Genomic DNA, 71,884 nt, shown 5'->3' on the forward strand with positions numbered 1-71,884 from the left:
CTGGTTGATACATCCATCAACAACTAGACTGTCACCTTCCTGAGGGCAGGGTCTACATCTGTTTACTGCTGGACCCTCCGGCCCATCACCCGGCAGAAGCTCATCAATAATTGTTAACTGAAGGAATGAACTTCTGCCCACAAGACTAATGATATCATGAAATAATAGTAATAATAATCATGAAAATAACACATTATTTAATGTGTACTATAGCCTGAGCACTTTGTGTGATTTTGATCAGGGTCAGGCTTTTATGTCAGGGCATTTGGAATAAGATGAAAATGATAATCTATGAGGCATGTTGCTTTAAAAGGAACTGTTTCTCTGGGAATTTATCCTACAGAATTCCTCTAAAAGGGCTAAAAAATGTATGTGCAGAAATGTCGATTGTAGTACTGCTTGTATTAGCAAAAAAAGGAAACAATCCAAGTATCTATCATTAGGGAATCTGTTAAATAAATTACAGATCAGCCATACTATGTACACAGCCTTTAAAAGAATGAGGTAGATCTAAATGTATTGACATGGAAAACCGTCCAAGACATATTGTTAAGAGAAACAATCCCAACTCTATTATAAACACGCACACATGTTTATGCATATATGAATACACAGAAAAAATATGAATGTACAGAGAAAAATTGGGAGGAACAATATAATACAAATTGTTATTAGTGGTTCTTTCTTTGGGTATGATTATGGGGGACTTTTACTTTATTAAGCATTCATCTCTGTAATTAAAAATTTTTTTTATAGGAAGCATGTCTTAGTTTTTAACAGCGTTATTATTATTATTATTTTTGGCCACACCACGTGGCCTGTGGGATCTTAGTTCCCTGACTAGGGATCGAACCCGGGCCCCGGCAGTGAAAGCACTGACTCCTAAACGCTGGACCGCCAGGGAATTCCCTTAACAGTCTTATTAAAGTATAATTTATATACTATAAAATGCACATATAATTTTTAAGGCTGGGGCTGAGGGTTAGAACACAACTAGAAGGAAAAGCTGCTGACATTGAGGCTAACCTAATCTTTTGTCCTTTTGCCTGCCCTTCTGTTCCCTTCCCCACAATGGGTCTTCCCACCCTCCTCAGGCCCTCAATATCTCTGAGTGGCCTGGGAAACTCCTTTTCTTTATCTGGGCCTATGAAAGGAGAGGCTACACTCGATGACTTCCGAAGTTCTTTCACACATTAATTGCGGTGAATTTGTAGTCCTTCTGCTCTCTCCTACTGAAATTCATGTTTAGGGAGGAGTTGATAAATCTCATTCTCATTACATGAAAATGGCTGGAAAGGCCCAGCTTTTCACTCTTGTGATGTTTGCATTTTAACAAAAGAAGAACTATCATTTTGGCTTTAAGCCAAGAAAGAAACCTTCAATTGTGCAGTTTATGTGTACACAAGTTGAGGATAGGGTAGGGGATATGTTGAGGGTAGCAGGGCAGGGAGCCACTGTGGGGGGGAAAAGTCAGGATTCTGGCCATAGCACCTGACAGAATTAAGACAACTGTGCACCATCAGCAAAGGAATCCTCTCGATTTCACAATGTGACCTTGATTGCCCCATTTAACCTGGTGCTTTGAAGTCTCAGTGTGTAGAAACATTATCACGGTCAGAGAGCATATATTAAACATTTATACACAAGCAGATAATCTATGTCACTCCAAAAGAAGTTGCCATAATGAAAAGAGCTTACACGGTTAAACCAACACCTGTAAGGTAGGTAGATCGTAACCACATTCTCATTCGGGAAGCAGACTGCATAGAGGTTGAGGGTGTGAGGCTCAGGACAAATACTCTCTGGGTTCAAATCCTGCCTCTATCACATACTAGCTGGGTGACCTTGGTCAAGTGGCTTCTCTGTTATTCACCTCAGTTTCCCCGTATGTAAAATGGGTATAATAATTTCCGCCTCCTAGGATTGTTGTGAAATTAAACTCGTTAATAGCTATAAAGGGCTTACAACAACAGTGCCTAGCACATAGTAAGTGCTCAATAAATGTTAGCTCTGAGCATCATTACCTCCTAATCACTTTGTTCATTGTGTAGGGAAGTTCGCTGCTTCACTTCCAACAGCGCTTGTTTCACTTATTAATAAATTCTTTGGTATTTTCCAACTGTCAAACGGGGAAACTAAGTCTCGAGGTGTCAGGGAAAGCTGTGAACTGAAAGGAGTAGTCAGGGCAGCGCCAGAGGTTAAAGTACTGGCCTGGAGTCCGCTGCTGTTTCTCAGCACCGCCTTGAGCTGATCCCCGCCCTCTGGGGGCCTCAGTTGCCCCATCTTTAGTAAGATAAAATAAGGAGTTGCACCATGTTTCTAAACTTTTCTCTCGCTCGCTCGCTCGCTCGCTCTTTGTCAGTTCCTTAAGTCGTTTTCCTTTTGCTTTTCTGGCTGAAATCCAGTAACACCTGACAGCGGTGGAGAGGGGTATCCTAATAGCTGATTGGCCGAGGGAAGGATCCAGAAGGAGGCCGCGGCCTTCCAGTGCACCCAGGCCCAGGCTTGATTCAGCAGCAGTTTTCCAGCTCCTACCGGCACCAGAGGAGAGAACTCCTGACCCGCGGACCCACCCGCGAAGCAAGCCTTGACGTCTCCCGGAATTTACAGCTCCTCTCCCTCCCCGCTGGGCTTCCCCAGGCAGCACGCACCCAGGCTCTTCTTTTGGAGGCTGCCGCCTAGGGCAAACTGCAGGGGTCTGCACAACTCCCCGGGGCTTCCCGCAGAAGCTGATTGACAAGCACGGGGGCGGGGGTGGGGGGTGGGGGGTGGAAGGTTCCTGCAGCCCTTAATGACCGGCGCCCTGCCCCCTCGGCCTCCGCCCCTGTAAAGAGGGCTGTAAAATTCCGGAAGAGAGATTAGAGGCAGGGGATGGGTGGGGCGGTGAATCAGTACATTCCTTCCTCCCCCTGCCTCCCCCTCCCCGGTTATCACTTTGGGGGGGTTGAGTCCTCTCTTGGCCTTCTCCTGACCGGTCCACTGCCAGGGTCCAGACAAGCTAAGCAGTGCTGGGCGGGAACCTCCCAGGGTCAGCTGAACTTTCTGGAGCCCAGATCGCTCATTTTGCAGCTCATGACCCCGTTTGGTTTCGGGTTGGGGAATTTTGGTCGTTGCTGCCAACTGGGTCCTTTGCATATAGAGTAGTTCACAGGCCTGCCTGTGCATTTGTCAGTAGCTCCCATTTATTGGGCAAGCCCTGGCTCTGTCTTTTCTTCCTAAAACTTTGCAGCGTAGGCATACCTTATCTCGCGTTAGCTAGGAAATCGGAAAGCTCAGAGAGGTTAGGTAACTTGCCCAAGGTCAAAAAGTGGCAGAGCCAGGAATAATCCCAGCTCTATCAGTTCCATAGATTTCCCATCACACCCTGCAGCTTCCTTTACTTTAGGACTTTGAAAGGCAACACTTATTAGGGGGTAGGGAAGTAACATGTATGGACTACCTCCTACCGTGCTGCGTAGTTTAAATATATTGTCTTTTATGATTTATTTTTTTCACAACAACCCCCTGAGATAGATGTGATCATCACCGCCATATTACACACTAGGCAACTTTAATAAATTTATTTATTTATTTGGCTGCGTTGGGTCTTTGTTGCTGCGCGCAGGCTTTTCTCTAGTTGTGGCAAGTGTCGTTAAGGTACAGGGCTTCTTATTTGCAGTGGCTTCTCTTGTTGTGGAGCATGGGCTGTAGGCACGTGGGCTTCAGTAGTTGTGGCATGTGGTCTCAGTAGTTGTGGCTCGTGGGCTCTAGAGCGCAGGCTCAGTAGTTGTGGTGCACGGGCTTAGTGGCTCCGCGGCATGTGGGATCTTCCCGGCCCAGGGCTCGAACCCGTGTCCCCTGCATTGGCAGGCAGACTCTTAACCACTGTGCCACCAGGGAAGTCCCACCAGGCAACTTTAGAAGTTGGGAATTTGAGGGGCAGAGCTGGGGTTCCTGTAGAGTCATAGTACAAAACCACAGTTAATGTCCGTGTAGTGCTTGACAGTTTACAAAACACGTTCAAGATCTTCATTTCAGGAACTTCCCTGGTGGCGCAGTGGTTAAGAATCCGCCTGCCAATGCAGGCGACACAGGTTCGAGCCCTGGTCCAGGAAGATCCCACATGCCACGGAGAAACTAAGCCGGTGCACCACAACTACTGAGCCTGTGCTCTAGAGCCTGCAAGCCACAACTACTGAGCCTGAGTGCTGTAACTACTGAAGCCCGTGTGCCTAGAGCCCATGCTCCACAAGAGAAGCCACTACAATGAGAATCCACAGCAAGAGAAGCCACCGCAATGAGAAGCCCGCGCACTGCAACGAAAAGTAGCCCGCGCTCTCTGCAACTAGAGAAAGCCCACGCACAGCAACAAAGACCCAACGCAGCCAAAAATAAATAAGATTTAATAAATAAATAAATAAATAAATCCTTTTTTTTTAAATTTAAAAATCTTCATTTCAGAGCTACCCCATTTCACAGATGAGGATAGAGGTTCAGTCCTGAAGTTAAGCCGTCTGTCCAAGGTCACAAAGCTAACAGTGATAACAAGAGCCTGCAGTTTTGAAATAAACTCTGTAGAGCCAGTAGTAGCAAAGCTCATTCCATTTACTCATTCCACAGTGCCAAGTACTGTTCTAATAATTGTAATAATAGCTAACATTTATTGAACACTTACTATGTGTCCTGTATGGTGCTACCTGAGTTATGTACACTAACTCTTGTAATGCTCAAAACTATGTCATGAGGTAAGTACTGTTTCCTTTTCCATCTTACGGATAGAAAAATTAAGACTAGATGAAATAACTTCCCGAAGTTACACAACAATATAATGGCAATGCAAGGATGCCTGATGAAACAGTCTAGGGTCCCAGGGTAGCAACAAGGCACCTTGGTTGTGTCCCCACTTCTGTCTAAAACCATTTCCCTGAGGGTCTCGGTTTCTTTGCCACACCACCGTTACTTCTTTCTCTAACCCCTGTGTGTGGCAGGCCCACACAGCTCCCGCTCTCAAGGAGCTAATGCTCCATAAAACCAGTCAAGAAGGCCGCCAGCTTTGCCTCACAGGGGCGCTGGAAGGATTAATAAGCTAATGGCACTTGGAATGCTTCAGCAAAGGCGCTGGATAAACTCAGGGCACTTACGTGTAAAACTCACTGCCAAGGGTGGTTCACGCTGTAATAAGGTGCCGGCAGCCCAGTTCCTGATCTGTTTGAGGTGTGCAGTTTTCCTTGGGAAACCATTTGGATGAGGTCATTCACGTCAGGGGTTAGAGCATTTCCCTGCTGTCCTGGGAGTGCGGGGAGTTAGTGGTGCCATGGTCTCAGGGCTTTTGCTCCCAGAGGGGGGCGTTTCCAATATCTCAGAAGGGATTCCAGCTTACTATGATGTACACCAGTTATTGATTGGAGTCAGAGACTAACCTCATGCTTATGTGGGCTTCAGAGGCAGACACCTGGGCTGAATCCTGCTTCTGTCACTTCGTCTCTCTGAGCCTCCAGTCCCTTTTATTTTAATGTTTTTGGCCGCACCATGCAGCTTGCAGGATCTTAGTTCCTGACCAGGGATTGAACCCAGGCCCTTGGCAGTGAAGACACAGAGTCCTAACCACTGGACTGCCAGGAAGTTCCCTCCAACCCTCTTAAAATGAGGATGGTAACAACTTCCTCACAGGGTTATTTTGAAGCATAAATTTGATAATATATTTAAAAACATCTGCCCAGGGCTTAGAATAGATGCTTAATAAATGGTACCTGTTATGATAGCTATTTTTGTTATCCTTATGTTGTGTGTGTGTGTGTGTGTGTGTGTGTGTGTGTGTTTTCAGCCATGCCGCAGGGCATGTGGGATCTTAGTTCCCCAGCCAGGGATCGAACCCGTGGCCCCTGCAGTGAAAGCACGGACTCCTAACCACTGGACTGCCAGTGAAGTCCCATGTTGTTATTATACTATTTACTGACATTTTAGGGCTGGGCTAAATCCATTTCTCAACAATCTACTACACTGCCCCAAGTAAGACAGTCTAAATAGGGGAGAACGTGAAATAGGCATTTATAATACACGTGATACATGCTATGATAGGGGATTGCATAAGGTGTTTTGAAACTTTAGCAGACGAATCAATAACCAGGAGACTCAACCAAAGTTTTGCAGAGCAGGTAGTTCTCTGTCTCAAGCCTGTGCTTCGAGGAAGTGGAAAACGCTGCCTGCTGGAGGCAGGTAGAACGTAAGAGCAGCAGCTGAGCCTGTGCTCCTCACCCAAAGGGCCTTGATTCTGATCTGCAGCCCCTCTTGCTTCAAGGCCTCTCAGCTCCTACACAGCTCTGCCACCCAGCCTTGCCCTGGAATAACTACCTCCTCCCGGGCCACCTGCTAGAGGTGAACATCCTGGGTTCTGTGCTGTGGCGTGATGTGGCTGAGTCATAAGACCTTTCTTTTCACCGCTAAGCTCTAATGGAGGCCTTCTGGTCAGGAGCAAAGCTCCAGGTCTACCTTGTGGGGAAGGCTTAATGATGACTACTGACCATTGCTTCTCCCCACAGGGCCAAGCGAACATGTGTGTGGTGGTGCTGGGGGGCAGGTGAAAGGCAGCCCAAGGGGCAGGAGTCCCTTCTAGATAGGTGAGGCTTCCCAGAGTGGCGAGGGAGGACAGAGCCCCTGCCCCCCTCCTCCAACTCTCATGGGTAAGCCTCCCTCCTTCCTCTCAAGCCAGCCCCTAGTGTCTTTCCTGCTGCCATCTGGCAGTGGCCCAGACCAATCTCCCAACTCACCTGTGACCACATTTTCCAAACCAAAACTCAGAACGCATGGTCTGACAAAGAAAGAATTTCTGGCCACCTTCTAAATACAAGAGAGAACACTGAGATCTCTTGGATAATCCCTGTCGTTAAATTCAGGGTCTCCTTTTTATCAGGAATTTTTCATACGTAATGAAAACAGCCCCACGAGGTAGCGGATAACTATTTCCATTTAATAGTTAAAAATACGCAGAGAGAGGAAATAACTTGCCCAAGATACTACATCCCGGAAGTTTGAATTTTGATCTGCTGCTCGCTGTTCCTAGGTCTGGATGTGTGTGTGTGTGGCGCGCGGTCGGGGAGTAAGGGTAGGGGGACACAGAAATATCCTTCGCTATTGCAGACGCACACGCCATTTATCTGGGGCCTCGGGAAAGGGCAGCCAAGAACTGAGCTGCCCGGGTTCTCACTTCTGGGCTGGAAATCCCCGAGCAAAGGGCTCGGTCGCCGCCTTGTCCCATCAGGATCTGGCCTCAGGCCTCACGGCCCGGCCGCGGGAAAAGACCCTTCGACCTTGAGGGTCACCCCGCGGCCTCGGGCTCTGGCCCAGTCCAGGTGCGGATGGGCGGGCCGCGGAGTGGGTGAAGGACACCCAGGCCAGGTTCTGCCCCCCCCCCTCCCCGGTCACATGGACGCGCCTTCCGCAGCCAGGAGTGCTGAGCGGAACGAACCACGAGGAGGAGCGGGGGAGGCGCCGAGGGCAGTGGGTCAGCGCCCCGCGGGGCAGGTGGGCGGGCCCCACCGCCCCGAGCCGGCCCGCCAGCCAGTCAGCGGGCGCGGGGGGCGGGCCGGAGGGCGCGCGCGCCGCGCCCCGCAGCGCCCCCTGAGGGGCGGCGGCGGGAGCTGGTTCCGGCTGCGCGCGCAGCGGTGGTGGCGGCGGCGCGATCGGCCGGGCTGTAACCGTCGTCCGTCCGGTAGCGGCTGGAGCGGCAGCGGCGGCCGGGCACGGCGCGAGGCGACGCCACAGGGCAGCGGCGGCAGCGGGGACAGCGGCGGCAGCCGGAGACGCAGCGGCGGCCGCAGCAGCAGCAGCAGCAGCAAGACGGACTCGTGGACACGCGCCGCCGCCGCCGGGCCGGGCCGGGTGTCGCGCGCCGAGGCTGGGGGGGAGCCGTCGCCGCCACCGCTACCGCCGCCGCCGCCGCCGCCGAGGTGACTGAGGAGAGAGGCGCCTCCTCGCTCCCGCCGCCGCCGGACTTCAATGCCCAGTCCCCAGCTCGCCAGCGTGAGTGCGCTGCTCCCGGGCGGCCCCCGCTCTGGCTCCCGGGGCCTCGGGGCAGGGGAGGGCGGGAGGCGCCGCAGCCATTAGTGCAGGCCCGAGACACGTCCCCGGAAGGAGGGCCGGGCCGGGGCCGGGGGCGGGGGGAGCGCCGCCGGGAAGCGTGGAGAGCGAGGGTGGGTGAGCAGGGTGGGGGGATCGCGCGTGTGGGAGGGGGAGGGACTAGTGTTGTGTGCAAGAATGTTGAGTGGGGGGGGCGATGTGCGTGCGTGAGGGCGAGAGTGTGAGTTGGGGACAGGGCTAGTGTGCATGTGGGGGGAGAGAGAGCGTGGGGGGAGAAAGTGTGGATGGGGGGAGTTGGGGGCAGTCTGTGTGTGTGTGTGTGTGTGTGTGTGTAGAGGAGAGTGAGGGGGAGTGAGAGTGGGGGGCGTTAGGGGGGACAGTGTCAGGGGGGTGGGAGGAGAGCGAGTGTGGCCGAGTGTAGGGGAGAGTTGAGGGGGAGCGTGTGGGAACGAGTGAATGTGGGGAGTAGGAGTGTACATGGGAGAGTGGGGTAAATGGGGAGAGTAAGTGGGGGAGGGAGAGTTTCTCGTGCCCGAGGTAGAGTGGTGGGGGGGAGAACCTGAGTGCAGAGTGAGAGAGGTTGGGGAGAAGGTGAACGGCAGATGAGGGAGTGTGGAGGTGTGTGTGCCTGCGACTGTTCAGTCTGTGAGCCGGCTTCCTGGAGGCTCTCCCTGATTGTTCTCTACGGCCATAGTGAACCCGGGTGTCCTGGGTTAGGGAGTTCTTTCCTGGAGCATCTTGTCCCTGGGTCCTTGGGTTCAAGTATGAGGAGAGGGTACAGAAGTCTGTTCCAGTGGCACTACCATCTTCTGGCTCTGCGACCCCCCCCCATATTTCATGACATGGACATGAATTTCCAAATTTTTCAAGCATATGATTGGTATCCCACCCTAGTCTGGGGTTCTGAGAGCTAACTAAAACAAATTTGTGTATTGCACAGACTCTTGTAAAGTATTGCTAGTTTTTCAGGTGAGAGGTATTCTATTGTTAGGTAAATTTAAGAAATGTTTTTTAGGCTTTAGCTCTTTCCTACCCTTCTGGAGAGAAGATTTTAAGAAGTAGTAATAATGATAATAATAATGGTGTAATATGTTGATGATAAAGAAGAACCATAGGCTAGCTTATTATTTTCTGGAATTTTTCAAGAAATGTATAAAGTATCTAGCAGTTCTAGCATCATTGTAGGCATTCAGCAAATGCTTGTCTTTATGGAGTCACCAAACTGTAGCCATTGCTGGATTAAATATGGTGGTTACTGGCTCCCTTCCTCTGTATTACAGAGTAGTTTCAGACAGGAAGTGAGTGAAATTATGCCTTATTCAAGGTGCAAAAGGAAATTAAGGCTTCAGAATGACACATTTTTTTTTAATACATTTATTTATTTTTGGCTGCATTCTTTGTTGCTGCACGCGGGCTTTTCTCTAGTTGCGGGGTGTGGGCTACTCTTTGTTGCAGTGCGCGGGCTTCTCATTGCAGTGGTTTCTCTTGTTGTGGAGCATGGGCTCTAGGTGCGTGGGCTTCAGTAGTTGCAGCACGCGGGCTCAGTAGTTGTGGCTCGTGGGCTCTAGAGCGCAGGCTCAGTAGTTGTGGCGCATGGGCTTAGTTGCTCTGAGGCGTGTGGAATCTTCCTAGACCAGGGCTCGAACTTATGGTCCCTGCATTGGGAGGCGGATTCTTAACCACTGCGCCACCAGGGAAGCCCAAAGTAGAGGTTCTTGATGAAGAGTACCTTGATACGGATTTTATACTGTAATGGTGGGAAGTCTCTTAGAAGTTGGGAGTCTTTTCAATACAAGCAAAGAGTAGCGTGGTCCTTTTGGTACTAGACGCGATAGAATTACAAGCAAAAACATTGGTGTGTAATTAGAAGTCAGAAATTATATTTTTCTTACAGTGTCCTTTTCTGCATCACTAGCATGCTCTCTGCTTTCAGAAACAGTAAATAGTATTGATACTGTTTGGTGGGGGACCGGATTAATTAGTATTAAGTTCCTCCTGTGTACCAGGTGTTTTTATACTCTCATTCAGTTCTCACAGCTACTATTAAAAGGTGGTAGGTGTCCTCATTTGCATTCATTTGGCACACGTTGAGTGGTTTCTATTTGCCAGACGTTAGGGATACAGTGATGAGCCCTCATTGACTTACAGTGATGAGATGAGAAGATATAGAGACTCAAAGAGGTGAAGTAACTTGTCCCAGCTGGATTAAAAACCCAGGTCAGTCTGACTCCAAAGTCTTTGATTTTTCCACTATACCGTCAACTACCCTCGCTAGGTTGTCTCTCTTTGAGGTTTCTCATCCACACAGTGACCTAGCAGCTTGTACAGATGAGAGATGTTGAAGGTAATTCAGAAGACTGAATGGCTGGAGGCAAGGAGATCATTTAGGAGATGCTGACTTGAGGCTCTTTGGGGCCTAAGTTAGGCTAGGCTTTTATGTGGGTGGAGATTCTGCCTTGGAACTCTCTCGGGGCCTTAGGGTGCTTTGAGACAAGAGTCTTATGAGGCACCTGGGATATGTCTGGGAGAGGAAAGTCTGATTAAAGAAACCCAGCAGCCTTTTAAATGTTTTTTTTTATTTTGGGGGAAAGAAGAAGAGTGTATTAATAGGGATAAGAGTCAACCAGAAGTTGTCACTTCTTTGTGAAAGTCCTTCTCTTCAGCTTTGTGGGATTTTTACCTCAGGAGATTTTGAAGATCAAGTGAGAAAATATATATGAAAGCACTTTGTTAATTATAAATTGAACTACAGACTCAAAGTATTATTATCACTAAGACTTCTGCTAATGCAACAGCTTCTTATATTTAGTAGCTGGAAAAGGCTACTAGCATTTTAGACCACCTATATAAATGAAAAATTTTTTAGAACTGCTGAACCTGGTATATTCTGACTCAGAACAGCAAAAGTCAGACCACTCCCTCCATGAGTCAGGCAAGTGATATTTAATTTGAACGAACCAAATTTATAGGCAGAAACCATTTACAACATCATTGAACTTTGGTGGCACTAGGGAAGAGTAAATGTTTGAATGTTTTTGTACGTAGTTTCTTAAAAAGTCTGAAAGCCCCATATTTATGTTTTACTTGAAAAGACATTTGTGTGAACAAGGAAAAACATTTATTTTTCTTAAGATGCAACTTTTTATTCACTTTGTCTTTTAAAGATGGCATTTCTATATGAGGTAGTTACAGAACACTTTATGGTTTTGAGACCCGAAGTTGAAATTGAATGGAGATTTATTTTATAGGGTTTGACTTTACTGTTCCTTTTTTGTTGGAATGTCGGATTGGTAATCAGTGAAGCCTCTAGAAAAAGCATTTACAAATAAGATGCAGATGAGCAGTACATAAATTTTTAGCTGTTGCTCTTGGAAGAGTGAAACAAGTTAGAGGGAAGCCTAAGTTAGGTTGATTTCTTTAAGTGATATCTCATTAGCTATACTACTTGTAGAAGTTGGTGATCTTTACAAATTTTGAGCAACTGGAAATCAGGACCCATAGTTTTAACATAGAAGACTTAGTTATGTTTATTGAATTAGGGTAGTAGTTAGAGATTTTGAGGTCTTGGAGTACTTATGAAGTCCAACATTATGCTTTAGGATTCAACATTACCATCTTAAGAATCTTCTGTGTGCTAAATCACGAATCATATCATTTTAAATTCATAATAACCCTGGGAGTGAGTAAGTGGCATTCTTCCAATTTTACAGATAAGAAAATTGGTTTAGAGATCAGTTGCTGAATCCTAGTTAAAGAGTATCAGTAAATAGATGGCAGTGGATTAAAAAAATTTTTTCCCTTTGGGGCTTAAAGTACTTAAGTCTCTAGCCATTTTTTTTTTTCCTCCCCAGTTAACTGTAGTCATTTTACAGGGGATTATGTAGGAATTAGTAGATGTTAAAGAAATCGCCTTTTTTTTGCTTGAAATTTAATTTTTAGTTAGTTTTTTTTTTTTTTTAAAGGATACCTCAGTTACTTTTTTTGCTCTTTGGGGGATGTTGCTGCTTTGAGATTTTTTTCAAGATACTAGTTGGGTTATATAGAAACTGATGATTATTCTCGAAGTTTGTAAAGCAAGAGTCCTTGATGTTACAGTTTCAATAATTTTGTATCTTGCGTTTGTTAAATGAACAGTGGATGCCACCGATTAAAATTACTTGGGAAATGGTGATTTGAATCTGCTAATCTGGAGTATTAGAAGAGTCTTCTATCCATTTTCAACTTCAGAACTAGTATATATATACAGAGGTGTCTGATAGCTTTCTCTGGTTATTCTTCATTGTACTGACTGAACCACATTCTCTAGCTCCTTTGACTTCCTGGCCACTCTGTTGAGACTTGAAACCTTACAGGATTGCTTGGCGTAGAGCTCAAGTGGATATTGTATCTGAATCTTTTGCTCCATGGAGTTGTAGGGGTCTAGGCTAAACCAGAACCTGTCACTACTCTGACACCTCCATGAGAGAAGCTGCACAGTACTGCAGGCTCTGTCCACTTTCCACAGTTACCCTGTGGAGTTACTAGGACCCAGATGAGAAAATAACCTTTCTCCTGCACATGTTGAGGTGGTTTTCCCCGATCAATCAGTATAGACTTACAGGGCATAAACTCTGCCAGAAAAATGGCTACAAGGGGTTGACAGATTATACCGACAGTTTTTATGTGATTTGAATACAAATGTTTTTTGTTTGCCTACACTGATTTCTTACCTGCGGATTGTAACACAGCATCCACTCCATTTTAAGTGATCTAGAAACTAAATTTCATCATTTAAATATAAATTTACATTTTACAACATTCTTTTTTAAACTGTAGAGAATTTTTAGATTAAGCTTTTCTGTGACCCTTTCTTTGCTAGTTGAGCCTGTTTTGAAAAAATATTTTGACCGTTAGAACCCTCTTTCCTTTTAGAGAATTTAATTCCTTTCATGTATTTTTGGGTTGAAATTTCATTCTTCTCAGAAAATGTTAATTCTTTTGGCATAAAATGCGCACATGATATATTTGCTTTAGCAGATCAGATAAATTACTTTATATTTTTATTTCCGCAGTGGTCAAAAATGTTGGCTCTTAACTAATGTATTGTTTGACAAGAATTCAAATTCACAATCAAGTCTGCCTTTTTCTAGTCTTTTCCTTTTGAGATTCACTAGGTTGTACCACCACAGTCTTTGTAGATTGGATTTATATACATATGTTGATATTTACTGTTTTTAATAGCAAAACAAATTGGTGTGTTTCCTTCTTTCCATTATTGGTGAAAAGCCTGTCATGAGGGAACAGAGTGACTGGTTAGTACAGAAGGATATGAGTCATCAGCAGGATTTGTCAGCAAATTGAGAAGGATATGATGGAGAAACAATAGATTGCAGTGACATTCTTCATTCTGCATGTGTGGTTACAAACAAGTTTCCTTTTGGTGATTGGTTTAAATTATTCAAATAATTTAGATCTTTCTGGATGAAGAGCACATCAAATTTAAGTCATAGCCTAAACTCTGAATTGTTTTTCAGGTGAGATGAGATATTCATTTGGAGGTCATCACCAAGCAGAATTTAGTTAAACTTGTATCTATTTACTAGGAAAAAGAATTCAGCAATCAGGTAGGTTTTAGTAAGCTGAGAGGCTATTTTTGTGAAGCTTGCTGGTAATTATGGAGCAGCTCAGTAGATCAGAAGATGCTCACCAATATGGCAATACTTGTTTTCTCTCAGTGAGCAGTTACTACTACTCTACTTTTAAAATTCCTAAGAGCTTTTATTGCATTTGAATTGGTCTAAAATTCTCAGCATGGTCAAGGCCTCCTCAGAGCTATCTAACCGAAGACTTAGCTCCTTTCTCGAGTCATGCTACCATGGCCTGTCTCTATTTCTATCAGTCTTGTCATAAAAATTTTACCTTTCCTCAGAAGTCTTAATTAATCCTACTCCATTCTACTCATGCTTATTTTGTGTCTTCAAAGTATGTAGCATTAATAATGAAATTTTAATGCTCATCATCAAATATTTTTCACCCATATTGATTCTTTTAGTTCTTGATCCTGGATGGTGATTATATGGTATGCAAAGAGAGCTCCACAAATGCTTGTTTTAAGATTAGATGGGCTGAGTTTTAGTATCATTCAGAGCTGGTATATTGTCCTGCATCTCAGTAAGCATTTTGAGGAAGAGGACATGAAAGATTAAAGTTTGTATTCTTTTTTCCCCCACTTATTTATTTATTTATTGCTGTGTTGGGTCTTCGTTTCTGTGCGAGGGCTTTCTCTGGTTGCGGCAAGCGGGGGCCAGTCTTCATCGCGGTGCGCGGGCCTCTCACTATGGCGGTGTCTCTTGTTGCGGAGCACAGGCTCCAGACGTGCAGGCTCAGTAGTTGTGGCTCACGGACCTAGTTGCTCCGCGGCATGTGAGATCTTTCCAGACCAGGGCTCGAACCTGTGTCCCCTGCGTTGGCAGGCAGATTCTCAACCACTGCGCCACCAGGGAAGCCCCTAAATTTTGCATTCTTTAAGTGAGAAGAGAAGGAAAGTGAATCCATGTTGAACTAAGCTGGTGACCAAAGAATAATCACCCCTTGACATGGAATTATAGAGGTATTTCACCATTTTTACTTCACATTCATATGTAATGTGAAACAACTACTTTCACTGTATGGTTTCTAAAGACTTTTGAATGTTGTATTTTATGAGAATAAACATCAAGTCATTACTGGGCAATTCAGTTAGTGGGTAGACAGCATATTTTAAAAGGCCACCAGCAGCTCCAAATTGAATTATTTGGGTTCTTGTCTGTTTATCTTGTACTAATACTCAGTGCACAGAGAGATGGCTGTGAAGTATAATGTGATTTTTAAGAAACAAGTTTAGGAGAGGAAGTGAAGTGTAACTTACTTAGGGGAAACTTGGACCAAAATGCCCTAACAGCAGAAAAATTTCTGGGGCTCAAACAAAAGAATTTATGCTGACAAGGTGTAATTTGGAATGTTTTTATTCCATATCCTGTACATAGAGAGCTTCCTTCCCCTCTTTTGGTGGTGGATACTTGAACAGAACCTTTAAATATGCTCAATATGTTAGACAAAATGGGGAAATGAAAGAGTTAAGCTGACCCATAAACTGCTAAGTTCTGAAACATACATTTTAAATAATGCTAACAATAGCCTGGAAGTTTTTGCTTTGCATGCTGCTCCTGTGCTGTAGGTTATTTTGAAAGGTGATTCAAATAACCTTTTCCCAAGTATCTATTTTGCAACCTCAGGGAACTTGCAGCTGTTACAGTCATTCTAACTGTCCTGATATAGCTCAGAAAACATTTCAAAGTGGTTTTGACAGGGTGAATTCGGGTGTCCTTTTGGATTTTTACTACTGAGTTTGCTTTATTACAATTGAAATTCAGAATCTCAAATACATTTCCTTATTAATGAAATAATTCAGTGGTTCTTGAGTTAGTGTATGTATAGTGATGTTGGAAACTAAAGTAAAATGATTGAGACTTAAATTGTTCTCCAGGAAAATTATTTATCCTTTTGAGATTAAAGAAAGAAGGATGGAGGGAAAGAAGAAAACAAATATTAGGATTTAATTTTATGGGAATGCAGCTGAATTTGAGATAGTTCTCTATAGTATGAAGGAGGTTACCACAGTTTTTTAGGAAAAGAAGGTGCTTAAACTTTATAATAAAGAGGCTTGGGAGTCTAGAAATGTACATAAACTGAAGTCTTTAAACAAAAAGCACGTGGAGAGGGTAGTCCTGATGATACCTTTCTTTGGAAATGGAAATATGAATGAATAGAATCAATTTAATAGAGCTATTTAACTTAATTTTTAAAAGATTCACTGAAAACAATAATATAATGTTCCATACTAGAATGGTGTTAGGATTTTTTTTTTTTTTTTGGTATTAGGATTTTTAATGTTTTTACTGGTATTGAAATAATTTTTTAGAAAAAGTGAAAATTGGCCATAGTGCTGTTATCTTCATTTAAATTTTATTTCTGAAAGGAAAAATAACATTTGGACAAAGAGTTTCAGCTGGAGAGTTGCTAATCTTTAGAGGAACAATGGAGTACAAAATTGAAAAGTAAATATTTTGAAGTATGGCGTGAAAATATTTAATGCAATTTTTGTCTTACAGTTATTTGTAGAGGTAGGAATTACCAGAAAATGACAACTACTTCTAATTGCCAGGGTACATACAAATTTGAAAACCACTCCCTTTTCATTTGAGTGGGAACAGAGCCCACGGGACTTCAGAAAATAACTGTCACTGTTCTCAGAAGCAGGTGTGATCTGTTGGTTAATTGCTTTCCTTTCCTTTCTGAGTGGCAGGCCATGTATGTCCTGCTGGTTCTGAAGTGTTCAGATATTTTCCCACTATCAAGGTCATGCTTTCTTTTTATAGAACTGATTATTGATTTGTGTACTGGAACTTGATTCTCAAGTTCCCTCCTTAAATGAGGAAGTAGAAAAGTGGGAATAACCAAGGGAGTAACTCTGAAACTTTTTTTAGCAGTAGGAAGTGTGTTGCTATTTTTAGCTTGTTTACAGATATTTTGGATCATAATTTCTGTAGAATTTAATGATACCTCTTTCCTTATCAGTTCCCCGGGACTGTAGTCAGTAGGGGACGAGAACTAACATTAATTTGAATGGTCTAAGTTCAAGGAGCCAGGTGTATTCACTTTTAGTTTGATAAATGCAACAATAGAGAGGATGAACAAAGATAAGTAGTACAGAGAGTAGAGCTCTTATTTCGACAGGGCTCTGATGAGTTGGGAGTAGGTATGAAAGTAAAAATTTCCAATTTGAGATCAGTTAACCAGGAGATGAGGTTTTTTTTTTTTAATTGAAATTTAGTTGGTGCAATATGTTAGTTTCAGGTGTACAACATAGTGATTAGGCATTTAAGTACATTGTGAAATGATCATGTCTATAAGTCTAGTAACCATCTGTCACCATAAAAACTTATTACAATATTATCAACTATATACCTTATGCTGTATATTACATCCCTATGACTTATTTTATAATGGGAAGTTTGTACCTTTCAATCCCCTTCACCTGCTTCGCCCAGTCCCCCACCCAGAAGATGAATGGCTTTTTGTTTTTTTAAAAATAAATTTATTTATTTATTTATTTATGGCTGCCTTGGGTCTTCGTTGCTGCCTGTCGATATTCTCTAGTTGTGGTGAGCGGAGGCTACTCTTCTTTGTGGTGCGGGGGCTTCTCATTGCGGTGGCTTCTTGTTGTGGAGCAGGGGCTCTAGGCGCGCGGGCTTCAGCAGTTGTGGCACATTGGCTCAGTAGTTGTGGCTCACGGGCTCTAGAGCGCAGGCTCAGCAGTTGTGGTGCACGGGCTTAGTTGCTCCGCGGCATGTGGGATCTTCCCGGCTTGAACCCGTGTCCCCTGCATTGGCAGGCGGACTCTTTTTTTTTTTTCTTTTTTTAAAAAATAAATTTATTTATTTATTTATTTTTGGCTGTGTTGGGTCTTCGTTTCTGTGCGAGGGCTTTCTCTAGTTGTGGCAAGCGGGGACCAGTCTTCATCGCGGTGCGTGGGCCTCTGACTATCGCGGCCTCTGTTGTTGAGGAGCACAGGCTCCAGACGCGCAGGCTCAGTAGTTGTGGCTCACGGGCCTAGTTGCTCCGTGGCATGTGGGATCTTCCCAGACCAAGGCTCAAACCCATGTCCCCAGCATTAGCAGGCAGATTCTCAACCACTGCGCCACCAGGGAAGCCCCAGCAGGCGGACTCTTAACGACTGTGGCACCAGAGAAGCCCCAAAAGATGAGTGTTTAATTAGCAATGTTGAGTTTTCTTTAGTTTACAAGTCTTAATCTCAAATGGTCAAAATGCAGTAGATACAGTAGTACTTTAAAGAGGAATTTCCTTGCTTTTTTTTCTTGATGGTTGTGAAGATTTTATGGTCTGTTGTCTGAATAGTCTGTGAATATTCGGTCAGCCTTCTGTGAGTTATTAACAGTTACTCAGGGCCTTGACTTTTTTTTCCCCACAGACCCCATATCCAGTCTGTGGACAAATCTTTTTGGGTTCCACCTCAAGGTACATCTTGAAACTGATTCATGTCCTCTCTACTGCTACTGCTTTGGCCCAAGCTACCATTATCTGTCTCCTAGATTATAGCATCAAGTTCCTACCGGATCTCCCTGCTTCCACCCTTACTACTCATAATCTGTCTCCATATAGCATCTAGAGTGATCCTTTTAAACATTGGTTGTCACTCTTGCTTGAAACCTCTTATTTTTCTCTGAGTAAAAGCCAAATACTTCTGTTGGCCTGTAAGCCTCTCTTTTTATTTCTCTGACCCTATTCATTCCCTTGCCTTATCTGCTCCAGTAGCACTGGCCCCCTTGCTGTTCCTAGAACACTCCAAGCATGGCCCCACCTCATAACCTTTGCAAGAGCTAATCCCTCTGCCTAGAATGCTTCCTCAAATATCTGTTTGGCTCAAAACCCCAGGACTAGGATAAAAGGTCACTTTTTTCATTGAGGCGTTTCCTGCTAGCCTTATTTAAAAGTGGAATCCCCTCTCCCTTCTGACACTGCAGATTCCCCTGCTTTGCATTTTTCTCCATAGCAGTTGCATGTTTTATTTGTCTTTTTCTTCCTGCTAAAATATAAGGTCCATCCTGACAGGAATTTTTGTTTGTTTACTGCTCTTGCTGCCCATATAAGAATATATGGTATATATTATGTATCCAATAAATATTTGCATTTATACATTCTTAACTGGCCAAATTGCAGTGTCTAGTCCTTCTTGAGAATGAATTCTTTACTGTTGACAGATTATTCATACTTAAGGGAAATGCAGGTGTCTTCAATGAGGTGAAATTAATTTGTCTTAGGAAAAAATTGTTGCAAGGTGTTAGTCTTGTATACCATATTATGCTTTCATGTTGTCTGCTTGTAGAAACCACGCTGACTCAAATTTGCATGACTTCCTGTAGAATTTCTGGCAAGAAAAGTAAACAGTAAATGTATACTTACTTGTTCCTCAGACCTTTGCTTTTAGATTTTATTTTCTAAGATCTAGAGTTCTTTTGTACATTTACTTATAATGTACTGTTTTTAATTTGGTGAATACTGGCATAACCTATCAAATTAGAGGGTTTTTGCATCATCACTTTAATTTGTAAATAAAAGTGATTTCAGTGGAAAGCTTGTTGTGAGTGGCTTGACAGGATTTTTAAAAGGATGCCCAGTAAGTGTGGGTTACATTAAATGGGGCTGATTTTGTAAAGTTCGTTCATGCCCTTGAATTCTCTATATTTATATTTGAACTTAGAATTACAGTTGCCAAAGCAGGATCTGAATTTCACTCCATAATTTAGTATCTTTAACAAAGAAGAAAGCTGTCTTTCTGGAAATGTGTAGGTACAGGCTTGCCAGGGACAGAAGGACTAGCCCTTTTGAGGCTCTTTGTAATCCAGTGGTTATAGCACTGTTAAGGATGTAATTAAATTGTAAATCATTGTAGGTTCTTTATCACCCTAGAATTAAAAATTAAGGGGACTTCTCTGGCTGTCCAGTGGTTAAGACTCTGCATTTCCAATGCCGGGGGTGTGGGTTCGATCCCTGGTCGGGGAACTAAGATCCTGCATGCCACATGGTGCAGCCAAAAAAAAAAAAAAAAAAAAAGATTAAAAAAAATTAAAGAAATTAAGGTAATAAGTGTACATGGGAAAAAAACAGTAACTGTTTAGAAGGTATATATTGTAAATCATGCTCCTGGCCTGAGTGAAAACATACTAAGTACTCACAAATATTTCTATATATACTGTTTATATTATCATGTACCTTGCTTTTTTCACTTATTAGTATCTCTTAGCCATCTTCCCATATCAGTTTATATAGGTGTTTTATTCTTTTTAACCTCTCCATGGTTTTCCGTTTTAACATTGTGCCATGATTAAGTGATGGGTATTGTATTATTCCATGCATTTTGGCTTTTGGTTCTCATCTAGGTAGATGTTAGCAGTTGAGCATTGACAGTGGATATTTAAACTTGTAACATACCCCTCTTCAGAGTTTTAAGTAGTCTCTGTTGTGTTATTGACTTAGTCTTACTGGCAGTGCACTGTCTTAGCTTGGTAGACCTCTGCTTGCTTGTTCTTCTTCCAGCCCCCTTTCTTTATTCTTCTTTATCTTTTCCTCTTCCCTCTTTAATTTAAAAGGATTTCTCTGTCACAGACCATCGTTTTCTAATTCTTCAGTGAAGTCATATTCTTTTGTTAAAAATGGAAATGTTGCCTAGGAAATGGAAATTCCCAAATTCAGCATTTTAAAAGTTAGATTCTATAAAAGATAAAGGGTGGAGAGAATATTTGGATGCGTATTTGAATTTGATCACTGTTATGTGTCAAGTAAACCAGCCTCTTCCATCATCTGGTAAATTAAAGTAAAAATCAATTTTTACTTGAGTAGATAGAGCAGAATCAATGCCAGAGAGAAAACTTCAGAAAAAAGTTTTCCAGTAAGGTATACAGGTGTTGAGTTTATGCTAAAATGTATGGCTCTGTAACTGTTGAGTACTTTCCAGCTGTGGTAGGTTGTTTATGATTTTTTTATACAGACTGTTTGCTTTGCATTCTTATGGGTGTCGCAGAAACTAACATTAGTTTATCTGAATTGACAGGTGCAAGAACATTTAACTGTTAATGTGTAGTTGAACTCCTGGGGGAGGGGGAAGGAACAGAAGCTTGCTTTTATCATGCATCTGTTAACACTGATAGAACATAGTGTTTCATTTGGCAGAAATTCCTTTGCTGGAGATCTCAGTATGGTATTAAGAATTGAAAATCTGGGAATTCCCTGGTGGTCCAGTGGTTAGGACTCTGTGCTTTCACTGCTGGGGTCTGTGTTCGATCCGTGGTCAGGGAACTAAGATACTGTAAGCTGTGCAGCCAAAAAAAAAAAAGGAATTGAAAATTTAATAATAAGTTATCCTTATCCCTGGGAGTGGTCCTTCCAAACTGAGCTTGGAGGAATAAGATGGGATAAAGGTTGTTCTGTTTTCTGAGAAGACAAACACTGATGACTGGGTAGAAAACTTAATGCTAGAGCTGTAACCTTTTAAGCCTGGCTGTCACTACAATGCTGGTCTTTCAGTGCCTTTCTCAGCTGACACACGTATTAGCTGCCATAACAGCATTAAACCGAAGGGATTCAAACAGGTTAGAATTTCCTTGTGTTTTGCTCTGCATTGCACGCAAACCATTGTTCTTTGAGTAGTTATTTTAATAGTCTTTTCTCCCCTTATTATAAGGTCACAGAGTTGCAAATGAACATCCAACCAAATATTTGAAGAAAAGTTACACTGTCATGAATAAGATTATGACTTGAAAAATATGTGGATACCTCCATTAGTCAAAATTGGAGGGAAAATAAGACCTGGGTTCTTGTCCTTGATCTGCTGCTAATTAGCAGTGTGGTCTTAAGTCTTTGTAATCTCTCTGGATCCCAAACAGCAACTTTTTTTTTTAAAGGTCAGTGTATTTGATCTCTTAAGTTTCTGCCAGCTTTAAAATTCCTTGACTGTACAAGGAGTACTTTGTGAAATGTGTGATCTAAAGTGGCTGCGTTTTAGGGTTACAGTTAGAATTATGAGTTAGATTATGAGTTAGGAAGGGTGATGGTGTGTATTATGTTTTTGTTAGTTTGAATGTAGAAGTTTTGTGTGTTTACTGTAGTGGATAACTCATTATGCTGAGGTATTGAAGTTCTTACAATGCCATTTTGAATTTCTTGTGTCTCTCATATTTTAGGAATGTTTTAGTTTTGAGCTTGTGTCTATGGTAATATAATCAGAAGTATATAATTTACAAAATAAAATGCCATTAAGAATATCATAAAAAGAAGACTTGAAGATAGAAGATTAGGCTTGAAAGTTTGAGGCTTAGGTTTGTTCTTACCTCTTGCAGTTTCTTCCTGCAGGTGCCTCTGTAGTCATTATCTTTCATTTGTCTGGTTACAGTCATCTTTTTTAGAGTTCTAAATAAGCATTTATTGGTGGCTTAGGGAAGAGGCAAGTAGAAGAACTTAGACCTCGTCCCTATTTCCAGAGGAACTTATGATTATGTTGACACTCTGACTGAGCCAGCTATACAGATTACTGTGTTTCAAAAATTCTGCCACTTCTCTTCTTGCCTTGTTCTGGTAGGAATAATATTTGGGCAGGAGACTGCTGTGTGAATCATTAACCTTTGGATGCTTTTGTATTCTTGAGGTAGTGATGTGAGAAATAATAAAAAGATAAATTGGACTAGAAATGAGAGAATGGGATTTATATATTAGCTGAGTCAGCTGGAATTGTGGTACCTTGGGAAAAAATACAGGACTTTTCAGAAGAGTCTGAATTTGGGCCTAGCTAATTAATTCACCTTAGACAAGTCACTTTTCTGATCCTCTTTCCTCATTCATCATAGGTAGTTAAAAACTACTTAGAGTTGTGAGGAAAAGAAGATAACTGGTATCATATGAACTTTATGAACTGATATCATAAATGGGGCCAATGCATATATTTTGGATTGAAAGAATTAAATCCTCAAAGTGGAATTTTGGTAAATAGCCTTCATTTACAGATATAATTTTAACCAAAGATAGTTAACATCAAAGCAGACAAATAAGGAGATCATTTGATGTGAACTTTATAAAAGAGTCCATGGAGTGAAGTTTTAAGTATCTTTTAATCATTTAAAAATGATTTAAAATGATTTTAAAAATTCATTTTAAAAATGACGAGTTAGAAATAATCTTATTAGTATAGAACTTTATTGAGCCTCGTTTTGAAAAAAGGAAGACATATTTAACTTTTTTTTTTTGGCTGCACCATGCGGCATGTGGGATCTTAATTTCCTTACCAGGGATCAAACCTGCCCCCCCGGCAGTGGGAGCACGGTGTCTTTTATTTATTTTTTTTAGTATTTATTTTATTTTATTTATTTATTGGGTTGCGCTGGGTCTTAGTTGTGGCAGGCAGTCTCCTTCGTTGCGGCACATGGGCTGCTTCGTTGCGGCAGGCAGGCTCCTTAGCTGTGGCTTGAGGGCTCCTTAGTCGTGGCATGCACACTCTTAGTTGCAGCATGCTTGTGGGATCTAGTTCCCTGACCAGGGATGGAACCCAGGCCCCCTGCATTGAGAGCTTGGAGTCTTAACCACTGGATAGCCAGGGAAGTCCCAAGACATACTTAACTTAAATCTCTGACTTTTAATACTCTTGGTATGTACTTCTGTCCTATTCTTGGTAGATGGCAGTAGTTTAGAAGTGGCGCCATTTCAGATGTCTTTGGGCTCATAAAGAATGTATTCTTGACTTTTGGGCATTGTGTTTGCTGTCAACCTCCAGTTCATTTTCTTTATGATTGTCTCCTCCAGGTTTTTCGTTGGAATATACGTTGCACATTTATGGCGATTCTGAGCGTGAGGGCAGACTTCTGCCAGGCTCAGCACAGCGTTTCCGCTGACAAGTGAGCTTGGAGGTTCTATGTGCCATAATTAACATTGCCTTGAAGACTCTGGACACCGAGACTGGCCTCAGAAATAGTTGGCTTTTTTTTTTTTTATTATTGCAAGCATATATCTTTTAATGACTCCAGTAAAATTAAGCATCAAGTAAACAAAAGTGAAAAGCGACCTACTCTTTTAACTTGTCTCACTAGTGCCTAAATGTAGTAAAGGCTGCTTAAGTTTCGTATGTAGTTGGATTTTTTTGGAGTCCGAAGGTATCCATCAGCAGACATTGAGGCCCAAATTGAATTTGGATTCAAGTGGATTCTAAATACTTCTGCTTATCTTGAAGGGAGAAGCTTCTTAAAGAATAAACAAGTTGAATAGAGAAAACACTGATCGATAATAGGCATTTTAGTGGTCTTTTTAATGTTTTCTGCTGTGAAACATTTCAAGATTTATTGATTTTTTTTTTCATTTTCCCCATCACACTCACACACGCACGCTCACACTTTTTATTTGCCATAATGAACCGTCCAGCCCCTGTGGAGATCTCCTATGAGAACATGCGTTTTCTGATAACCCACAACCCTACCAACGCTACCCTCAACAAGTTCACAGAGGTAAGATTGTAGCATGGTCTACGTTTTGGATTGATTTATAGGTAAAATCCTGTTAAAAATTAACACCACTCTAAAGAAATCTTATACCACAAAGCCATTTATTTCTGTGATTGGAGTATGGATGATACTGATCCTGTGGATCTTACCAGTCTTTGTTTGAATTGAGTTGAATTAGTTAAAACAAATTTTTAAAAGAACATTTATGGAATTTGAGGAGATCTTAGAGATTGTCTAGTACTGTGTTTTTTCCTTTGAACATTATTAGCAGTTCTTTTGTTACAGTTTCAATAATAAAGCTAATTAACATTTATTGAATATTTAGTACGTACCCAGCATTACAATAAGCAGTTTTATGCATTACATCATTTACTCCTCACAATAACCCTATGAGGTATAGGTACGATTATTTCCCTTACAGATGAGGAAACTGAGGTTCAGAGTGGTTTAGTAATTTGCCTGAAGGCACACAGTATGTGGTAGAACTATCTCTGACACTAAAACCCATTTCTTCCTAAAATGCCCTAACCACTTTTGATGAAAAGCTACCCTAGAACTACTTAGCAGTAGGAACCACATTATTCAAGGGTCTAGAAATTTAGGGGAAGGAAAGGTATTATAGGTAGCATTTTTATGTCAGATCCTGCATTTTTTCTATTGGTAGTAGTAGAGAAACATTTTGTACTTTATTCAACAGGCATTTGAATGTAAGCTTTTTAATCATTCTCAGATTGTTCAGTCTCAATGATTTCTGTTGATGTATTTGTGGAGTAGACTTAGAGAGCTAGATGAACTCCTAGGGATTCTAAATCTACCTCTCTCACTTTACAAATGGCAAAACTGAGTTCAGAAGAGGTTTTGACTTGCTGAAGGTCACAAATATTTACCATAAAAAATTTCTACTGGAAACTTTCAATGAACAGCTACTGTGGAGTTCACTTTAATGGGATTTTATTTGTATTTTGAAATTTTTAAAAATTTCTGACTCATTATATAACATTAACAACTTTCTTGAGTCTGTTTTATGAGAAGGCGTTTCTGTGAATAATAAAGTCCTTTAGCAATTAAAATAACTTTCTCTTTAGATAACCAGATGATGGACACTTCTTGTAGGATATCACTGTTCTGCTTATTTATATTTTTAATTCTCTGAGCTTCTTAACTTTGTGTACACAGCGTACAAGTTAATTCCAGGCCGGTATGCCCTCAGGTTGTTCAGTCACCTTTAAGCCTGGCTGAATTACATGATACTATTTTCAGCCTGTGGATTCCTTGGTCATAGACTCCTGCAGCTATAAAAAGATGTCGGTGACCTCTTGAAGTTAGTTAGTGACTGGATTAGGCATTACTGTAGGAAAACTTCTAAAGGAGCAAGACTTCTGGCTGTAATTGTGTGTTACTTGACTTTGTAATATAATACCACTATTTAATCTTAATTTCAAAATTGCTTTTGTTTCTTTAAATTATAAAAAACAATATGTACTTAGTACATAAAAATGAGAAGTTACAGATAAGCAAAAGACAATTTAAAAATACTGTTAATACCTGGTGTCTAGATGTTTTTTCTGTATTTATGTATATATTTATAAATATACATATAGATAGGATCACACTGTGTATTTTAGAAAAATTTCCCCCAACCTCCTTAGTATTATTTTTATAGCTGTCATAGTATTCTGTATGGATGTGCTATACTTTTTTAACCATTCACCTGTTTTTGGACCATTAATGTTTCTGTCTTTATACCATCCCAAACAACCTGTGCTAAACATGCTGGTACCTAAATCTTTGTGTATATCTTTAATTATTTCTTTAGTATAAATTCCCAGAAGTAGAATTTCTAGGTCAAAGTGTGTGTGTGTTTTTAAAGTTTTTGCATTAATGCTACCAAATTGCCCCTTACAAAGGTGGGCCTTATTGATGCTTCCACTTTGAATGCAAGAATGTCTATTGTATATGTTGTTACAACGAGAATGATTTTGATCTTTGTCTGAGAATGAGGTCTCGTTTCAGTTTATAAGAGTATATTTTTAAAGCTTTCATTGCAGATTCTAAAAACAAGTTTCCTTATATTTGTTTTTCTTTAAAGGAACTTAAGAAGTATGGAGTGACAACTTTGGTTCGAGTTTGTGATGCTACATATGATAAAGCACCAGTTGAAAAAGAAGGAATCCACGTTCTAGTGAGTGTGTAGTGTTTTAATTTTTCACTACAAACAAGTTGTACCTTTCAAACATAGATATTTTTAAAACTTGGCACTCATAGTTTGCTTTTTAAACTTACAGGAGATACAGTAATCATAGCAATCTTTGGATTGGCAGTTTTGTTCATTTATGCCCTTGAAGTCCACAGATGCAGAGTATTTTCAACAAAAAAGGCAAAATTTAGTGCACACTTATTTCAAGAAAATGGAAATTTCATTTTTTTTCTCTAGGAAATTAATGTGACATTTAGCTTTTGTTTCAAGGCTACTGGTTTGAATCTAACTGAAAGTAGTTTCCATCAGACATTCTTTTTTTTTTTTTTTTTTTGGTGGTACGTGGGCCTCTCACTGTTGTGGCCTCTCCCATTGCGGAGCACAGGCTCCGGATGCGCAGGCTCAGCAGCCATGGCTCACGGGCCCAGCCGCTCCACGGCATGTGGGATCTTCCTGGACTGGGGCACGAACCCGTGTCCCCTGCATTGGCAGGCGGACTCTCAACCACTGCGCCACCAGGGAAGCCCCTATGTGCCTATTTTTTATTGAGAGTTAGTTCTGTAGTCTTTACTGCATTGGTTAGTAGTTGAGAAGGCAGTTGATGCAAAGAAAATAAATGTCCTGTTGGTAAGGCAGTTGTCTCACATCTGATACATAAAGTTTCCTCACTTCCACATTGGTGAAAACACAAAAATCAAATAGCCAAACATTATGTTTTTTAAAATGTATTTTAATAGTATGGCATGGTAATAATACTTTGCTTGCATTCCTATTTCTAAATGACTTTAAGATCCCCTGGCTGGAAATCACTGGGGATAAGTATAAACGTGTATAAAATGTAGCCCTGTGTTTAAAAAAATAAAAACAGAATTTTAAGTTCTGAAATTAAACCAAATACAAGTTCCTTTTCCTGTATTGTATGTTCTTTAGAGAGTAGATGAGAAATCAGTTTGTCTTGACAGTTGGCAGGGTGAGAAAATGAACTGCAGATTGACCGTAGTCTGTTTGAATCAGTAATGTTGGTAAACACCTTTATGAAATAGAAATGAACTAAAGAACCTGAAGTAGTTTGTAGAAGATAGTGGTAGATCTGGGATTTATTCCAGGCCTTTAAATCTAGGCTTTTGTTTTGTTTTAAAGAGCTGTGATCAGATAAAATTAAAGGTCTAACTAAAGCTGGAAAAAAACCAAGGATATTTAGAATTAAGCTTGGAATTTCTTTTTTTTCCTAGGCAGAATTTTTTAAAAAATTTTTTAAATAAACTTTATTTTTTAGAGCAATTTTAGGTTCACAGCACAACTGAACAGAAGGTACAGAGATTTCCCATATATGCCCTGACCCTACCCATGCATAGCTTCCCCCATAATCAACATCCCCCGCCAGAGTGGTACACTTGTTACAACTGATGAACCTACACTGATACATCATCATCACCCAAAGTCTATAATTTACATTAGAGTTTGCTCTTGTATGTTCTAGGGGTTTTGACTAATACATAATGACATGTATCCAGCACTATAGTATCATACAGAGTCGTTTCATGACCCTAGAAATCTTCTGTGCTCCACCTATTCATCCCTCCCTTCTCCCTAATGCCTAGGCAGAAATTTTAGTTTAAGTTGGATTGCTAATTTGCTAGGTGAAGAGGGTTTGGAACACCTTATAAGAGGATATTCCCAAAGTGAGACCTTTCAACCCTTTGACCAATGTTCTTGTAAATCAGAAGCACATTGGAAAAGACTAATGGTGGTTTCAGCCATGTCAGTTTGAAGTTCAGATGCTTCTAAATTACTGCTTTAGTGATTTTTTTGGATAGAAACTGCTTGTATGAGTAAGTAAAGCATGTTTCATATTATTGTTTCTTAACTAGATGCATTTTAGGGAGTCTTAGAGGAAGTAAGCTCTTGACTAAGGTACTTACTAGTTTTACTGCTATTTACAGTTAAACTTTGTAGTGACATTTATAATGATAACATTGACAGCCCTTTAATTATGGGGCGTAGTTGACAAACATAATGTGCTGTCATGGCTAATGGGCTCCATGAAGTGTTCTAGTGGTGCCAGTAATGAGTGCACAATCAATTTAGTGCTCTGTCACTTTTCCCTTTTCCCTTCTCTAATATTTTAAAGTGTCCTTATCCAGTCTCATTAGAATAGTATTGTTAAAAAAAAAAAAATTCCCAGTGTCTTTGCATTTCTGTCCTTGAAGTTAGATGGGACAGAGGGTATGATGCAATATGTGAATGTCCCTTCCCCCCTTTCTTCAAAATGACTTGTGTTGGTTTCTCAGGACCTTGTGCGAGGTAACAAGGAAGATAAATCCCTGCCTGTATTGTGAATGCACATGGGGTTGGTCTTAATTGAAAAACAACCCAAATCAATGAATATAAAAAGAGAAGGGAATACTTGAGAAAATGGTTTTCATTTCCTCAGGATCATATCATGTGGCACTATACTTGTAAAATGGGGTGTGTATAATTTAGGCTGAGCTTTAAAAATATTTGCTGCTTGACTTTAAAAAAAATACATATGTAAGCACAAAGATAGTAGTATGTTTCTATTATGATCTGTTGGAAATTACTTATCAGAGTCTTTAAAGAAAAGACATCATAACTTAGAGCTATTTGGGGATAATCCTCAAAAATATTTATATTCGTAGAGACCAATGAGATACCAGTTGGTATACTTTGCCAAAATGGACTTCTAAATCTTATTGACAGGTGGTGTGTCCTCTCTTACTTTGTCTTGGTTTTAATTTTAGTTTTCTCTATTATGTCTAATTACTGTTCTATTCAGATAAAATATTTGAAGAATGCTAACCTCTTATCACTCTTGTGATAAGACATATTTCCAAAGAAAAAGTTTGATGCTTATGTTGCTGGTTATGTATGCTTCATTGAGAAGGCTAAGTTGGCACACTTGAATTTTGATCTTGGATCATTTTTCAGAAGTGATCAGAATTGTGTGGTTAAGTATAGGTACATGGGGCTTCCCTGGTGGTACAGTGGTTGAGAATCTGCCTGCCAGTGCAGGGGACACAGATTCGAGCCCTGGTCTGGGAAGATCCCACATGCCGTGGAGCAACTAAGCCCGTGTGCCACAACTACTGAGCCTGCGCACCACAGCTACTTAAGCCCGTGAGCCTAGAGCCCATGCACTGCAACGGGGGAGGCCACGGCAACGAGAAGCCCACGCACTGCAACAAAGAGTAGCTCCCGCTTGCCGCACCTAGAGAGAGCCCGCGCGCAGCAACAAAGACCCAATGCAGCAATACATACATACATACATACATTTATTAAAAAAAAAATCGGTACATATAGAACAGTTAGTGCAATTAGGTCTGCCCTGTGTATGCAGCTGTTGTGCATTAGGATGTTAATTCTGGAGAAAATATCAATTTAATGTAAAAGACCTTTTCCTCCCAGGATTGGCCTTTTGACGATGGAGCGCCACCCCCTAATCAGATAGTTGACGATTGGCTAAACCTACTAAAAACCAAATTTCGTGAAGAGCCAGGTTGCTGTGTTGCAGTGCATTGTGTTGCAGGACTGGGAAGGTAAGTTCTTCCCCTTTTGTCTGTGAATTCATTATCAAAAATTTCACTTTGATAGAAACTGCATTTATCACGCTAAATATTAAGTTGCCTGAAAGGAAAGGAAACGAGAGCAAAAGCTGGTGTAATGATTTCTCAGAATAAGTTTTATGTTTCATTGTCTGAGTCTGGGTTTAGTGGGTGGTGGTTCATAAGTTGTTTTGGAACTGGTTTAATGTAATTATCTTTGAGCCAAAAATACAGTCTTAATTCAGTTTCTCCATTTCCAGTAATCAAAGTTTTAGGTGTTTGAAATGGGCAACAAAGTTAAAATAATTTTAGATTTGAAGAATCTGTACATGATTAATTTTAGGTTGAGATGAATGGAAGTTAATAGATGAAGAGCAGATGGTTGAACCTTAAATTCTTGAAAGGAAATGTATGGGAAATGAAAGTTGACTTTGATTTTAAAATCTTTTTCCTTGAGCACTGCATGGAATGGTGTTGCAACACTCATCAACAGTAGATTAAATGTCAATTTATAATGTGCACTTTGACTCCAAACATTAATGCAAGCTGCTGTTGCCTCAAGGTGGTGGTGACTCAGGCTGTTACCTCTGCTCAACCCTTTCGTTCGCTATTTTCCTTTTTTGCAGTTTAGTGTTGTACAGTTCTTCAGGGTCAGACGTCTCTAGTCCTTATCCTGATTTGGGGCAGTTTTTTAAACTAATAGCTATCCTAGTTAGGTAGTCCAAAGTTAGTGCCTTATAATGGGCTTATTAAAAACATCATTTCCTTTGTTATATTAATATATATATAGAAAGCAACTCCTAATTACGAATTCTCTGCCACTCTCCCAGCTCATGGAAAGGATTTTGTTGAGGAAGTCTAGCACCTCTTTAGTATTTGATGAAGAGATGATATTAAAATTGATTTGTAACAAAAATTCTGAGACACTCAAGATAATCCATTTGGTCATTTACTATGATAATGGTTAAAGATCAGTGGATTTTTGGTGACATAAAATGATGTGAAAATTTGAGATATAATGTGATGATGTTTTAAAGAGTAAAGATCTCGTAATAAAGGTTTAGAATTTTGTACTTTACTAAAAATAGAAAATACCATAGAAGCTGTAATGATTTAGATATTTTTACTATGTAGAAAAATATCAGATATTTTAGTGTACAGGAACAATGAAAGCTCAAGCTTTACATAATTTTGGTAATAAGTAATCCTGGGTTTTAAAAAATCCTTTAATTCCAAAGACCTGTGGTTATTTACAAATGAGTTTATCTCTGCAGGGCACCTGTGCTGGTCGCACTTGCTTTGATTGAATGTGGAATGAAGTACGAAGATGCAGTTCAGTTTATAAGACAGTGAGTATGAAGTTTTATGTTCAGAAACACATAAAGCAGGACTTTCCTGGTGGTCCAGTGGCTAAGACTCTGAGCTCCCAATGCAGGGGGGGCCCGGGTTTGATCCCTGGTCAGGGAACTAGATCCCACATTGCCATAACAAAGAGTTCTCATGCCTCAACTAAAGATCCTGCATGCCTCAGCAAAGATCCTGCGTGCCACAACTAAGACCCGGCACAGCCAAATAAATAAATAACTAATTAATTTTAAAAAAACACACAAAGCAAAATCATACAAGAGAAAGAAATTATAAAAAGTACCCATTCATAGTACAGGGTAATTTGCTGTCTTTGGCTTAAAATATTATTTGAAGATATCAAAAATGGCAAGTGATAAAGAGACTCACAATAACACTACTGGCTCCCAGATTTAAAGATTTTCTAATTTAGGTGGCAAATTTGGGCATTGTAGAATATGTCCAGTATATGACTTGAACATCTAGGAGTCTTTAAAATGAATAGCTAGGTAGCTGAGTCTCAGTGATGTGGTGCCTCTTTTAATGGCTGTCCAAAATGCCTTCCAAATGTAACTCTCTGTGACAAAGAGGAAAGGAAGAAACTATAGAGGAGCAGTTAATCACCTAGGATTCTTAAGTGACCTGTTTAGTCACAGAATCAGGATGGTAGTGCCCAGACAGAATCTTGACAGCAGTCTGGAATAACAGGCCATGCTATTTTTTTGTCCAGAATTCTTTGGCAGTTATTGTCTTGCCCTTTCCCTTTCTAACCTTTTCTTAAAAAAAAAGAAAAGAGAAAGAAAGAAATAAAAAAATGACTTTGTGACAAAGGGCATGAAATGTATGGTAGCTCTAGGAAGATAACATGTTTCAAGGAATGCCATCTGTGTCTGCTGCTTCATATAAATACTTCCTCATTTATCCTAAATACTTGCTGCCATTTCTAATATGAAGAATACATTAATTGGGAAGAGTATAGTCAGATGTCTCTGGATTAACCATTCTGATCTTTATTAAACGATTAATAGACTCTAATGAGAGTTAGCAAAGAAAATTTGTCTATTTCTTCTTTTAGGAAGGCACACAGAAAGTTCATGTTTCAGTTCAGCCCTTTCACTTAAGAAGTGATGTTGTATGGGAAATATGCTGGTTTTCAGCTGTGTAGAGTTAGAAAGGCCATAGGCCATAAATACACTTTTCAGTGAATCAGGCAGCTCTTTTTTTACATGATAAAGTGTGCCATTCTTGTATTTTCAGAAAAAGAAGGGGAGCATTCAATTCCAAACAGCTGCTTTACCTGGAGAAATACCGACCTAAGATGCGATTACGCTTCAGAGATACCAATGGGCATTGCTGCGTTCAGTAGAAAGAAATGTATACGAAGGCTGACTTGATCGTGGCATTTAGAGGGAACTCTTGGTACCTGGAAATGTGAATCTGGAATCTTAACTGTGTCATCAAAGTAGTGATGGATTCAGTACTCCTCAACCACTCTCCTAATGATTGGAAAAAAACAAACAAACAAGAATATATCCCTCTATAACGTGAATAAAATGTTTAAGAAAAGAAAAAGAGAAAGAAAAAAAAGGATTAATTTAGTGAAGGATGATTTTGCTCCTAGTGTTGGAGTTTGAATTTCTGCCAGGATTGAATTATTTCAAAATCTCCTGTCTTTTTAAACTTTCTCAAAATAGGTCTCTAAGGAAAACCAGCAGAACATTAGCCTCTGCAGAACCATCTGTTTGGGGAGCACACTCTTCCATTATGCTTGGCACATAGATCTCCCTTTTGTGGATTTCTTTCTTTCTTGGGGGGGGGGAGGCACGGTGTATTTTTCCCTTCTTCTCACTTTCTTCTATCCCTCTTTTTTCCCCTGATACAAGTTGTAGGTGAAATAGGAGAAGCCCATGTTGCTGTAGATGTGCGTGCAGTCTGGCAGCCTTAAGCCCACCTGGGCACTTTTAGGAAAAAAACAAAACAAAAAAACACCAAAAAAAAGAAAAAACAAAAAAAGGCAGTGGCATATATAGTATATGATCCAGGTGTTTTTTAGTCTTTACTGATGATGGGGTATTCATGTTAGTTTCTTTTCTTGAAAACCCTATTCAACATTAGGCAAAGTAGCCAGGAGCCTTTTTTGTTTTGATAAATTTGTGGGGAAATGGCATTTTAAGAGGAGTCTCTCAAAGAACTTAGCTGAGAGTCGAATTCATCTCTTTTCCAACCAATGAAGCTAAGTGGATGTCCCAGAGATTGTTGTTTTCGGAAGGGGAGTACTCCAGGCCGTCACTAAAGATATGTCCAGGCAGAGCATTAGCACACTTTCTACACCTTGTAGAATTGTGGGCTGTAGCATTACTCTGATTTTCTGTCTAATGATGTCAGAGAATGCTGTTAGTGTAAAGTTTTTATTTTAGGACTTATTTGTACTCTGAATTTTCAGGAACAGTCAAAGGAGTAGCAGCAAAGACACAATATTTTAGACTTGAGAAATGCCTGTAATGGGTATTTCCCAAACTGCCCCCTATATGTACAGTTCAGTTTAACCACTGATTGCCTTGTTATTTTCTTACTAGGTTCTTTGTGAGATTAAAAAAAAATTTTTTTGCTGGTTCAAAACCAACAATGCCTAGTGAGTATGTGTCCACAGGCCATAATAGGGTAGAAGAGAGACATAGAGCAGCTCATTGTGTAGCAAAGGGACTGTGTGGCTAGTGCAGTGGTGTAGTATCATTTCTGCAGATTCTTTGCTGGGTTCAATGTACTGATCTAGAAATGCTGTTTTGCTGCTCCTTTGCAGTTGTGACCAGGCTGCATTGACAAAGCAAGTTGGAGGATACCATCAGGGGCTCTTGCACTCTCCAGCTGAATATTACATAATTAATAGTGCTCTGCTTCTAAGGATTTGAATAAAGTCTTACGGTCATCTTGTCCTGTTGGAATTTGCTGTGCAGAGCCATAAACTTCCCATTTTGTTAGGATCAGCTAGGCCAGTAGGAATGGACCAGGACCTTGTTTCACACTGATGATACCTCAGATGTTGGCTGGCTATGTGAACTGCCTATTTCCTATGCCGAGTTGTTTTGATTTTTAAATAAATAAAAATCTGTAGATTCTCTTCTCCCCCATCCCAGAAAACAAAACAAAATAATGCTTTTTGAAATTGTTTCTAGGATTTTAAAGTGAAAAATGATGGTACTATCCAAAATTCTTTATTTCAGAACCTGACAGTAGATTCCTTTAACATAGGCTCAAGATCAAAACAGCATACCCTCTAAGCTCAGATAGACAGTTGACTCCAAGGGTTTTGATCAATACCAGAACAAACCTTTTTCCTTTGACATGCTCTGAGTTTTGTTGTTTGGAGGGAGGGAAGGAGGGAGGGGGAGAGAGAGAGAAAGGGAGAGTGAGCGTGTGAGAGAGTGTGTGTGTGTGTGTGTGTGAGAGAGAGAGAGAGCGAGAGAGCGAGAGAGAGAGCAGTATCCACCAGTAACAGTGCCTGCCTGAGTTGGGAAAATTACATTCCTGGTTCTGTATGAGGAGAAGGGTATATAAAACAACATGAAACATTAGCCCTCATTTTGTTTTAAATTACAGACTAATGTTAATTGTTCTCAGAACTGGATTTTCTTCAAAATTAAACATTTTTTTCTTTTGGATTTAATGAAGTATTGCTAGCTGAAGCCAGTTTGACATGGTGAGGGAGATGTCAGACTGATGAAAGGTGTGCAGCCTGATTTAAAACCAAACCCTGAGCCCTTTTAAAGAACAATAAAACATATTTTACATGCTCTTTGTCTGTGCATTTGTTCTCCACCCTCAGGTTGAGTTGTCTCCTTAGAAAACTTGGTATTCTCAAGGCCTGTTTTGGATCCCGCTAATAATTACTTCGGAGGTGAAATAATTAGAGGTTGGGAAGTTCGAAGATTTCATGCCTCCCAGGTGTTCAGTAAGGGCAGACTTAACAGTAGTTGGGATACATCTGGTTCATTTTCTGGTTCAGTTCTTGGACACAACACTGCAGGAATTCAGCATCTTGTCTCTTTTCAAAGGATGTGTTTATACCATAGGGTTTTTTTTTTTTAAACTATTTTATTTTTGGCTGCGTTGGGTCTTCGTTGCTGCGCGCGGGCTTTCTCTAGTTGTGTCGAGCAGGGTCTGCTCTTCGTTGCGGTGCGTGGGCTTCTCATTGCAGTGTCTTCTCGTTGCAGAGCACGGGCTCTAGGTGTGCAGGCTTTGGTAGTTGTGGCACGCGGGCTTTAGAGTGCAGGCTCAGTAGTTGTGGCACATGGTCTTAGTTGCTCTGCAGCACATGGGATCTTCCCAGAACAGCGCTCGAACCCGTGTCCCCTGCATTGGCAGGCGGATTCTTAACCACTGTGCCACCACGGAAGTCCTATACCATAGGGTTATTTATTTATTTATTTACAGCTGTGTTGGGTCTTCGTTGCTGTGCACGGGCTTTCTCTAGTTGCGGCGAGCGGGGGCTACTCTTCATTGCGGTGCGGGGGCTTCTCGTTGCAGTGGCTTCTCATTGCGGAGCAGGGGTTCTAGGCATGTGGGCTTCAGTAGTTGCGGTGGGCGGGCTTAGTAGTTGCGGCTTGTGGGTTCTAGAGCGCAGGTTCAGTAGTTGTGGCTCGTGGGTTCTAGAGCACAGGCTCAGTAGTTGTGGCACACAGGCTTAGTTGCTCCGCGGCATGTGGGATCTTCTCGGACCAGGGCTCAAACCCGTGTCCCCTGCATTGGCAGTTGGATTCTTAACCACTGTGCCACCAGGAAAGTCCTACCGTAGGTTTTTTTGTTTTTTTTTTTGCGGTACGTGGGCCTTTCACTGTTGTGGCCTCTCCTGTCGCGGAGCGCAGGCTCAGCAGCCATGGCTCACGGGCCCAGCCACTCTGCGGCACGTGGGATTTTCCCGGGCCGGGGCACAAACCCGTGTCCCCTGCATCGGCATGCGGACTCCCAACCACTGCGCCACCAGGGAAGCCCACCATAGGGTTTTGATGAAGCACTGAAACTTTACTTGAACACTTTGAAGAACAGTGAGAAAGGAGGAAGTTTATATATTGGATTTGGGGGTAGGAAATTTCCCTTTAAGCCATGAGTAAAACATCATCCAGATAACACATTCATGTGGTGAGGTACGAAGAATGAAAAGGTAAGACACAGATCCCACTTTGGAGGAAGGACCTCAGTCCAGAAGAGGAGCCAGATATGTAGACTTAAACAGAGTGAGTGGTTACAGAACTATGTGACTTATAATTCACTGATACTCTCACCTCATGTCCTTCATTATGCAGCTTAGATTCTGTGGTCCAGTGTTAGAGTTACTATTGGCTACATAGTAAATTGCTTTGCCCCAACTGTTGCTTCATTATACTTGTCTGGTTGAACTCCATTTTAGGTTAAGTTCAGTATGCCGCCTTCTTTGCACGTACGCAACTGAACTTGCTGGAACAGTTTCTGTGTTTTGTTTTTTTTTTTTTTTTTTTTGCGGTACGCGGGCCTCTCACTGTTGTGGCCTCTCCCGTTGCAGCTCCGGACGCGCAGGCTCAGCGGCCATGGCTCACGGGCCTAGCCGCTACGGGGCATGTGGGATCTTCCCGGACTGGGGCACGAACCCGTGTCCCCTGCATCGGCAGGCGGACTCTCAACCACTGCACTAGCAGGGAAGCCCAGTTTCTGTGTTTAAAGTCATGATCTCAAGTAGACCTTAGTACCATCTGACAATCCTACTGTGTTTCTCTATCCCATTTACTCTTTTTGTCCCCTTGAAAACTCTTACATTTTAACATCTTTCTCATCCTCACTCTCCGCTTAAGACTTTAAAAAAAAAAAAACCTTAGAAAATAGAAACAAGGAAATTCCACAGGCTTCTACCATCACATCTTTGTTAGAAGTACTTTGAGTCACTTTTTAAAATTTATTTTTGGCTGAGTTGGGTCTTCATTGCTGCTCGCTGGCGTTCTCTAGTTGAGGGGAACGGGGGCTACTCTTCGTTGTGGTGTGCAGGCTTCTCATTGGATGGCTTCTCGTTGCGGAGCACGGGCTCTAGGCACGTGGGCTTCAGTAGTTGTGGCACACGGGCTCAGTAGTTGTGGCACATGGGCTTGGTTGCTCTGTGGCATGTGGGATCTTCCCAGACCAGGGCTCGAATCTGTGTCCCCTGCATTGGTAGGTGGATTCTTAACCACTGCGCCACCAGGGAAGCCCCTGAATCAGTTTCTTAATAACCAGTAGGGCTTTGACTAGAAGGGATTATACAAATATCATGTTAAGTGCTGTGATTATAGCACCTATAGGAAGAGTGATGATTTACTTGGTATTTGAGCACCTGCCACACACTACACACTATTCTAAGCACTTAGGATATGGTGGCAGATAAGACAGATGTTGCCCTTACAGGGTTTAAATTCTAGTGGAGAAGATAGAGAATAAATAGGTACACATAAGTAATACACTTTCAGATAGTGGTTCGTACTGTGAAGCTAGGAAGAAAGTAAAATAGGTAAGGGGCTAGTGACTGGGGTTATGTGTGGAGTTAGGTGGGATGGTCAGGGAAGATCTCTGAGGAAGGTGAAGGAGGCTACTATGTGCAAATGCTATGTGAAGGCAGTGGAAGTACTTTCCAAGCAGTGTAGGTGAAATCTATATTTTGGCTGAGCCGCGCAGCATGCGGGATCTTAGTTCTACTAGGGAGCGAACCCTGTCCCCCTGCAGTGGAAGCGTGGAGTTTTAACCACTGGACTGCCAGGGAGGTCCCATGAAGGTGAAATTCAGGCAGAGACCAAATTGTGTGGACTTTGGGAGGCTGGGAAGATGGGAGTCATATCGTAGAGGGTATTGCATATCATAACAAGAAATTTGAAAGTTTATTCACTGTTTTTAATCAGGAGGAAACATCAGACTCAACTATGTGGTTTATTCAAAGTGTCCATGTCCAGGCATCACTAAGGTCATTCTGAATCAGTCTTGAGTTGGGAATCTATTCTGGGCAATGGGGAGCCTCTGGAGGTTGGTAAACAAAGAATTGCACGGTCAGATCTATACTTAAAAAGCTTATTCAAGAAATCCTTAAATTAGAGACCATACCTTTTATGTAAACTCAGTGGCTGATTTATACTGTGCATGCAATAAATAACAGTTGAATGAATGAGAATGTATTGAAGAGAGTAGAAGCTGAGAGACCATTTATGTGTAGTAGGTTGATGGCTTGCAATAGGCCAGGAGAGGTGTTTTTAGTGTTGGGGCCTCTGTCTCCTTTGCTAATTTGGTGTTGGGGCAGTCAGGAAGTTGGAGGCACAAGGAGATACTACTAGCCAATTTCTGCTGAGTATGACTGGACTCAGAATTTCACTTGCATTATCTCATTTAATCTTCATAGGCTTCTGCTCTTTGCTAACTGCTTGACTGTACTGCTAGAGTAGAACGGCGAGATGTTTATGTTCAGCATGTTGCTGTGGGTTTTTGTACTCAGTACCTATTAATTGAGCTGCATCTTTATGTTAAATGTTGGGGGCGGGGGAGAGAGGAGCACACGTGTCTGTGTACAGCAGTTCTGTCTAGCCACTGGCTTCAACTTGTGCAAACTGTGTGTAATGGGCCCCACCACTAACAAACCAGGACATTTGAGCAGAGTGGTTTATAGTTTATAATTGGCTTCCTATTACTGTTGGCTGATTCTCCTGCACAGAGAGTATTACTCCAGGATTGGTATTTGATTTAAGAAATTTTCAAATTGATTTTATCTTCAGTGCATTAATGCGTGGCCTAAATTCTTGCAGAGCCATTAGATAACCAGCCTGGACATGCTTTAGTAATTATAACTGGATCTGAGCTGGCAGTGCTACAGCTTTTATTCAGCATAGATAAATCACTTTTCTGAAAACTCTTTTCTGCTTAAGCCCTGTGACTTATTTTTTAGGACACCTCAAGTTTAGGCCCCTTGAAATTGGAATATATTCCCCAAATCATGCTAAGACACACAAACAGGAATTTGTTAACACAAGTAGAGTTAATCTCTATCTTCCTGTCAGAACAGAACACAAATATTCAAGGAATGGTGTGGAAATCAGCGTAATTTTCAAGCGTGCACAATTGTAATGCCTTTTAAAATCCGGAAGTATGAAATGTGACTCCAGTAATGAAAATGCTATAAACGTAACTGAGTACATGGAAAACTGGAGGATGTTCTGCAATTTCATGAGAATTAGCATAGGTAAATGTTTTTCGTGAAACATTTTTTTTCAGCTCTAGAAGTGCAGAATAGATCACAGCTGCATGAAAATACCAATCATCTTCTAATGCTTTTATGCAAATGATTATATTTGACTTTCACTTAGAGTTGCCATTAACACCTGGAACCCTAAGATTGATAACAGGTAAAATTTTAATGAATGCATAAATTAGAGATTTGAATCATGTTTAGATTAATTTATAGCACCTTTATTCATTACTGCAAATCCTCTTGAAATCTAAAAATCACAGGATGAGACAGAAAATAGAGAAGAGGAGACAGCCTTTGAACTTATCAATTTTTTTTAGTGGTGAAAAAGGATGACTTGGAAATACTAAACCCTGCAAGTGTTTTTTTCTGCCCTTTGCAATAATTTGCCCAGATGCTAGGTCTGCGTATCCTACAGAAGACTTTTATTTTCTCATGCCCTGAGATAACACTGGTCGTCTTCTTTTTTTTTAATGATTTTTCTTCCTATGCACACTCCTTGCTTTAAAAAATATTTTTAAAAAAAATGAAAGTCAAAATTGTCTTGTTTTAGACGTTTTGGGAAATACAGAGGATGTGAAGAAAAAAAACCTCATTGTCCTGACATCCAGGGACAACCATTATATGGTATGTCTTTTCCCCTCCTTACCGCCATGTATAATTGTATTTATATAATTATGTATCTTCCTTTTCCACTTACAAAGCCAAAATAGTATTTACATTTATTGAAAGTTTACCATGTGCCAGGCACTGTGCTTAGTGTTTTAAGTGTATTATCTATTGAGTGGTAGATAATATTACCTTCATTTTACAGATTGGGACATGGAAGCTCAGAAAGGGTAAGTACCTTGCCCAGTATCACACATTTAGTAAGTGGCAGAGCTAGAATTCTAACCTGAAATGTCTAACTCAGAAACCCTGATTATATCACTGCGCTATACTCCCCTTGCATTCAGTAAGTGGAAGCTGTTACTATTAACTGAAACCAAGTTGTCCCCTGAGGGCACTGTTTTCTCTGCAACTTCAAGAAACAAAAACTGCTCATTCTCCCATGACCCATGTACTACAAAGGCCAGTGGGAGATGAGGGGTCGGCTCTCTGTGGCCACGTCTAGACCATTGTTCTTCTGCCCTTGGGTAATACCAGCTTGAGACAGTTATCTTCAAGCTGTTACAACCACTACCCCTCATTGTTGCTCTCCTCTGCTGCTCTCCCCATCACTCAATGCATGGAGTTCCTTGGACCTTGAAGGCCCACCCTTGTCATTCTCTCGTCCTTGGCAGATTCAGTGCCTCCTCCAGCCGCTCGGCATCGAAGGCCTTTACTACCTTAAATCCAATGGCCCATTCCCATAGGAGTGAGACTGTTGCCTCTGATGTAGTCAGGAGGTTAAACAATGTCTGGGGGGAAATCAATTGTGTGTACATGTGTGTATATCTACACATGTACATAAACACATATACACGTGTTTACTATACATTTTACTGTATAAAGGATGTGTAACGTACAATTTTAAAGTAATAAAATATGCATTACTCTTTATTGTAAATTCCATATAGCCAATTAATTCTCACAGAATGCTTTTGTTGATTTTTGCCAAACTGTTATATCCTAGCCAAACTATGGTTGCAATTGACAAACCCACCATAAATGATGGTCGATATTTTCCCTTTTGTTAAAGACACAAAAGTAGAACAGTGAAGACTTATGTTAGAACTTCACTCATTCATCAATGATGTGACTTCTTTGTGGAATTGGAAAATAGTTTCTGAATGCTGGAGGACTATTTCTTCAATTTTTTTGGTGCTGCTTACAATGTAATGGCTACAGACAGGATGCACTTTTAAGTTTAATATGCATTCCTAACATTTTCTCCATTAATTTCTTTTTTTAAAATTTATTTACTTATTTATTTTTATTTTTGGTTGCATTGGGTCTTCATTGCTGTGCACGGGCTTTCTCTAGTTGCCGCGAGAGGGGGCCGCTCTTCCTTGCGGTGCGTGGGTTTCTCATTGTGGTGGCCTCTCCTGTTGCAGAGCACGGGCTCTAGGCGCGCGGGCTTCAGCAGTTGTGGCACGTGGGCTCAGTAGTTGCAGCTCGCAGGCTCTAGAGCGCAGGCTCAGTAGTTGTGGTGCCCAGGCTTAGTTGCTCCGCGGCATGTGGGATCTTCCCGGACCAGCGCTCGAACCTGTGTCCCCTGCATTTGCAGGCGGATTCTTAACCACTGTGCCACCAGTGAAACCCTCCATTAATTTCTTTTTTTTTTTTTTTTCTACGGTACGCGAGCCTCTCCCTGCTGTGGTCTCTCCCGTTGCGGAGCACAGGCTCCGGACGCACAGGCCCAGCGGCCATGGCTCACGGGCCCAGCCGCTCCATGGCACGTGGAATCCTCCCGGACGGGGGCACGGACCCGTGTCCCCTGCATCGGCAGGCGGACTCTCAACCACTGCGCCACCAGGGAAGCCCGAGGGGACTGCTCTTCGTTGTGGTGCATGGGCTTCTCATTGCAGTGGCTTTTCTTGTTGTGGAGCATGGGCTCTAGGTGCACGGGCTTCAGTAGTTGTGGCACGCGGGCTCAGTAGTTGCGGCTCGCGGGCTCTACAGCACAGGCTCAGTAGTTGTGGCGCATGGGCTTAGTTGCTCTGTGGCATTTAGGATCTTCCCGGGCCAGAGCTCAAACCCGTGTCCCCTGCATTGGCAGGCAGATTCTTAACTACTGCGCCACCAGGGAAGCCCTATATATATTCTTAGGATTACAATTTCCTACCCATAAAAAAAAAAGAAATAAAAGAAAGTAATGCACAATAAAATGTATTTAAAATTTTTAAATACTTAGGCGTGATTACCCTAGAAGTGACTGCAATAGATGTTTGCGTCTACACGTAGAATCACCCTGGAGGCCACGGCTATAAATGTAGACTGATGGCTATGTGTTGCACTTCAAAAACTATGAGCATTGCTATTGGTGACAAGCTCTTTCAAAAGCAATTCTCTATACAGATCAAATCCCTTGATTTTCATTTGAGTTGCACTCCTGGGAAGTATTTTTAAAAACCATGCTTGTATGTAAAATGGATATAGATTCTAGGCTCAGATATTTTTATAGGTTTTTCATCTTTATAAATGTGCAGTGGGGCATTTAAAAGTGGATCACGGGACCATTCTGTATTATGTGGGATATCCTAAATTTTCCAGATGTCTAGAACCCCTGGCCCCTTCCTCTAAACGTCATCATTCTGTAATGGGTATTTCCTCACTGAGAACCACTGAAGCTATTCCAGCCATCTCCTTTTCCAGACCAGTTTACTGGGGCTTAGAGAGGGAATTTAAAATAGACATGTATTACTTTGACTGCTTGTTCACCCCATCCACACCTTCAGCCATGTGATCACGGTGGGAGATGTCTTGCCTAGTAAGCAGGATTCCACCTCGGCCACGTTTATCCACTTTATTCTTTTCTTTGCCTATACACCATCTTTTTTCCCTAACCTTCTCCCTCCTTCCCTAACACCCAACCCGTTAGCAAGTCCTGCTGGTGTGCCTTCAATATGTGCCTTCTACTGGTGCCCTGCTACAACCTATTCTCATAGCAGCCAAAGGAGCTTTTGAACAAAACTCACATCAAGCCAGTCCTCTGCTTCAACTGCCCCAGAGGCTTCCCAAGACACTGGGAATAAAATGCAACTTCCTCTCCCTGCCCTGCAAGGCCCTACATGGTCTGGCCTCATCTCCCTCCATTATCCTGACTATGCTCCAGCCACCTGGCCTCACAGACCTGCCCCAGGGTCTTTACACATGCTGTTCCCTCTAACTTCTCTTCTGCCAGATCTTTGGAGAGCTGACCCCTTATCCTTCATGTCTATTCAAATATCACCACCTTAGAAACCATCCTTGGCCACCTTATCTAAGATAACCCCATGCCCCATCACTCCCTATCCCCTTTCTCTCAGTTTTGCTCTTTGAAGCACTTACCACGATTTGAAGTGGGAGTGTTTATTTGTTGGCTCGTTTATTGCCTGCCTCCTCACTAGATTGTAAGCTCCACTGGGGCAGAGACTTCATTAGTCTCATTCTCTGAGGGATCCTGGGGCCTAGCACAGTGTCTGCAAGTGCTGATCAATAATTTTTTTTTTTTTTTTTTTGCGGTACGCGGGCCTCTCACTGTTGTGGCCTCTCCCGTTGTGGAGCACAGGCTCCGGACGCGCAGGCTCAGCGGCCATGGCTCACGGGCCCAGCTGCTCCGCGGCATGTGGGATCTTCCCGGACCGGGGCACGAACCGGTGTCTCCCGCATCGGCAGGCGGACTCTCAACCACTGCGCCACCAGGGAAGCCCTGATCAGTAATTTTTGAATAAGTGAACAAAGGCCTAACACACAACTCAGAACGGACCAATCAGAATCCTTCTCCATGAATTTTGCAACTTGACTCAGAGAGAAGTTCCTTTTTGTTTTTTTTTTTTGATACCTGGGCCTTAGAATATAAAGCTCAGAGAGTACTGGCTGCTGAATGTTCTGCCTTTCAGGCCAAAGAACTGGAGAGAGAGAAGAATGATGTAGGCATATGGAGAGCCAGAGAAAAGAGAGAGAGAAAGATGAAGAGAGTATATTTGCAGCAGTGGCTGGTGGGCATCAGATGTCCCTGGGGTCCAGTTGCTAACCTGGTCTCTGTGTGTTTGTGGATGTGCCCACGTGTATGTCCTGTTTGTAAAAATCAATTTCATTGAGGCGTAATTTACATGCAGCAAAAATCACTGATTTTAAGTATGCAATTTGATGAACTTTAATGCTGTGTACAGTCGTGTAATTACCACCACAATCAAGATATAGAACATTTCCTTCAACCCAAAAAGCATAACCTCTGGAACTTGAGTTCCACATGATACTCCATGATTCTTTTTGTAAAAAACAGTTTTGTTGAGGTTTTATATACAATAAGCTGCACATATTTAAAGTGTGTAATTTGATAAGTTTTGACATATGTATACACCCGTGAAACCATCAGTATAATAAAGATAGTGAACATCTCCATCACCCCTGAAAGTTTCCTCCTGCTTCTTTGTAATCCTTCCCTCTCATCCCCCTTTACCCCAACCCGAGCAACCACTAATTTGCTTTGTGTCACTATAGATCAGCCTGCATTTTCTAGAGATTTTTATAAATGAAATCATGCACTCCTTTTTGGTCTGGCTTTTTTCATTCAGCAATTTGTTTTTTAGATTCATCCATGTTGTTGCAAGTATCAGTAGTTAATTCATTTTTATTGCTGAGTAGTATTCCGTTGGATTGATATGCCACAATTTGTTGGATATTTGGGTTGTTGCCAGTTTGGGATTATTACAAATAAAGTTGCTATGAACATTCCTGTACAGGTCTTCATATGGACATAATATTTCTTTTTCTCTTGGACAAATACCTAGGAGTGGAATGGCTGGATCCTGTTACCCTAACGTTATTCTTTTTTTTTTCCTTAAACTTGGATGCATTTGCGAAGTGTCCATTAACAGCATTTTAATTTTTTTAAAATTTTTTAATTTTATTATTTTGGCCACGCGTCTTGTGGATCTTAGCTCCCCACCAGGGATCGAACCCGGGCCCCCAGCAGTGGAAGCGCAGAGTGCTAACCAATGGACCGCCAGGGAATTCCCGCCCTTGTGTTATTCTTAATAATATGTTTCACTTTTTGGCTGAAACTAATCAATTTAGGATTGGTCAAGGCCCCTCATCAGGATGGGGACTCAGTTCCCTCCCTCTCAAGGGTCTCAAGGCTGCCTCTGGTCCTATGTGAGCCGTGGTGCAGTGGCAGGCTGAGGGGCACCTTATCTTCCTGAGCACGTCTCGATGGAGAAGCGATGCTGGCTTACATAAGCACACTGACCTCTTGCCTCTTGCCAGAATCTAAAATCATGAAATCTTTTGCAAGTGTGCTGCCTCCGGACTGGAATGTTAAGTGCCAGTGGAGTTGTCTGGCTTAACAGTCTGGTCAAAATATGTCTGCGGATGGACAAGGTCAGTGATTGACTCCGTGGAAGGAGAGCCTTAGATGAAAAGACAGTCTGAAGAACAGGGAGCCATAGGGATGAGCTGAGAATGAGGCTTATGCATTTAGAGCAGCTTAGAGACAGCGTCACGCGGGCAGCATGCTTTCACATTTGAGTTTATTTCTGAAAAAGGAATGCATTCAGATGGTTTAAAATTCAAGAGCTAGGGTAGGTACACAGCACTGTGAAAAGTCTTTCTCTTACCCATATCTCCACTTCCTCTTCCTGGAGGCAACCACAACTCCTCCCACCCCAGTTCCTTGTTTTTCCTTCCAGAGATTTGCATACACTAAAATTTGCATATACCAGTACATATGTGTATATCTTGTGTGTGTAGCACTTTTATACAGTGCTAGCAGGCTAAGCACATCGTTGTACACTTTGATTTTTTTCACTTTACACATCTTAGAGCTTGTCTGCAATATAGTGGAAAGAGCCTGCTCATTTTTTTAAAAATATATTTACATAGAATACCATTATGCTGATTTAACCCGTTGAGGCAGCATTTGACCACTGATGTTGGTATGACAGCGGATGACAGGGTGAATAATTTTAGTTTGCACAGTAAATAATGTCAAAGTTACAGGTGGATTCTCTTGGCCTGCTGGACTGTGATATCATCTCAGTGAAAGCAGACTGAGGGGAAAGTAACATTTCTAAGCACTTGATATGCCAAAGGGTTCATAAAGCAGTGGTTCTTTAACTTTGGTGTCTTGGAGAATTACCAGGGGAGCTAATTAAAAGTGAGGCTAAGCTGGCTTCTCCCTCCTCCACTGCCCCAGAAATTCTGATTCATTGGAACCAGTGGAGGGGGCGGGGGGAGCACAGGTTCCCATAAAGGTGGTCCTCAGACTCAGCTTTGAGGAGAACCGAGTTCTGCGGAGGGAAAAGAGCTTTCCACTGAAGGAGTCACTAAAGAGTTCATTAATTCAAATTATTAAAATAATTTCATTCCCATATTTTTAAGCCTGAGAAGAATTCATGAACAAGAAAATGATTTTTTCAAACGTTTCAGAAGGCTATGCAGTCTCCCCACCCCTGCCTCCCAGTTCTGTCTTCTTAGAGACAACAGTTTCTTGCCAGTCATTATTTTGCAGGGACATAAAGTCCCTACCACACTGCAGGGAGCACCATTGTGACTGAGGAATTACGCCTTGCTCCTAGTTAGAGGCAGTGCAATGGACTGAGAAGAGCAACAAACTTGGATTTGGGAGTCCTGGGTCAAATGTCTTAAGTATCAGCGACTTGGGCTTCCCTGGTGGCGCAGTGGTTAAGAATCCGCCTGCCAATGCAGGGGACACAGGTTCAAGCCCTGGTCCAGGAAGATCCCACATGCCGCGAAGCAACTAAGCCCGTGCACCACAACTACTGAACCTACGCTCTAGAGCCTGTGAGCCACAACTACTGAGCCCAAGTGCCGCAACTACTGAAGCCTGCGTGCCTAGAGCCCGTACTCTGCAACAAGAGAAGCCACCACAATGAGAAGCCCGCGCACCACAACGAAGAGTAGTCCCCACTCACCGCAACTAGAGAAAGCCCACGCGCAGCAACGAAAACCCAACACAATTAAAAAAAAAAAAATCAGCAGCTCCCTGTGGGCCAGGCACCGAGCTCAGTATTTTACATGCATTATCTCAGTTAATCTTGCAATGACCCATTTTACAGAGAGCAAAACTGAAGCCAAGAGGTTTCATTATTGCCTGGGGTGGGAGTGGGGGTCTCACAGAGCTAAGGTAATGAAACTAGAAGTTTGAATTCAGGTCTAAAACCCTTGCTCTGAAACACTCTGTCTGGAGGACCAACCTCTTGGTCACTGGGCATTTGGGGAAAAGCTCTTCGCCACCCTCACTTATCCAGCCTCCATAACGCTTGATGGAAACCACACATTCATTGTCTTTCCCACCTTGGGAGCTCTGTGAGGACGTGTCTGCATCTTGTTTTTCACTGTAGACGCAACACCTGCCATCTGGGCAGACAGCAGGCACCCAAAAAAGGACTGCTGTGATGGGGTTTGGGTAGAAAATCCAGGAAGGGTGAATTCCCATAACTGTTGCAATTCTTCAGCCCACTAATTTGTTTTAGAATTGTTTTAATTTTCAGTAAGTGTTTCCCAATTATAGACTGATGTGTGCTCAATACAGATCAGAAAATAATTTTTAAAAATCTAAATATACATAATTACACCACTAGGAAAAAACCCTTTTTTTTTATACAGCAGGTTCTTATTAGTCATCAATTTTATACACATCAGTGTATACATGTCAATCCCAATCTCCCAATTCATCACACCACCACCACCCCCCACCCCCTCGTGGCTTTCCCCCTTTGGTGTCCATACGTTTGTTCTCTACATCTGTGTCTCAATTTCTGCCCTGCAAACCGGTTCATCTGTACCATTTTTCTAGGTTCCACATATATGCATTAATATACGTGTTTTTCTCTTTCTGATTTACTTCACTCTGTATGAGTCTCTAGATCCATCCATGTCTCAAAAAATGACCCAATTTCATTCCTTTTTATGGCTGAGTAATATTCCATTGTATGTATGTACCACATCTTCTTTATCCATTCATCTGTTGATGGGCATTTAGGTTGCTTCCATGACCTGGCTATTGTAAATAGTGCTGTAATGAATATTGGGGTGCATGTGTCTTCTTGAATTATGGTTTTCTCTGGGTATATGCCCAGTAGTGGGATTGCTGGATCATATGGTAATTCTATTTCTAGTTTTTTAAGGAATCTCTGTACTGTTCTCCATAGTGGCTGTATCATTTACATTCCCACCAACAGTGCAAGAGGGTTCCCTTTTCTCCACACCCTCTCCAGCATTTGTTGTTTGTAGATTTTCTGATGATGCCCATTGTAACTGGTGTGAGGTGATACCTCATTGTAGTTTTGATTTGCATTTCTCTAATAATTAGTGATGCTGAGAAGCTTTTCATGTGCTTCTTGGCCATCTGTATGTCTTCTTTGGAGAAATGTCTACTTAGATCTTTTGCCCATTTTTGGATTTTTTTCTGCCCATTTTTGACCTTTCTCTCATCTTGTCTGCCTACTATACACACACACACACATATATAATATATTATGTATAACATATATATATTATGTATATATATAAAATGTAGGCAGGCAAGATCATTACATATAATATATGATATAATGTACCCATATAAAATGTGTGTATTGATGTATATATATCCCTGTCCATCTCGCTCCCATTTCCCCCTGTTAAACAGGCTGAATAATCTCCACTTACAGGGCTCCAAGGAGGTCCTTGGGGAATTTTTGCTAGCACAGTGCCAGGCACACACTGACTGACTTTTTCTACATGAAAGTAAAAAGATGGCAGTATTTCAGGGAATTAGGGGGGCTGGACCTGTCTTGTGTTTTACCACAGGAGCCTCCAGCCCTACCTGTTACTCTGCAGTGCTGACTGCAGGGTCACCAACAGCCTCCTGGTTACAGCAGGATCCTCAGGAGCCCTCACTCCGGGAAAGACACTGTTTCCAAAGGACCCACGTGTCCGATCCCTGTGGCCTTTGCAATTCTCACTGTAGACAAACGTCTTGACCTCCTGTTTGTCTATAGTCTCCCTTGCGTTTGGTTGATGTGGGTCAGTCCTCTGGAGATAGAACACTTCTGGGCGCGGATTTACTGTCATTTCTCTCAGCTCCAGGAGCATCCCCAGCTGTGGAGCTGCAGTAGATTACATTTCTGTTTAAACCATTCACTGTCCATCCTGGGGGAGGGTTATACTACATCTCTGCCCTATTGAATTCAGGAGTGGCCATAAGATTTGATTTGGTCAATAAAACGTGGGTGTCAATGGCCGTGTCACTTCTAAGCAGATGTTTTCAGCTAGCTTGTGGTCTGCTATCTTTTTCTTTTCTCTCTACCATGAATCCAGCAATGTCCCTGAGAGGGGCTGTTCCTTCAGCCTGGAGTGACAATAATACAGAGTAGGGACAAGCTGACCTATGATGACATGTAACATGAGTGAGAAATAATTATTTGTCAGAGAAAAAACCACCTGTCTCTGAGATCTTGAGATCATTTGTTACTATAGCATAATCTAGCCCATCCTGCATCTCTGTTACAGTGGCCTTGGGCATGTTACTTGACTTCTTAGAGCTTGAGTAGCCTCATCTGTAAAATTGGGATAATTGTGCTTACTTCACTTACAGGGTTTTTTTGGGGGGATTTTCATAAACAATGGATTAAAAGCGCTTAGCCTAGTTCCTGGATCTCAGTAGCTGCCTGTGAAATGCTAGGTGAATCTCAACCTGATTGGCAGTTGGAGAGAGGCCAGACACAGACGACTGACGAAGGGAGGCCTTCCATTAAAAAGCCGGATAAACACCGATGTCCACAGTAGCACTATTCACAATCTCCAAAAGGTGAAAACAAGCCAAATGTCCATCAGTGGATGAATGGATAAACAAAATGTGGTGTAGACATACAATGGAATATTATCTGGCCTGAAAAAAGAAGGACATTCTGACACATGCCGCAACATGGATGAACCTTGAAGACATTATTCTAAGTGAAATAAGCCAGACACAAAAGGACAAATAATATAGGATTCTCCTCATATGAAGTGCCTTGAGTAGTCAAATTCATAGAGACGGAAAGTAAAGTGGAGGTTGCCAAGGGTTGGTTGGAGTGGGGATGGGCAGATTTAATGGGTATAGAGTTTGAGTTTGGGAAGATGGAAGTTCTGGAGATGGAAGGTGGTGGTGATAGCTGCACACAGTGTGAATGTACTTAATGCCACTTACCTGTACGCTTAAAAATGGTTAAAACGATAAACTCTATGTTGTGTATATTTTATCACCATTTTATTTATTTTTAAAAATTGGATCATTTGTCTTTTTATTATTGAGTTGTAGAGTTCCTTATATATTCTACTACAAGTCCCTTATCAGATATATGATTTGCAAATACCTTCTCCCATTCTGTGTACTATCTTTTCTACCTGAACTCTTTTTTTCAGTCAATATTTTTTTAATTGAAGTATAGTTGATTTACAATGTTGCGTTAATTTCTGCTGTATCGCAGAGTGATTCAGTTATACATATATATACATTCTTTTTAAAATATTCTTTTCCATTGTGGTTTATCACAGGATATTGAATATAGTTCCCTGTGCTATACAGTAGGACCTTGTTGTTTATTCATTCTATAAATAAAAGCTTACATCTGCTAACCCCAACTTCCTACTCCATCCCTCCCCCACACCCCTCCCCCTTGGCAACCACCAGTCTGTTCTCTATGTCTCTGATTCTGTTTCATATTTTAGATTCCACATATAAGTATTTTACTACAATTTTTAAAAGCTGGATGAAGCTTCCTTTTCCTTTAAAATAAACCGCCCTTCAGGCGTCCCTGGTGGCGCAGTGGTTGAGAGTCCGCCTGCCGATGCAGGGGACACGGGTTCGTGCCCCGGTATGGGAAGATTCCACATGCCGCGGAGCGGCTGGGCCCGTGAGCCATGGCCGCTGAGCCTGCGCATCCGGAGCCTGTGCTCCGCAACGGGAGAGGACACAACAGTGAGAGGCCCGCGTACTGCAAAAAATAAACAAACAAAAAAACCCCTTCATTCCTTTTTTTACTCTGCTTTATGTTGGGCCGACCTCATTTGGAGTCCTTTCTTGTTCTGGACCACACATTTTTATCTTTTCCTTTATTATTCTTTTTATTACACACATCACACATGGTCATTATTAAAAAAATTAAAATGCAGATAAGCAGAAAGAAAAGAAATGTACCCGTGTACTCACCCTGCAGTAATAACCACTGTTTATGGTTTGGTATATCTCATTCCAAACATTTTTCTAAGCACTTATACATATAATTATACATACATCTATATACCTTTATACAAACTTCATTTAAACATAAAATCAGGTCATATTATATATACTGATATAAAATCCTGTTTTTTTCCCTACAAAATAATAAATAACATGAACAGTTTTCCACATTAACAAGTATAGATCTGCATTGTAATTTTAAAGGGCTTCACAGACACCACCTGTATATATGGAAGTAACATCTTTATGTAACCAACTCCCCATTGATCGACATTTAGGTTGTTTCCATTTTGTTGTTGTTGTTGTTATTATAAGCAAACTTGTGGCAAATATAATAATAATGGTACAACTTTTTTCCTATGTACCAGGTTCTATGCTAAACTCTTCACAAGCATTATTTAATTTAATCCTCACAAGAATGCTATAAAGTAATACAGTTATAATCTCTGTTTTATAGGTGAGGAAACTGCAATTCACAAAGGTTATTTGTCAACATCATCCAGCAAGTGACTGACAACACTGGGATTTGAATGGAGCTCTGCCTGGTACTACAGCCCATCCTCTTTCCTTTAAATTGCGCTGTGTCCCAACTCCTGAAATAGGGCTCCTTAAATTCCCTTTCCTGCAGCCACAGAGTGGGAGGGATTTGTGGGCAAGGGGCCTGGAAGGTCCCTCATATAACCCTTTTGAAACCTAAATACCAAGTCTTCCCTGGGGAATGTCCAGGAGGTCTGAGATCTGGGTCATCTCTGTAAGGGAGTAGGCCCAGCACTATCTGATGTCACGTGCTCTCGACCTGCAGGTTTGCCTGTTGTCGGCTCAGCCCCAAGAGAAGCACACTGGGCCCACAAAGCTTTCTTTCCAGCTGAGGCTTAGAGGTTGCCAATCCAACCTGGAGTCTTGTGCTTCTTTGCCAAACAACGCAGGTGCTCCGTGGGTCCAGGCCCATGGCTTCGTTGAGTACACATCCCTGGGAGCAGCAGCCACTAAGAGGTGATTCTTTGTCCACTACACAGTTGGGGAACTGCTCGTCTCAGTACAGAACCTGCTTCGCCCTGCTTATACCTGTTAAAAAGCATGTTGTTAGGTTCATACAAATTTAGAATTGTTATACCTTCCTGGTAAATTGGATTTTTATCATTATGAAATGACTACCCCTCTCCATTATGAGATGTTTTGGGCTTTAAAGTCTATTTTATTCTGTAACGAATCTAGCCATGTCAGCTTTCTTTTGTTTAGTATTTGTATAACATGCTTTTTCTACCTTTCCACTGTCAACCTTTTTTGTATATTTATTCTTTAGGTATATTTCTTATAGACAATATATAGTTGGATTTTTATTATCTACTCTGGCAATCTTTGCCTTTCAAATGAAATATTTATTTTTTAAACCTCAAGATAATCTTACCATTATTTACAGTCAATATTCATTTAGACGTTTTACTTGGGATCATTTTTTGTCTGCCTGTAACAAAACATTTAGAATGTCTTTAGCGTATTTGATCTTCTAGTGGCAAACTGTTTCAGTTTTGTTTGTCTGAAAATGTCACCTTTATGGTTGGTTTTCTCCTCAATGCCTAACATGTTGGAAGAAAACAAATGTCAATTCAGAATTCTACACCCAGCAAAAATATCCTTCAGGAATGAAGACAAAATAAAGACATATCATCATTCCACTGAACTCTTAGTTCTTTCCACCTGCTCTTCCCTACCAATCCCAAGAATTTGGGCAGAGACCACAAAGATATTGAGCTTCTCTAAGACTCATCTTCTTTTTACTTCATCTCATATCTTGATTTCCCGTTAAGTCCTGTAAACTGTATTACAATCTAACCACTTCTTACTTCCGCCACTTCTACTTCCTTAGCTTAAACTACTGTCATCTCTCACCCAAACTGTAGCAATAGCTTCCTAATTGGTCTCTCTGCTTCCTCTCTTACCACCCACATGATGTTGACACAACATCCTTTTATAATGCAAAGGAGATATTGTTATTTTCTGCTCAGAACCCTCCGATGTCTTCCCATCACATTTAGCATCAAATGCAAACTCTGTGCATAGTGTCCATGATGTAGCTTCTCCCTACCTCTCTCACTTCATTTCCTACCACACTCCTCCTTGTTCACTGAGCTCCAGCCACACTGGACTCCTGCTGTTCCTCACTCATGCCCAGTTTGCTTCTATCTCAGGATCCTCCCAGGTGCTCCTGCTTCTGCCTGGAGTGTTCCCCCCAGAGGGAGCCCGCCTCCCTCCCTCACTCTGCTCAAATGTTAACTCATCAGCGAGGGTTTCCCTGAACTCCCTAAAATAAAATTCTCTCATTCTCTATCCTCTACTCTGCTTTAATTTTCTTCCTAACAATGATAACTTCCTGACCTTATGTCATATGCACTAGAGTATAAACTCAAGGAGGACAATAACTTTATTTTATTCATTGTATTCGTCCCCCGTGTCTCAAATAGTCCCTGGCAGGGAGGAGGTTTTCAATAAATATCTGCTGAATAAATGGATCTGCACAGTTGTCTATGTTATAATGAGAATGCATATTAAAATATTTTAATGCAAATATAGCCCAAGTATCTAACCTCATCAGCTTGTTACTACAAAGTTGGGTTTAATTGCCTGATTGCCTTTTCATATTCAACCTGTAATGACTTCAGTCCCGTTCATGTGATGGCAAATCCTCAGTCTTTCCTCAAAGGTCCCCGCAGTTATTTCTGGGGGTCCCCGCAGAAGGGCTCACAGGAGTGATGTACTAGAGTTGGCATGTATAGCCTCCCAAGAGTTGATTGTTAAATATTCAGGAATTCTGTAAGTTGATTGTCATACCATGGTAGCTTGAAATTGGTCAGAGTGGAAGTACTTACACACTGGCAATCAGAGAATGCTATAAATCATGGTGGTGTTTTAAATTAAAAAAAAAATTGTAGAGGCAGTTTACCAGTACGAGGTTCTACAAACTAATTAGTAAACTATTGTCTCCAAGTGGTATCAGCTGTCCTCCAGCTGAGCCCCCCCCCCAATGGAAGGCTCTTGGAGAACCCTGCCTAGTGCCTCGTCCCATCCAGACAGGGCCAACGCACCTGCTAAGGCTATATCATATACTCTCAGGGAGCCAAGAGTCAAATTTAGGACTGCTTATCCAGTAGATACAGAAATGGAGGGGAGCTTTGAAGATACAGGGTTTCTCCAAAACCTCCCTCAGTGTCTCCTCTCACCAGCTGACTTTGAAACCTCTTAGACTTTTTTAATCAAAGCTCCATAGTGGTGGTGACAAGGCATGGCTTGATGACTTTATCTCCACCCCCCACGCACCCACCCCCTGCCCCCTTGGAAGACTCTGCTAGTTGTGTTTTCCAAACCCATTCCTCATTCTTCCTTACTGTAGCTGTGATGACAGAGCAGCAGAATGACAGAGCAGGAGACAGAAGAAGCCACCATAAGGACACTGGAGACAAAATAAAATCCCTTGACTCGCTTAAGCCACTGTTAGCTGGCTTACCTACTACCTGACCAATTCCTAACTGAAACACTGCTCTATAATATCCATCACCTTCCCCAAGCCAGCTAAGTAAAAACATATTTTCCATGCAAGTACAAGAGCCCTAGGCATCCTCCCCACAACTTGATGACTGCCTCCAGGCCTCTTTGTAGACTCTGGACCTGCCCTCGTGGTTCCATATATGTCCCTTCTGCCACGTGCTGCACTACCCCTCCCCACTGACCCACCCAAGCAGGAGGTACGCAGAAGATATTTCTCCTGAACCTGCTCCCTCCATAGGTCAAGGCCTTCACGTTGAGGAAATAGCAGAGTGTGGGCTTTTAGGCTTGTGTTTGAGCCCTGATACTTACAACTGTCCTGAGGAAAGTTATTCATTTTATTCTCAGTTTTCTCATCTGTGTAAGGAGGTCAATACTCCCAGCCTCCTAGGGTTGATCGCTGTAAGGATTAAATGAGAAAATGCCCAGAGTAAGTGCTCAGTGGGTATTAGCTCTTACAGACAGGGCTGTAATGAACTTTATGGTCCACACATATCACACCTAATAATTTCCTTAGGATAAATTCCTAGAAGAGGAATTTCTGGGTTACGGTTTCTGCTCATTTCGGATTTTGGCCATACTGAAAACTGTTCTTCAAAAGGGTTTATACCAATCTGAGAATCTCCCATTTCTCCAGATCTTCATTAGTACAATGTATTATCATTTTCCTTACCTTTGCTGATTTTGTAAGGCAAAAAGAGCGTCTCACTTTTTTCTTATTAATTTTTAAGTTGGATGTATTTTTTTTTTGTGGTACACGGGCCTCTCACTGTTGTGGCCTCTCCCATTGCAGAGCACAGGCTCCAGACGCGCAGGCTCAGCGGCCATGGCTCACGGGCCCAGCCGCTCCGCGGCATGTGGGATCTTCCCGGACTGGGGCATGAACCCGTGTCCCCTGCATTGGTAGGCGGACTCTCAACCACTGCGCCACCAGGGAAGCCCTGGATGTATTTTTAATGGCTCACAATGTTGATCACTTTCTCATGTTTGTTGGTCATTTGAATTTCTTTTGCAAATGTCCGGTTCTCACACTTTGCCTGCTTTTCTGTTGGGTCATAGGAGGTGAGGGAGATGGAGGGAGGAGCTGAAGTTGGTTTGGGTGATGCGGTGGCAGAGGAAATGACAATTAGTAGATGGATATGAGAGAAGTTTAAGTGGTTTAAGTTTACATGGCGGTTTTGGTGATGGTCTGGATGTGGGTAGAGCAGGAGAGGAGAGAAGGCAGTTAACAATGACATCCAGGTTTCTGGTTTCAACTATTGGTTAGGTGGTGGTGGCTTTTTCTGCGATGGGGAAGACTGGGGGTGAAGATGATGTTTTTCCTTTTGGTCATTTGAGTTTGAGGTGCCCTGTGGAACATCAAAGGCTAGCAAACAGTTGGATTTGTAGGTCTGGAGCTCTGAAGACAGATGTGAGTGGGAGAGTCCTTGCTCTGCTCCTGGAGACCGTGAGGAAAGAGGACCTGCTAGAGAAACAGGAGACGTGCCAACACTGAAGAGATGGACAGAGAAAGATGACTGGGAAGGAGGGATGGGAAAATAAGTGGAAAACCAGGGGTATGAGGGGCCATGGAAGCCAAGGGAAGAGGGTGCTTCAAGAAGGAGACCGTGAGGAAAGAGGACCTGCTAGAGAAACAGGAGACGTGCCAACACTGAAGAGATGGACAGAGAAAGATGACTGGGAAGGAGGGATGGGAAAATAAGTGGAAAACCAGGGGTATGAGGGGCCATGGAAGCCAAGGGAAGAGGGTGCTTCAAGAAGGAGAAGGTGGTGAACAGTGTCAAAGGAGTTGAATAAGACAAACTGAGACATGCCTGTTCAGCTTTCCAGATGAGCAAGAGCAGTTTAATGGCGTGACAGTGGCAGAAGTTGGGCTACAGAGGGTTGAGGGATGGAGGGTGAGGAAGCAGATGCCGAGTGCCAAGTGTCTGTGGGTTTGGAACCACTAAGGAAGCAAGAGTAAAAGTGCTGGCTAGAGTGGCCCTGCCTATTTCCCCGCACCTTCACCAATACTGGATTTGACCATTTTCTACTCTTCACTTACCTGATAAGGTAAAACTTCCTTCTCATTATTTTTATTTTCATTTATTTGATTGTCAGTGCAGTTGATTGGTTGTTTTCCTGAGAAAAGTCTCCTCTCCCCAGGTTGCTAGACTCAACAAATAAAAATACGGGATGCCCCGTTAAACATGAATTCCAGATAAACAAGAAATACTTTTTAAGTATGTCCCAAATACTGTGTGTGGGCATACTTACCCTGTAATTTTGACTGGCAAAGTTCCCCCCACCCCAAGGTTATAAAAAATAATCACCTGCCCATGTTGCTAGCACATTATCATTTCATTTAGATTTTTTAAGCCATCTCACATTTATTTTATGAGATAGTATTCTAACAACTTTTTCTCAAGTGGTTAGGAAATTGTTCCAGCACTACTTACTGAACAAACTCTCATTGATTTAGAAAACCATCTTTGTCATATCAATTTTTTCTTTCCTTTTTTTTTTTTTTTTTTGGCTGCGAGGCACGCAGGATCTTAGCTCCCCGACCAGGGATCAAACCCATGCCCCCTGCAGTGGAAGCGCAGAGTCCTAACCACTGGACCACCAGGGAAGTCCCTCATATCAAATTCTTTTACGCACTTTGGTCTCATCTTTTTATTCTGTTTCATTGTCATTTGTCTGCTGTGTTGTACTAATCATTTAAAAAACTTTTCTTCTGTATTTCAGGATGCTTTGACATCTTGGGGTCTTACTAATCCTGAAGAAACTGCCCCTCCCAGGGCTAGCTAATTCCTAGAGATGGTAAACAAGTTGTCTCCAAGTATGCATATACAAGGCAGCCAATCCCAAACCCATAGCTATTGATCCAACCACCTTCTCGATCTCCCTCTCAAACACCAGGCCAACATTCCCCTGCCCTAAGTCACCCCAGGACAACACACAACTAGGGACCACTCTCAGAGCTGATGAAATTATTCAAACTATTCAATACTAAACCTGTTTAGCGGTTTACCCTGCCTCACCCATTTCTTCCTGTGAAAATCGCAGTAAACCTCTGGCTGGTGGTTTCCCCTTCCTCCTTCCTCCTGACCTACACTGATTGTTTCCTTACCTGGCCCAGCATGGCAGGGCATGCCCGTTCCTCTTGGGAACTGTAAATAGCAAACTCTTCTTTCAAAGGCAGCTGTGTTTGCGTCTGTCACCTTACCATACCCAATTAATACAAAATCTCAGGCACGTTTTAAAACCTCTGTGCCAGTGCCATATTTTTTTTAATTTCTAAAACGTTGTAATATTTTAATGGATGGGCAAAAGTGTCTCTTATTTTTCAGACTTTTCCTGAATATTATTATTATTTAAAATTTATTTATTTATTTTTGGCTGCGTTGGGTCTTCATTGCTGCGCACGGGCTTTCTTTAGTTGCGGTGAGCAGGGACTACTCTTCATTGCGGTGCATGGGCTTCTCATTGCGGTGGCTTCTCTTGTTGCGGAGCATGGGCTCTAGGCGCGCGGGCTTCAGTAGTTGTGGCTCGCGGGCTCAGTAGTTGTGGCTTGTGGGCTCTAGAGTGCAGGCTCAGTAGTTGTGGCTCACGGGCTTAGTTGCTCCGCAGCATGTGGGATCTTCCTGGACCAGGGCTCAAACCTGTGTCCCCTGCATTGGCAGGTGGATTCTTAACCAATGCGCCACCAGGGAAACCCCTGAATATTATTATAGCTTTATTCTTCAAATTACCTTTAGAACTGTTTTGTTAAATTCTAAGATAAGGCATTTGGGGATTTTGAGTTGGAATGTGTGAATTTTTACATTAATTTGAGAAAAATAGGTGGATTTTAAACCTTGTGTTTCTATTTAAGACAAGGTAGACGCGTGCCACAACTACTGAAGCCTGTGCGCCTAGAGCCCGTGCTCTGCAACAAGAGAAGCCACCGCAATGAGAAGCCCGCGCACCGCAACGAAGAGTAGCCCCTGCTCGCCACAACTAGAGAAAGCCTGCACGCAACAACAGAGACCCAATGCAGCTAAAAAAAAAAAAAAAGACAAGGTAGAGGTTTCCAAGTTCTCTTCCATGCCCCTCAATAGACTTTTTCCCCAGTAAAGTTTATTTCTAGTTGTTTTCTGAAGGTTTATTTCTAGTTATTTTCTATCTTTACTGATATTATGAATGGAACCCTTCCCTATTATAATTTCTAACTGCTTTTTATTGTTTGATGGGAATGCTGTTGATTCTTGTATATTTGTTTTGTAATTGGCCATGTTGCTGGACTCAATAGTTTTTTAAAATTTATTTTATTGAAGTGTAGTTTTTTAAAAATTTTATTGACGTATAGTTGATTTACTATGTTGTTTTGTGTTAATTTCTGCTGTATAGCGAAGTGTTTCAGTTATACATATGTATATTCTTATTCATATTCTTTTCCATTATGGTTTATCACAGGATATTGAATATTGTTCCCCTCGCTATACAGTAGGGCCTTGTTGCTTATCCATCCTATATATAATAGTTTGCATCTGCTAATCCCAAACTCTCAATCCTAACCCCCTTCTACCTTGGCAACCACAAGTCTGTTCTCTATATCTGTGAGTCTGCTTTTGTTTTGTAGATATGTTCATTTGAATCGTATTTTAGATTCCACATGTAAGCGATATCATATGGCATTTGTCTTTCTCTTTCTGACTTCTCTAAGTATGATACTCTCTAGGCTGGACTCAATTTTTTTTTTTTATAGATTTATTTATTTTTGGCTACATTGGGTCTTCATTGCTGCGTGCGGGCTTTCTCTAGTTGTGGCGAGCGGGGGCTACTCTTCATTGCGGTGCACGGGCTTCTCATTGCGGTGGCTTCTCTTGTGCGGAGCACAGGCTCTAAGCACGCGGGCTCAGTAGTTGTGGCTCTCTAGGCTGGACTCAATATTTTTAATGGATTTTGGGCAGATTTCCAGATATATAATCATATTAACTTTAAATAATGATTATTTTTCCTCCTCCTTTTTAATATTTATACCTCTTTTCATGTGTTTCCCTAATCAAATTGACTAGGACTTTCAGAACTCTGTTAATTAAGAGTTGTGGTAGGATCTTTGATTTTTCTTTACCTAATGGAATTATTTCTAGAGTTTCACTGTGAAGCACGATGCTTAAAGTTGGTTTGAGACATTTAAAAAAAATAATCATTTCAAGGTATCATTTCCATTTTACTAAGACTTAAAATAGTTATGGATATAAAATTTATCAAATGCATTTTCATTATCTTTTAATAATATATCATTTTCTACTTATTAATAAGCTAAATTATATTAATAGATTTTCTAATATTGATCTTTTTATTTTTGTAAAGAATACCTGGAGGGCTTCCCTGGTGGCGCAGTGGTTGAGAGTCCACCTGCCGATGCAGGGGACACGGGTTCGTGCCCCGGTGCGGGAGGATCCCACATGCCGCAGAGCGGCTGGGCCCGTGAGCCATGGCCGCTGAGCCTGCGCGTCCGGAGCCTGTGCTCCACAATGGGAGAGGCCACAACAGTGAGAGGCCTGCGTACAGCAAAAAAAAAAAAAAAAAAAAGAATACCCAAAAGAAGTCATGATATATTTTTCTTTTAAACCAATATTTTAGTCTATTTTCTAGAATAAATTATATTAATAGACTTATTAATATTGAACTATCTTAACATTCCTATAGTAAATACCTCTTGATCATGGCATATTTCTATCCTAATATACTATTAGGTCCTCTTTGCTAATATTTTTAAAAGAGTATAAACTCAGTCTATAAACTCAGTTACACAAGAAACATCACATTTCTCATTCTGCCACAATTTTATTCAGAAGTGTTGCATCAATATGTGTAAGTGAAGTTGGTCTATTCTACTCCTTTTCTGCACTGTCCTTAAGTTTAGAGCACAGGGTTTTTGTAAAGAAAACCAGGAATATTTCCTTCTTTCTCTATGGCTTGGTACAGTTGTCCCTATTAATTGACAAAACTGCCTGATTTGTAGGCTGTATTATTCCCATGTGATACCTGAGAGACTGAGGTTCAGACTTGCCATCATTAAGCCTGGTGTCAAGGTCTCTGAGAGGCAAACCGTATCAATGAAAGACAATGTAGCATGGTGGATAAGAGTTTGGGCTGGAGGGCTAGGCTAACTAGTCAGGTGACCTTGGGCATCCTTCCCCCCACTCCCCACCCCTGAGTTCTTAAGAGAATTTAACAAGATGATTGCGTATAGAACTGAGGACAATGCCTGGTGCATGGTAAATACTAAACAGACAAGAGTTGGAAAACAGAATGGAACAAAACAAAACCCAGAAGGCTATTTGATGAACCAGGAATCAGGCCCTGGTTCAAGGGAGAAGAACTGTCCCAAGGATGACTCCTGCCGAGCTGAGGAAAACCCTCAGAAACTATCTCTGCTCATAGCACCCCCTCTCTGGTACCCACATCCCACATGCCTTCCAAATTCAGCACCCCTTGCCAGCAAGGAGCTGCAGGGACCATTGCAACAGTCAGCCTTCTGCCTGGAGACCCCAGATTCTCCAAAACCAGGGCCCTACATGTAGGTCCATTGTCGCCCGGGATTGCATTCAAACGAAGACTGTTGAGTCAATTGCCATTTTTACTGATGTGCCCTGAATAATGTAAAAGGGGTTCGATGAAGAAATCTCATACCTGAAGTGGCCTTCTCTCGCTCACACCTCCCAGTTGCCTTGAAGATTCAACCCTTCACTCTCAACTCCCACCCTAGCTGGGTGAGCATCTTCTTTCTCCTTCCAGTCCTCCCACCCCCTTTCCCTTCCTTCTCCACCCTGTGCCCACTCATGGCGCCCAGCCCCCTACAGGACCTTCGCCAGCAAGGTATTTTGTCTTGGGCTCTGATCGCTCCTCCCACAAGAAGCAGCTGTCCCTGGAATTTGTTGATGCTATTCTTTGGTGCCCTTGAGGATGATTTTTGTCTGCAGAGAAGACTATTAAGAAGGTTTATTTTTGGTTTTAAAAATGGAGTCAGTTGGGCTTCCCTGGTGGCGCAATGGTTGAGAGTCCGCCTGCCGATGCAGGGGATGCAGGTTCGTGCCTCGGTCTGGGAAGATCCCACATACCGCGGAGCGGCTGGACCCGTGAGCCACGGCCGCTGAGCCTGCGCATCTGGAGCCTGTGCTCCGCAAAGGGAGAGGCCACAACAGTGAGAGGCCCGCGTACCGCAAAAAAAAAAAAAAAAAAAAAAAAAAAAAAATGGAGTCAGTTTATTAAAATTACAAATTCACAAACTTTGGTTCTTAGGCTTATAAATCTTATTATTCTATTTATAAGCCTAATACATTTTAAGAATAAGTTTTAAGGAGACTGAATGATGTTTGGTCCCATTTACAAGCTCAGTTAATTAAACACCTTCACCACTGTAAAACTGCACTGATAAATTTAAATAGATTTGATTTTTTTTAAGTATTTAAATTTTCTCACTTAACAAACAAAACCTTCCTAAGTGCAAAATAATTCTTATCAATCTAGAAAATTAAACTAATAAATATGGTGAGCCTAAAACTCACTTAGGTATTCCAGTGTCGTGCATTACATTAGTAAGATATCTACTGACAACCATACGTCTTAATCAATTACTCCATTACACATTTATGTTAGAGTTACACAGTTAATTGTCATTCTAATAGACCAGATACTCTTAAACATTACAAATACGTAAAATACCAAATATGAATAGATTTCTTCTTATCACAGCATTATTAATGCTATGGTTTTAGTTCTCTTAGACCTTTCTACACTTAATTTTAAATAATAATAGCTAACACTTACATAGCATTTTCTGTGCGCCAGATTCTGTTCTAAGCTTTTCATATATTATGTATTAGCTCGTTTAACTCTCACAATTCTTGACCACAAACTTCAAGTGGGCCCTGAAGGCTGCCTGGCAGTCACACTGTATGGCAATGAATCCTTCACTCTCACATGCTTTCAAGTGACAATTTCATACATTCTTTCCAACCTCCCAACACCTCCTCCCCATCTCAGTCTCAGCCAGTGGCCTGTCTCACAATGATTCGCTGGATTATTCCCATCAGCAACAGACATACTGTGATTTCTCCCACCTTATAAAGATGAAATAAACCTTGTTTTTTTTAACCGTATTTTCCCCGCCAGCTATCAAGCCATTTAAAAAAACCTCACTTTTGCGGCCAAAATCCTCGAAAGCGTTCTTGTCCTTGCTCTCCATTCCTCTTCCCTCGTCTCCTCTAAACCTGCTCCATGAGTCCTCCTCTCCCAGCGCTTGACCAAAACTGCCTTTGTTCACCTTGCCTGACCCATCAGCAGCAACTGACACAGCTGATCACCCTCTCTTCCTGGAGACACCACTTCCAGGACCTCCCTCCCTCTGGGTTTTCCTCCTTCCTCACTGCTCTCTGTCTCCTTTGTGATTCTTCCTCTTTTCTCTTCTCTCTCGTTGGACGCCCCAGTCTTGGGCTTTGCTGCTCCACTCTTTCCTGTGTACTTTCATTCCCTTGGTGTGCCTATCCAGGTCCATGGTCCTCAGTATATTTATTTAGACGCCTATGTTTCCCAAATTATATTGTCCACCCAGAGCTCTTTTCAACTCCATGCTCACGTATCCAACCACCTACTTACTCAGCATCTGTACTTGGATGTCTAAGAGACATCTCAAACTGAACATGTTCAAAACTGAATTCCTGATCTTCCTCCCATTCCCAAAGCCTGTTCCACCCAAAGTTCCCCCCACCTCAGTTGATGAGGCTCCTTCCAGTTGCTCAGATCAAAAACCATGGATTCCTCTCTGTCTCTCACATCCCATATTCCAAACGGGAAATGCGTTGGTTCTGCCTTCAAAATATACCCAGAATTTGGCCATTGCTTACCACCTCCACTGCCATCACCCTGGTCTGAACCATGGTCTTTCGCTTGGATTGCTGCAATAGCTTCCTAGTTGGTCTCCCTGCTGCTACCTTGTCCACTCACATTCTGTTCTCCACATAGTACTAGAGGGATCCTTTAAAATGTGAATCGGATAATGTCAGTCCTCTGCTCAAAACCTCCAGTGGCTCCCCATGTCATTCAGAGTAAAAGGCAAAGTACTTGCAATGGCCTCTAGGGCCCTCCGTGGTCCGGTTCCTTGTCCTGCTCCTTTTCGCCTACTCAGCTCCAGCCACACTGGCCTCTGGTTGTTTCTCCTGCATCCCAAGCACGCTCATGCCACCACCATATGGGCTTCACACCAGCTGTTTCCTGGGCCTGGAAAGCGCTTTCCCCCAACACCTGCTTCCACTCATTCCTTCATCTCCTTCAGGTCCTCACTCAAATCTCACCATTTCCACGAGGCCAAATCCAAGCACCTTATTAATACAGCAACCTGCCCGCCCAGCCCTTGCTGCTTCTTACCCTGCTCTGCTTTTGTTCCCACAGCATTTGTCATCTCCAAAAAGACATACTTACTGATTGTGCTCACTGTTTGCCCTGCTAGAGGCCAAGATCTTTGTTTTGTTCCCCAATGTCTACTAAATGCCCAGAATGATGCCTGACATTTGGTAGGCACTCCTCAGTAAATAGTTTTATATGAACAATTCCATTAGAGAAGTAAAATTTTAATTTGCATTTTATAGATGAGGAAGCTGAGGCACAGAGAATATAAGGAATTTGTCCCAGGTCACCCAGCCAATGAGTGGTGGAGTAGGACTTGAACGGACAAATCCACGTGCCTAAAAACTACCCTAAACCACCTCTTTGAAACTTAAGAAATGGGAAATTCCATGTAGGCTACTCCCTGGATTCAAGTTACTTATATTATCTAATTCTTTTTACTCAAAGAAGAGGGCACTCCTGGGAATTCCCTGGTGGTCCAGTGGTTAGGACTCCATGCTTTCACTGGTGTGCCCCCCCCCACCCCCCCAAAAAAGTGCACTCCCACTCAGGTTGGGACTGAATTTTGCTTTTTTTTTCTCTTAAGATGTGTAAACATGATTTTCTGTTTTACAGTAAAGACCTTTGAATTTGATGAGATCGCTCATTCTGTCATGTTCTTATGGTCACATAACTCTAGGCACCAAACATAAGCTCCATGAAGACAGATATTCTTGGATACTCTGTATCTTTTGTTCCCTACTGATTCTCCAGTACCTAAAACAGTGCCTGGAGCAAGGTAGGCACTCCATAATTGTTTGTCAAATGTTGAATGGATGATATTTGAGATGATAGCCAGTTAAATTTTAGCTATATTATATGGCTTTGTCTGACTCACAGTCACCATTCATCATGCCATACTCCAATTTATTGCACGCACTACTTGTTCCTTCCGCTTTTCGTTGTCTGAAAGTGCTAGAGTGCCTACTGTGGACTGTGATCCTCCACTGGTTTTACTTCCCTGGGTAACTCCTCCCAACTCCATGTGATCTGGGTGGAGTTATCAGTCATGGTGCCCAAACCATTAAGCCATGGAGGGGTGAAGCATGGCCCAGCCCAGCCCAATCCTATGATTGATTGACCCTGTTACTGAAGCAATCAGCTGGGAGTTTTTATTATTGTTGTTATTATTACTATTATAATTAACAAGACATTAAGGTACTCTTTCTTTTTTTAAAAAAATTATTTATTTATTTTTGGCTGCGTTGGGTCTTCGTTGCTGTGTGCAGGCTTTCTCTAGTTGCGGTGAGCAGGGGCTACTCTTCGTTGCGCAGGCTTCTCGTTGCGGTGGCTTCTTTTGTTGCGGAACATGGGCTCTAGGCACGCGGGCTTTAGTAGTTGTGTCTCGCGGGCTCAGTAGTTGTGGCACGTAGGCTGTAGAGTGCAGGCTCAGTAGTTGTGTCGCACAGGCATAGTTGCTCTGTGGCATGTGGGATCTTCCCAGACCAAGGCTCGAACCCGTGTCCCCTGCATTGGCAGGCGGGTTCTTAACCACTGGGCCATGAGGGAAGCCCAAGTTACTCTTTCTTATGTTTCACAAGGGAATGAGGTGTAGGCTGTCAGTGAGGTTGCCCCTGAGGATGCCAGTGGATCTCTTTCTGCTCACATAGAGACTGTGTGGCATGAGGGCATGGAGCCAACGTACCAATAAACGTAGAGAGACGGAGAGAGAAAGAGAAAGTGAGGGAGGGAGGGAGACAGAGAGACCTATGCCATGCTTTTTGGTTTTTAATATTTATTTATTTATTTAGGCTGTGCAGGGTCTTAGTTGCGGCACACGAGATCTTTAGTGACAGCATGCGTGTGGGCTTCTTAGTTGCGGCATCCATGTGGGATCTAATTCCCCAACCAGGGATCGATCCCGGGCCCCCTGCATTGGGAGCACGGAGTCTTACCCACTGGAACACCAGGGAAGTCCCCTATGCCATGTTTTAATGGTAGTTCTTCAATAGTCTTTAAAATCTTTTCTTTGATTATTGGTCTGTTCATCTTTTCTACTTCTACTTGAGACAATTTTGGTAATTTGTTTTGATAGATTATCATCTTCTTGTGGGTTTACACATTTGTTGCCATGGTGTTATCTTTTAATTCCTTTAGCTACTTCTGTATCTATCTATCTATCTATCTATCTGTCTATCTATATATGTTTTTATACTTAATTAGGCTTGCTAGTGGTTTTGTACTTTAAAAAAATGTTTTCAAAGAACCAACTTTAATTTATCCTTTCAACTGCTTTTTAAAAAATATATACATTTATTTATTTATTTTTAAAATTTTTGGCCGCATTGGGTCTTCATTGCTGCATGCAGGCTTTCTCTAGTTTCGGCAAGTGGGGGCCACTCTTCGTTGTGGTGTGTGGGCTTCTCATTGTGGGGGCTTCTCTTGTTGCAGAGCACGGGCTCTAGGCATGCGGGCTCAGTAGTTATGGCACGTGGGCTCAGTAGTTGTGGTCCACTGGCTTAGTTGCTTCGTGGCATGTGGGATCTCCCCAGGCCAGGGCTCGAACCCGTGTCCCCTGCATTGGCAGGTGGATTCTTACCCACTGAGCCACCAGGGAAGTCCCTTAACCACTTTTTATTTCTTTCTTTTCTACTTCCTTAATTTCTTATTTTATTTTTATTAATTTTCTTCTACCTTTCTTCATTTTGTTATTTCTCTAGGTCTTAGGTTGCGTATTCAGTTCATCTGCTTTCAGCATTTTTTAACAGTAAAATAATTTGAAGTTATAAATTCTCTTCTGAATAAAGATCATTATACCCCATATGTTTTGCTATAAAGTTTTCTCTTTTCCTTAATTTTATTATTATAATTTCTGTTTTTATTTCCTCTTTACTCAGGTTTCTCTTCCATCCACTTTTCCTGGCTAATTCTTACTTGTTCATCAGATTTCAGCTTAGACGTTATTCCCCAGGGAAGTCTTCCTGACCCTGCAAGTCAGGTTAGAGCATCTTGTTATAAACTCTTACAGAATTGATACTTCTTCTTAATACACATCAGGAATAATTATTGGTGCGATCATCTGTTTACTCTCTCTTACCTACTAGGCTGAAAGCTCCTGGGTGCAAGGACCAGTTTATCTTGTTCTGTGTTTCAATATGTATTTATTGAATGAATGACCGAAAAATGGTTATTAGGGAGAATGTGAAACAGTACAACTCTTTGGGTGGGGAACTTGAAAATACTTTTTAAAAATACACGATTGCTTATACAATTACCCTTTGTCCCAGAAATCCCACTTCCAGTATTCTGACCTAAAAATATGCTGGGAAAAAAAATGCTGCAATGATTTACGCGCAAGTTTATTCATTGTGGCATTATCTGAGATAACAAAAGGTTGGAACCAATCCAAATGCCCATCACTAAGACTGGCTGAATCAGCTGTGGTCCATTCACACAGTGGAATACTCTCCAGCTGTAAAAAGAAACGTGGAAGGTCACTGCAACGGAGTGATCTCCAGATATATTGTTAAGCAAAAAACACAAGGTGTAGAACGGAATATCTAGGATTCTATCTTCTGTGTAACAATGGGGAAGAAAGGGATATAAATATGTATATGAATTGTTTATATTTGCAAAAAGAAACAGAAGAATAAACCAAAATAATAAAAATGAAAATGATACCTTATGTGGGAAAGGACAGGGTAGAGGGACAGCAATAGAAAGGAAAATTTCCACACATAGACTGTTATGTGGTTTTGACTTTGGAATCAGATAAATATTTTACACATTCAAAAATAACGTTAAATCAGAAATAGAGGAGTAAAAAGCAATCTCTAGAATTTGAAAACAATCTGAAATGAAGAACCTTGAATGTGTATCAAGTTAGTGATATAACCAGTCAGTAAAAATGATTGTTTCAAGTGGCTTTACAGCACAGCATATCCACTACATCTTTTTTTTTTAATAGATCTTTATTGGAGTATAATTGCTTCACAATACTGTGTTAGTTTCTGTTGTACAACAAAGTGAATCAGCCATATGCATACATATATCCCCATATCTCCTCCCTCTTGAGCCTCCCTCCACCCTCCCTATCGCACGTCTCTAAGTCACCGCAAATCACCTAGCTGATCTCCCTGTGCTTTGCTGCTGCTTCCCACTAACTATTTTACATTCGGTAGTATATATATGTCGAGGCTACTCTCACTTCGCCCCAGCTTCCCCTTCCCCGACTGTGTGCTCAAGTCCATTCTCTATGTCTACGTCTTTATTCCTGCCCTGCCACTAAGTTCATCAGTACCTTTTCTTTGTTTCAGATTCTATATATATGTGTTAGTATACGGTATTTGTTTTTCTCTTTCTGACTTACTTCACTCTGTATGACAGACTCTAGGTCCATCTACCTCACTACAAATAACTCAATTTAGTTTCTTTTTATGGCTAATATTCCATTGTATATATGTACCACATCTTCTTTATCTGTTCATCTGTTGATGGACATTTAGGTTGGTTCCATGTCCTGGATATTGTAAATAGTGCTGCAGTGACCATTGTGGTACATGTCTGTTTTTGAATTATCGTTTTCTCAGGGTATATGCTCAATAGTGGGATTGCTGGGTCATATGGTAGTTCTATTTTTAGTTTTTTAAGGAACCTCCATACTGTTCTTCATAGTGGTTGTATCAATTTACATTCCCACCAGCAGTACAGGAGGGTTCCTTTTTCACCACATCCTTTCCAGCAGTTACTGTTTCTAGATTTTTTGATAATGACCTTTCTGACTGGTGTGAGGTGGTGATACCTCATTGTAGTTTTTTGTTTGTTTGTTTTATAAATTTATTTATTTAATTTTGGCTGTGCTGGGTCTTCGTTGCTGCACGTGGGCTTTCTCTAGTTGTGGCGAGTGGGGGTACTCTTTGTTGCGGTGCATGGGCTTCTCATTGTGGTGGCTTCTCTTATTGTGGAGCACAGGCTCTAGGCGTGCGGGCTTCAGTAGTTGTGGCACGCGGGCTCAGTAGTTGTGGCTCATGGGCTCTAGAGCGCAGGCTCAGTAGTTGTGGCGCACTGGCTTAGTTGCTCCACAGCATGTGGGATCTTCCCGGACCAGCGCTCGAACCTGTGTCCCCTGCATTGGCAGGCGGATTCTTAACCACTGTGCCACTAGGGAAGCCTCTCATTGTAGCTTTAATTTGCATTTCTCTAATAATTAGTGATGTTGAGCATCTTCTCATGTGCCTCTTGGCCATCTGTATGTCTTCTTTGGTGAAATGTCTATTTAGGTCTTCCACCCATTTTTTAACTGAATTGTTTGTTTTTTTGATATTGAGCTCCATGAGCTGTTTATATATTTTGGAGTTAATCCTTTGTCTGTTGTTTCATTTGCAAATATTTTCTCCCATTCTGAGGGTTGTCTTTTCATCTTGTTTATGGTTTTCTTTGCTGTGCAAAGCTTTGAAGTTTAATTAGGTCCCATTTGTTTATTTTTGTTTTTATTTCCATTACTCTAGGAGGTGGGTCAAAAAAAATCTTGCTGTGGTTTATGTCAAAGAGTGTTTTTCCTATGCTTTCCTCTAAGAGTTTTTATAGTGTCTGGTCTTACATTTAGGTCTTTAATCCATTTGGAGTTTATTTTTGTGTATGGCATTATGTAGTGTTCTAATTTCATTCTTTTACATGTAGCTGTCCAGTTACATGTAGTGGTGCCCATTTATTGAAGAGGCCTTCTTTTCTCCATTGTATATTCTTGCCTCCTTTGTTGTAAATTATGTGACCATATTTGCGTGGGTTTATCTCTGGGCTTTCTATCCTGTACCATTGACCTATATTTCTGTTTTTGTGCCAGTACCATACTGTCTTGATTACTGTAGCTTTGTAGTATACTTTGAAGTTGGGGAGCCTCATTCCTCCAGCTCCATTTTTCTTTCTCAAGATTGCTTTGGTTATTCGGGTCTTTTGTGTTTCCATACGAATTGTAAAAAATTTTGTTTTAATTCTGTGAAGAATGCCATTGGTAGTTTGATGGGGATTCCATTGAATTTGTAATTGCTTTGGGTAGTGTAGTCATTTTCACAACATTGATTCTTCCAATTCAAGAACATGGTATATTTCTCCATCTATTTTATATCATCTTTGATTTCTTTCACCAGTGTTTTATGGTTTTCTGAGTACAAGTCTTTCGCCTCCTTAAGTAGGTTTATTCCTAGGTATTTTATTCTTTTTGTTGTGATGGTAAATAAGATTGTTTCTTTAATTTCTCTTTGTGATTTTTCATTTTTAGTGTATAGGAATGCCAGGGATTTCTGTGCATTAATTTTGTATCCTACAACCTTACCAAATTCATTAATTAGTTCTAGTAGTTTTCTGGTGGCATCTTTAGGATTTTCTATGTATAATATCATGTCATTGGCAAACAATGACAGTTTTACTTCTTCTTTTCCAATTTGTATTCCTTTTATTTCTTTTTCTTTTTTGATTGCCATGACTAGGACTTCCAAAACTATGTTGAATAAGAGTGGCTAGAGTGGACATCCTTGTCTTATTCCTGATCTTAGTGGAAATGCTTTCAGTTTTTCACCTTGATGCTTGCTGTGGGTTTGTCATTTATGGCCTTTATTATGTTGAGGTAGGTTCGCTCTATGCCCATTTTCTGGAGAGTTTTTATCATAAATGGGTGTTGAATTTTGTCAAAAGCTTTTTCTGCATCTACTGAGATGATCATATGGTTTTTATTCCTTAATTTGTTAATATGGTGTATCACATTGATTGATTTGTGTATATTGAAGAATCCTTGAATCCCTGGGATAAATCCCACTTGATCATGGTGTATGACCCTTTTAATATGTTGTTGGATTCTGTTTGGTAGTATTTTGTTCAGGACTTTTACATCTATGTTCATCAGTGATATTGGTCTATAATTTTCTTTTTTTGTGATATCTTTGTCTGGTTTTGGTATCAGGGTGGTGGTAGCTTTGTAGAATGAATTTGGGAGTGTTCCTCCATCTGCAAATTTTTGGAAGAGTTTGAGAAAGATAGTGTTATCTCTTCTCTAAATGTTTGATAGAATTTGCCTGTGAAGCCGTCTGATCCTGGACTTTTGTTTGTTGGAAGATTTTTAATTACAGTTTCAACTTCATTACTTTTGGTAGGTCTGTTTGTGTATTCTAATTCTTCCTGGTTCAGTCTTGGAAAATTGTACCTTTCCAAGAATTTGTCCATTTCTTCGTGCTTGTCCATTTTATTGGCATATAGTTGTTTGTAGTAGTCTTTTATAATCATTTGTATTTCTGCAGGGTCAGTTGTGATTTCTCCTTTTTCATTTCTAATTTTATTGATTTGTGTTCTCTCCCTTTTTTTCTTGATGAGTCAGGCTAAGGGTTTATCAATTTTGCTTATCTTCTCAAAGAATAAGCTTTTAGTTTTATTGATCTTTGCTATTGTTTTCTTTGTTTCTATTTCATTTATTTCTGCTCCGATCTTTATGGTTTCTTTCCTTCTACTGACTTTGGATTTTCTTTGGATTTTCTTTCTCTAGTTGCTTTAAGTGTAGGGTTAGATTGTTTATTTGAGATTTTTCTTGTTTCTTTAGGTGAGATTGAATTGCTATAAACTTCCCTCTTAGAACTGCTTTTGCTGTGTCCCATAGGTTTTGGGTTGTTGTGTTTTCATTGTCATTTG

General features: G+C 41.6%; 1 protein-coding gene and 1 long non-coding RNA gene across 5 annotated transcripts in view; both read left to right on the top strand.

Annotated features, from left to right (window-relative positions):
- The window catches only part of LOC132515009 (uncharacterized), a 5,119-nt gene extending 2,393 nt beyond the window's left edge, over positions 1 to 2,726 (top strand). The window contains exon 3 of the long non-coding RNA XR_009539013.1: positions 2,406 to 2,726. This is a non-coding gene — a long non-coding RNA (uncharacterized LOC132515009). The remainder of the gene's footprint in view (positions 1 to 2,405) is intronic.
- Positions 2,727 to 7,632: 4,906 nt separating this feature from the next.
- On the top strand, positions 7,633 to 53,799 carry PTP4A2 (protein tyrosine phosphatase 4A2). 4 transcript variants are annotated; one of them, XM_060140727.1, is made up of 9 exons: positions 7,633 to 7,998; positions 16,185 to 16,332; positions 23,443 to 24,137; positions 26,224 to 26,316; positions 29,758 to 29,888; positions 31,169 to 31,243; positions 40,277 to 40,301; positions 51,774 to 51,861; positions 52,119 to 53,799. In XM_060140727.1, exons 3-8 carry the CDS (start codon positions 24,042 to 24,044, stop codon positions 51,828 to 51,830), a joined length of 477 nt encoding a protein of 158 aa, XP_059996710.1. In that variant the 5' UTR covers positions 7,633 to 7,998; positions 16,185 to 16,332; positions 23,443 to 24,041; the 3' UTR covers positions 51,831 to 51,861; positions 52,119 to 53,799. The 4 variants fall into 4 exon arrangements, with proteins under 4 accessions (XP_059996710.1, XP_059996711.1, XP_059996708.1 ...); XM_060140728.1 differs by lacking the exons at positions 40,277 to 40,301; positions 52,119 to 53,799 and having other exon boundaries at positions 7,637 to 7,998; positions 51,774 to 51,792; XM_060140725.1 differs by lacking the exons at positions 40,277 to 40,301; positions 51,774 to 51,861; positions 52,119 to 53,799 and adding an exon at positions 32,496 to 35,031 and having other exon boundaries at positions 7,638 to 7,998.
- The last annotated feature ends 18,085 nt before the right edge of the window (positions 53,800 to 71,884 follow it).

This window comes from Lagenorhynchus albirostris, chromosome 2 (assembly GCF_949774975.1).
Source record: "Lagenorhynchus albirostris chromosome 2, mLagAlb1.1, whole genome shotgun sequence".
Classification (NCBI taxonomy): domain Eukaryota; kingdom Metazoa; phylum Chordata; class Mammalia; order Artiodactyla; family Delphinidae; genus Lagenorhynchus; species Lagenorhynchus albirostris.

Coding starts and splice junctions, on each gene's coding strand:
- PTP4A2 (XM_060140725.1), top strand. CDS start 24,042: ATGAACCGTCCAGCCCCTGTGGAGATCTCCTATGAGAACATGCGTTTT. Junction 26,317..29,757: donor AAGAAGGAATCCACGTTCTA/GTGAGTGTGTAG, acceptor TTTTCCTCCCAG/GATTGGCCTTTTGACGATGG. Junction 31,244..32,495: donor GCAGTTCAGTTTATAAGACA/GTGAGTATGAAG, acceptor TTGTATTTTCAG/AAAAAGAAGGGGAGCATTCA.